Source organism: Lagopus leucura, unplaced genomic scaffold (assembly GCF_019238085.1).
Source record: "Lagopus leucura isolate 7727_CA_CO unplaced genomic scaffold, USGS_WTPT01 Super-Scaffold_100008, whole genome shotgun sequence".
Lineage (NCBI taxonomy): Eukaryota > Metazoa > Chordata > Aves > Galliformes > Phasianidae > Lagopus > Lagopus leucura.
The window spans coordinates 29118837-29179784 of record NW_024962265.1 but is presented as its reverse complement, the minus strand read 5'-3'; the positions used below and the strand labels follow the sequence as shown (position 1 = coordinate 29179784).

At 41.0% G+C, this 60948-nt stretch overlaps 2 protein-coding genes across 2 annotated transcripts; one reads left to right on the top strand and one right to left on the bottom strand.

Annotated features, from left to right (window-relative positions):
• The first annotated feature begins 710 nt into the window (after positions 1-710).
• On the top strand, positions 711-18806 carry DBX2 (developing brain homeobox 2). The gene is made up of 4 exons (XM_042872703.1): positions 711-1047; positions 10868-10963; positions 15593-15780; positions 17870-18806. The coding sequence occupies exons 1-4, from the start codon at positions 711-713 to the stop codon at positions 18185-18187; spliced, it is 939 nt and encodes a 312-aa protein (XP_042728637.1). The 3' UTR covers positions 18188-18806.
• A 7347-nt stretch (positions 18807-26153) lies between these two features.
• Positions 26154-29931, bottom strand: LOC122180835 (prolactin-like). The gene is made up of 5 exons (XM_042872748.1): positions 29901-29931; positions 29582-29745; positions 29396-29503; positions 28166-28345; positions 26154-26348 (listed from the first exon to the last, which is right to left on the bottom strand). Exons 1-5 carry the CDS (start codon positions 29929-29931, stop codon positions 26154-26156), a joined length of 678 nt encoding a protein of 225 aa, XP_042728682.1.
• Positions 29932-60948: the final 31017 nt, after the last annotated feature.

Genomic DNA, 60948 nt, shown 5'->3' with positions numbered 1-60948 from the left:
AGTAGAAACAGAGCCATTCCTGCCAAAAGATGTTTATGCCTACAGAAACCATCGTCCCACATCTTCAGGAAAATATGATTAACAGCACTGTGCTGATCTTAATCAGATTTATTGAGACAAATGTTAAAAATCCAGCGGGGAGGGGGCAGGGGGGGGCATTAAAAATATATTGAAAAAGCAAATCGAAATACCCAGAGGGAGTGAGCTAATGACCGTCTTCCTATTACCTCATGAGATCAGGAGGTCGGCCGATCCGGCCGCAGCGCTGCGGTCAGCACCGCGGCCACCTTCCCCCGCCCGAGCCCGGGGCCGCGCTCCCCCCTGTCCCCTCGGCACAGGTTGGCCGGCAGCCGCGGGCCCGCCGCCATGTCGGGACGCCGGGGGCGCCCTGAGGGGTGACATGGCGGCGGGTAGCAGGGGGCAGCCACCCCCGCGCGAGGACGCGGCCGCACCGCTCCCCGCCCTGCCCCCCTTCCCGAGGGGCTGCCGGGCCGGGCGGCATTGTTGGCCGCGTCCATCACTCCCCGGCCCGGCTGACATAATGAATGCGCTTGGACACACCTTCCAGCCCGGCGGAGAGGCGCGGCGTGCCTCCCCCGAGCGCTCTGCTCACCGCAGCCCTCCCGGCCCCGCAGCCCGGCGCCCCGTCCCAGCCCAGTGAGGGGCCGCGGCGGCCGGGCCGGGGCGGGCCGGGCCGGGCGGCCCTCGCTATGCTGCCCAGTGCGCTGTACTGGGACCTGGTGGGCTCCTCGGCGCTCCTCAACCTGCCGGCGGCGCCGGGCTTCGGCAGCCTGGGCAAAAGTTTCCTCATCGAGAACTTGCTGCGGGCCGGCGCGCCGCAGAGCCCTGCCCAGCTCCGTCCCCTCCCCGCCAGCCCCGTCCCCCTCAAGCTGTGCCCCGCGGCGGAACAAATCAGCCCCTCGGGGGGTCCCTATCCGACCAGATGGGCTTTCCAAGTGCTTAATCCCTCGGCGGCGGACGGCGGCCGCCTGCCAGCGCGGGCTCCGGCGGCGGACAGAGGCGGCGTCTTCCCGCCGGCGGCCACAGGTGAGCGCAGGGACGGGGAAGCGGGCGGGGCGGCCGGGCCGCGGGCAGGCTCTCGCCATCCGCGGCTTTGAACTTCGCGGAGCCGCGCACCTGCGGATGGAGCGAGCGCGGCGGAGCGTCGCTGCTGGCCGTGGGGATGGCTCGAATTGCTTTTTTCGCAGCTCCGTACGGCCCGAAGCGGTCCGAGAGCCCCGCGCTCGGTAGCGGGGAAGCCGAGCGGCACTGCCGCCCTCAGAGCGGGCTGACGCGATGTTTCGGAGCCAAGTTTATTTCCTAATGCGCCGCGTGTGTTTTGCCTGAACGGAACCGCTGTAAAGCATATTTAGGAGTGAGCGTTTCTGTCAGTCGTTGAGCCGGTTGGGGCTGAATTACAAAATCCCTAAAATTCAGCCACGGATGTGCCCTTTATGTTCGAATGTATCAATTTATTTCAGCGTTCTGTGGTGTGTTTGGAATTTTGATGTGTGATCATTCGGTCTTAAATGTGCCTAAAATAAGACAGACGGAAGCCTGACTGTTGAGCTGAGGATTTCAGGTGTGAAACGAGTGGCTCCCTGTAGAACCGGAGTTGTTAAAAATTATTTTCTTTTCCAAGTGTACTTTTATTTTAATTAAATCCTACAAAGCGTTCTGCAAAATCCAAAACATTTTTTGTGCCTTTAGCATTTCCGGGCCTTGGTGATGTGAGCGTGTCTTAAGCATTTCAGTTATTGAAACATATATTTGCGTTTCCCAAGACAGGATAGAGGACAAACCCCATCTCTCTGCAATTAGCTGCACATTCCTTTTCTTTATTCTTATTTATTTATTTATTTTTAAGTTGTAGAGCCAGTGCTGCTTTTCTATGTACAAAGCACACATAGAAGTAGGACAGCAGATCCCCCAGCACTCTCACACGTTACTTAATGTTGAATTTTTCAAGTGCTTGCTTCCAGAGTTTGTTTGCTTTCATCGACCTACATGGGTACCTGTGAACTTGGCAAAGTGCAGCATAGTCGAGCCTTCCTAGTAATGACCCTATATTTTTTGCTAGCCCATAACTAGTTACATAGGGAACTTTGGGGTAAAGCACCAAACCCTTACATTTGAGCAGTGAGAAATACTAGATTTCCTCGTGCATTATGCACTCATTAAGAAAGTCCGCTAACGTAGATGTACAACAGGAATGTATAGGTTTTAGCAAGGCTAGTAGATGCTGGTCTGACTGATATCTTTTAGGGTGATGGGCAATCTTAGGATTCTGAGTTCTTGTCAATATAAGTTAAATCAGAACAGCTCTGCTGAGCCAGATTTTGTGGTTTCTAAGGAGTTTCTTCTCTCTAGCATCGGCATACTCTACAGGAACTGTTCACACACATTGGTCAGTGGTAATTCTGAGTAAGGCTCACACGGTTCCTTGCTTGTACTCTGGTAGGGAAAAAAGCTCCTTTTTGTCAGAGTATGGATTTTCAGTGTTTACAGAAAGTATGTTAACTAAGGAGCTTTTATTAGGTAAATCACAGAATCGTAGGAGTTGGACGGAACTTTAGAGATCATTGAGTCCAACCCCCTACTAAAGCAAGTTTTGTATGGCAGGAGAGGTGGCTTTTTAATTTAGAGATTTTTATCTGGACTAAATATTTGTTTGGAGGAGTAAACACATTTCAGTTTGGACTTCCAAATCAATACAGCATTTTAGTCTGAGTTCTTATTAAAGATTACAGAAGAGAATAAAGCAAATTGCTTTTTTAATTTTTCTGAGCTGGCAAGTATTTACATACTATGTAGGGACTGAAAGTGCTCTAACAAACTAGATTTGCACAATTTAAGGTGTTTAAAGTGAGGGGAAAAAAATAAAAAGACTGAAAATTATCATAATTGTTGGTATAAGTGATCTGTATTGCTTGTGTAGTCCCAAATTCTGGTGTGGCCACCAAAATTTTCCAGAAAGCAAGGCATAGCAAATTACAGCAGAGACCAAACTTGACACGCTGAAACTTTTTACAGATCCAAAACCAACATTTACCCATAACACCCGTTGGGGAATGTCATGAGCAAAGCACACTGTTTTGGGATATTATTTATCTTTATGTAGAAGTGCCAAGGAATAAGAATCCTGTATTCTTTCTGCAAACTGGAAAGCTCTCATCCATGTATGCCATGGAGTCTGCCTGGGATTGGACTGTTGATGGGTGCCTTCTACTCGTGGTGGCCTTTCCCTTTGTAACTCTTCAGCAGCAGTTTTATTAGCAAATTTTCGTTCCTATTACTTACAGATTTGTACTGATACAGTTTTATCATTCAAGTATTTATCTGCTTATGTATTTTGAGTTCCCCTAAAAATAATCCTTAAGGAAAAACTGAACAGGTACTCATGAAGTATTACCCTGTAAGATGCATCGTCTAATGAGTGAAAGAAAATTTGATAAGAAATATCATTATGCTCTCTGTAAATTTTAAAATCACTTTCCAGCATTGCATTGATTTTTATAAATGAAATCAAAAGAAAGGTTTTTAAAACATAGCTTTTTTTTTAACTTAAGAGTACAACCACATGAACCAGCATGCTTCACAGAGTTTCAGAAGGAAAAGCAGAAGGAATGGTAATGGCAGATGATCAACTTGCTTTCTGCCATGTTTGCCTTATAGCTACTCTGGATTCCTGCACGCTGCCTTGCGCCTTTCTCTCAAGCCTCTGTGTTGTGATAGAATGTTGAACTGGGCCCACCAGCTTCAGCACACAGGAATCACTGTTTCTGGCTAACTGAACTGAATTTCTCCCAGTGTCAGTGCTGTGGGCCTCTTATCCTTTAACACCTTTTGCCTTAATACAATAGAAATTAAATCCTACTTTGAGCTTTGTGAGAACTATGCATACACTGTAACCAGGGCTGTACACACAGTGGTTCTGCTTTTTAAGCACTGGGCACCAGAAGAGTGTTCTTCCTATGTTGAAACATTTAAAAGTTGCACTGTTGTAAACCAGCTTTTCCCAGTGAAATGTACTCCAGCTATGCAACTTATACTTCAACCGTGAAAGGTGAGGGAAGCCTAAAGTAGAGATTTTGAGCAATCTAGTAGAATCTGAGTAGGAAGGAAGTCTGCAATTTTTTGCTTGCTAATCTCTGATTTGGTTCTTATCCTTGTAGTCCAGTGCTATCATCACCTTCTGGTTGTAATGGAAGACTTGAGGGTTTCTCTCAGCATTTTCTGGCATAGGAAAATTATCTGGAGTGTGATGAGATGCAGCTGGCTGTACCGCGGACTTTAAAGAGGTGCTTTACATTTCTCTCCTTGTGACTTGACTTCCACAAGTACTGGTCGGCACCAAGTTGGAGTGACCTCAGTGAGAAGAGTGCTGTTCTCTGCTACCTGAAATTATTTTCCACAAAATCTCTTATTTTCTCAAAGTAACATGCCCTGGAAGGAAAATGCCAGTAAGTTCTTTGACCTGAGTATGCTCACTAGTACATACATGGCAAGAATTTGGCTTTCTACTTTAATCTTGGTATTTTGATAGATTAACAGAGAAAAGAAACTGAAAAGCACAATGAAACAAATAAAATAAACATAGTAGTGAGATACTTCCATCATAAAACTTTCTGAAAAATTAAGCTTATGGGATTTTTGCCTAAGGCGTCAGAATACAGTAGAAAAGAATACAGTGCATCACATATAACATGAAAGAAAGCAATTAGAATAAGTAAATCATAAACATAAAATGAACTTACACTAATAAACATCTGTTCTACAATATGGATGTGGCTTCTGTTTCTCCAACATTTGAGTACTTTACATCTGAATGCATTTATCGTGGCAACGTGTCAGAGAGGTATGAGAGACCTCTACTGTTTAGAGGAACAGCTGGAGCAAAGGAAGTAACTTGCCTAAGGTAATACAGGAAACTGGTAACATTGCAGGGAAGTAAAACCAAGTCATCATCTGCAGGCTGACTCTTTGGGCTAGTGTCTGTTTTTTCTCCTCAGTGTAATGACAGTAATTCTGTCCTATAATAATTGTTTTGCTTTTTTTCCCCCTGCTTTTAGTAAAATTCCATGCTTCTTTATGACAACCAGGAAATAATTTAAACTATAGCATCTTTTCCTACTTCCAGATAACTCTTTGAGCCATTTGATAGAATTGGTTTGAGGTGCCCAGCGTGCCTTAAAAGAGTGGCTGCACAGTGGCTCTTAAAGCTGCCTCTTCCCTCTGTGTAAGGCTGCCAGAGCTAGACCTGTGCCAGCCCTACTCCCACCCTGTACAACAGTCTGGGCACAGTGACAGCTGTAGTGGGGGAGTGCTGTGGCCTCTGGTGGCACTGAGAAAGGACAAAGCTCCAGTCTGAAAGTGATTTGAGTTTGGATTTGAGTACCGCCAGGAGATCTCAGGGTAGCATTGAGAAGAGCAGTAGTAAGGGTCTGCAGAAAGGCAGTTATTTGCTAAAGGAAAACTGTGGAATTAATCATGCCTACAGATTGCGAATTCATTTCTATAAAGTGCCCATTATACTTCAGATTGAGGTCTTCTGAAATTTCATACTGTATTCATTGGGTTTTTAGAAAACAAATGAAGTGATAAGGATTAATCTCATCAGGCACGTTCTCTACACAAGTGGAGAATTTCATCGAGCTTCACTGTGCTATCATTTTTTACATTCCTAAGTACCCCGTGATTTGGGAAGGCAAGCCCTTTGCCTCTATTTGCCACTGAAAGTGTTTCATAGAACATCATTCTTGCTTAATTCAGCTTTGCAAACCAATTTGTACTCTAATATTTCTATCTTTGTGGTCAGTCATAAGCTATAACAGAACTGGGAAGGAAGTCTTTTCAGAATGAAAACAAGTTCAAGTATGTAAAGCAGGAGGAGGCTCAGGTAAGAATTGCAGCTCTTCAGTGCATACTGCTGGAGTAAATGATGCATTTTAGGCAATGGTAAGATTTTGAGTTGGGGCTGCTGTGATGAAAATGGGTGAACTGCCCTACTGCTGCATGTGAGCCTAATTTCACCTTGTTTGAGGAAATTATTTTCAAAATGTGTTGATAATCAAAGAAAATAATTCTTTATGACTGAAGTTTATCATTTTTTCCATCCTGCTTATGTCTGTAGAGTGGGTGGTATTATTTTGACAAGATAAGAATGCCATCTTACTTCAACTGCTTAAAAATAAAGGGGTCTTGTCTAATCTAGTTGTCCATGTACCTTGTCTAATCCATAGTTGATACAGAGAGACACCTCCAGAGAATGACACAACTTATCTTCTTAGACATCTATTTTAAGGGGCTGAGTCTTTATATACACTGCTTATCTCTTCTCATTGACTGTACAGGATGCCTAGGGAAGGAGCTTAGCACACCAAACTTTTGGACAGAGAAGTGACAATAACGCCCTTAAAATGAGAAAAGAGAACTAGTAAGCAGAAAGTGCCATGGTTGTGCACAAGCCTTTGGGTGTCTGGCAGAAGCCAAGCAGGGCAGGAGATGAAGCCTTCCGGATTCACATCGTATCAACAGCAAAAGCATTTATAAAGCATGGAGAAGGTAGAAGGAGCCTTTATTGCTGATGCGGAGAGGTCTATGTAGGCTTTGGCACTGGTGTGGGCTGTGGATGTTGTCCTAGCAATGAGTTCTGCATGCTTCTTCCTTAAGCAGAGAAAACAATCATGTACAAAGCGTGCCCTAATAATAAGGCATGCAAATGATACCTCTGAAAACTGGTGGGTATTCGTGTGATCTGAGCTAATCCTCAGTGTGACTCTGTCATCTACTACATTGCTATAGGTGCAAAGAACCAATAATCATTCTGTTAGCACATTTCAAGCCCTATTTGGTGACATAGCCTTTCTGGAGTGACTACTCTGCTGATTTTTGAAAGCCCCATTGAGACCCATTATAAAAATGCAAGCCTGCTTCTCATATATTAACTTTTCATGCAGAATTCCCAGATACACTTTTGGAACTACAAAACCGTTTATGTGAATATTTGCTGGGGTTTTAAAACTGATCTGTGTATTCACTCAGGTCTGCCTGTGTGTCTCAGCTTCCTCTGAGCATTCACACTGCCTGGTTTTACAGGAGAGGATGCAAAGCAAATAAGCAGGGATGGACAGCTCTGAGGTATGCTGCATCACGAGTTCTTGAAGTACATTTTGACACATCTGTGTGGTGCTGACCTCCCTTAGTAGGAGATGGCAGCAGCTGCCGCTTTCTTCTCATGGCTGGATGCCCCCAAGGGCTTGAGGCTGCACAGCCTCTGCCGTAGCACCAGACTGAATGCAGTGACCACAGGATCAGAGCCGTGGCCCATTTCTGAGGCCCATGGCTTGTGTTATGGAGCAGACAGTGCTGTGTGGCTCAGCTGGACCTCTGACCTGCCCAGTCACTGTTGGACTGGCTGCAGGGAGCTCCTCAGGACATGCAGCTTTCTTGCCTGCTTTAGTCATTGCCAGGAATGAATGTATGTGGGAAATTGCAGTTTACTTTTACCCACTTCATAGGCAGAAACTGTTCAGGTTTCTCAGATGAAATGGAATCATTTTAATGCTTACATATTAAATTTTCCTATGAGGGCTAGAGCCACTGGGGAAAGCAGTTCACGATGGCTTAGCAATAGTTGGAGAGTGTCAGGGCTGTATTCACACAGCTTGAGATCTGACTTCATTCTTGTGCTCAACATTGCTTGTTGCTGGCTCTGTTCTGCTCTCTGAATCATCCTTCTGAGGTGGTTCTGCTCTTGTCACAAGATTATACCATATTTTTACCAGCTAAATGTGAAGAAAAACATGTAGTGAGGGAGGCCTGTGCAGATAATACCAGAAGTGCACCTTAGGTTTGCTTTTCCTCATAGCAGTTTGTCTTTTGCCTCTTCCCTGTTGCCTGCTGGTGGCCTGTACCATTACTAGTGGCCTGTACCATTTCTAAAGTCATTTTGTAATGCTCAAATTAGGAAAAACAGTGTCTTTAATAATAAAACATTTTAAAATTACCTATTTATTTCAGTTGGATTGGACTTAGGAACCTTACTTTCAAAATGGCACAGGAAGGTTTTTGAATTCAGAATATCTTCATAGTGGGGAGTATATTTTGAAGTGCCTCACTTTTGTGAAATGCTTGGATTTACACAATGTCTGTTTTAATGAAATGGGAATGCTAAGCAGAAAAAGAATTAGGTATCTCACATATGAATTATTAGGATTTAGCCCATGGTTAATGTTAACATGACTTGAAACAAAAGCTACTGTTTTGTTACTGTATGCTTCATTCTGGCCAATAAATACAGAACTAATATTCTGACATTTCAGCAATTTTCAGCCAAATAATGTTTGCTTTGAGTTGCTTGACCCCAAATATCGGTAGAGTGGCCATGATACATGTGACCACAAAACCAAAATATAGGCAATGTTTTCCATATGTATTAAGGTGAAGCTTGAGTGTTTTTCTCTCCATACAGCTCCCAGAGTAAAGTTGAATTTATAATTGTATTGTGTCACATTCTTTACCATTGTAACTTTGTAACTCCTTCACTTTGCTCCTAGTGCAGCTGCTTCAGAAGACATGACCTGGCAATGTGTTTGGATAGATCTAACAATTTACACACGGATCAGTGTGGTTGAAGCACATTAAAGAAGTTGCATTGCCTATGGGTTTAGGAGAAATAATGCCAGTGGCTATTCCACAGGATCTATAGTGAATCAACCTTGAGAAATAGTCTCAGGAACCACTTGGTTCAGAGTTGTATGAAGATATCATTTTGATGTTACTACTTAGTCAGGCACCTTCCCTTGGAGGAATATGTGCCATGCAGTCAAAGAAATCCCCCCTCACCCCAAACACACTCACACAAACAAACAAAAAAAAAGCAGGAGTTGGCTGGGAAATGAAGTAAAATGGCCAAGAAAGACAAAAGAATGATTTTCATCATCTTGAGCAGATCTCTGCTTGGAGCTTTCTGCTGCTTGCTATGCATTAAATCATTGCCACAGCATAGTAGAAGTGTGTGGCTAGTTTGAGGTTTTCTTAAGCAAGTTGTACATCAGTATCTTTGATACTGATCCATCTCCTGGCCTTTATGCTTGTAGCTCATTTATTGAGAAGTTTACTGAATGGAGGAAACAGACCTTTTCATATTTCTCTATCTTTATTTAAAGGAGAATGGTATCTATCTGAAGCAGTAGGTCATTCATTCCTTATTTATCCAGCTGTCTCCTGGTACTCATCTATGTCATGATTAGTACCACATTAGCAAAAAAGAACAAGCAACTGGAGAGAATTAAGGACCCATAAAAGGGAAAATTAAAGACAGGCCAACATGACAAAAATCGTATGACATGAATAAGATGCTTAAGCTTTGATTAATAAGAATAAGACAGTATAGAAGTCAAGGAATATTTGATACATGTGAGAGCTTCAAAACTGTAGCAGATAACACATTAGCAGCAGATAGGAAGTATTCCAAAGGACAAACTCTCATGTTCAGGAGGAATGCTGAGATTATCTGGTAGGTCTTTTCCTTTTCCATCTTCTGTGCTTCTTTAGTTACTGTCCACATTATGTACCTCTCCTGCTGCACTGAAGCTCCTTAGATACATAGACAGATAAAATGGCTGCACATTCTTGACTCTTTGAAGCTCTATGGGACACAGTTCCATATTTGATGGTCTCATGAGAAAGAGAAGCTTTAGAATACTAATGGCTGGCATAAATCATTACCCCTTTTTGCAAGCGTGCAAATATAGGCAATTAGTTCATCATGGAATATGTTTTTATTTCATTAGAAACAGCAGTGTTGATGAAAAGCTGCAGTAATAAAACACTTAATCATTAGAAAGACATTTTCACCTAAGCTTGTATGAATTCAGATGAAAAGAGGTAAGTATTTTCAAAATGTTTGGACTTGGGCTTCTACAACGATCTTTCATTGCTTTGGAAGATGGCAGATTTGTATGTCAGAAAACTTACACCCTAATATGTACTCAAGAACCTAATTTTCTGTGATCTTTCATTTTAAATTCAGTTGAAAAACCTTCAAAAATGAAGAATGCTGCTTATATACATTTATTTTTCTTCCTTTTTGCTGATTCCTTAATTTTTTGTCTGGATATGGAGTTACTTTTTAAGCATACATGTCTTGCGGTTCGTTGTTTTGAAAAATTCTACAGAAATATTACCAAATATTACCTAATTCTGTGGGACAATTTTGCAGTTTTACTGTATTAAGCAGAGCTGTCTTCAGCAGGTGGCTTATTTAAATTTAGAACACTTTTCAGAAAGATCGAGCTCAATATTAGGCAGAATCAGGCCCTGTAGTTTTCACCTGGGTTGTCTCGTTGCATTTTATTCTTTAAGTTTTCTTAGTTATCAAAGTCTTTATTGGTTTGAATACAGTATGAGCAGGAGAGTTGGGGATTCACTTTTAGAATCCCTGTTTGTTTGTTTGTTTGTTTCCTGAGATATTATGCCTATTAGAGTGATTTAATGTAACTTTATGAGATGCATTATACTAATTATTTTGACTGCATTATTAAAACAACATCTTCAGTCCTAATATTTAGGATTACAGCAATTTGAAATGTAAATTTCACATCTGCAGAGTTTCGTTCTTATAAAAGATATATTGTGAGAGTTTTGCATATTATATTTAAGTAATAGATATGAACTAACCTTGTTAAAATTAAAGAACGATCATTGGTTTATCACTGTTTGCCTTAAAAAATACCACCATCTTGAGGAAAAGGAAAAAGAACTTGTGGGGCAGGACTTTACACACTGACTTTTTGGGCGACTGTTGTTATGAATATCACCCACGCTCAATGGGTAATCAATTAGATCTATGCTTTCTTTGCAGCTCTTTCCAAACACTTTTTTCTCCGAGCCCCGCCATTCTACTCAGCATGCTGCGGTGGGTCCTGTCAGCACCCTGCATCCCCCACTGCTTTTCCAAGTAAGTTTTTATGCTTCATCAGTAATGCTTGAGTTATTCTGTAAACCAAAGCAGCAGGATTTAATGTGTTCTGGAAAGCTAATTGGTGATGCAATGGCAGCGGCTAATTCCTTAGTAAAATCACAGCAATCCTATTCAGGAGGTTTCCAAAGATTTATCAAACTTAAGTACACTGGGCAATTGTGAGAGATTTCTGATGGCATTGAGACACCCAGACAGAGCTAACCTAGGAAATCTCCTTGTTTTCAATTTACAAGAAAAGGTTCTTTTAAAAATCAGTAACTCTTTAAAGTCTGTCAATAAACGTTTGCAAATAAGAAAAGAGCTGAAAGATCATAAAATGGATGCTGTGTTTTAATGGCAGGGATAAATTATGATTCAGGAAGCTCTAGCATTATTTAAATAAAATAGTCATTCTTTTTGGAGCAGACAAATGCATGCATGTGTTTAATTTGTTTTTCTTTTTTTAAAATTATGATATACAAATATGAAGACAAATGTTGAAGAGAATTTTTGCCAGTGTACCTTTTGCACCCAGGATTAAAAGCTGAGATACACTGCCATTCAAATCTAAATTTAACCTTGATTGTGAAGTTTGCATGCCCTGTTGTAAGAACATATATTCTTAATTTTATGTGTTTATGGCTCGGAAACATGCAGAAGACACGTCATCTGGTCTTTCAAAAAGGAGAAAAAGCACAAATCCTTTGTCAGATCCAAATGGAAACTGGAGTTCATGCATGCTGTAGTGTATATTTTTTATCACAGTTACATTCAGACCCTTCCTGGCTACGTGTGTGTGTTTTATGAACGTTTCAGAAGAGCAGTTGCTAAGTTGAATGATTCTTGACAAGTGAGGCAGCAAATGCTGGCAGTTTAATGAGCTGCAAGTTTCTGAGCACCCCTTTAGGGGGCTGACACTTTCCCACAGAGCATTTTACATGGCCCCGGCTCTCCCACAATGGCTGACAGCACCATGACCAATCACCACTTTCACTTTACTCATCCACACGCGACCTCACCACAATTTTTCACTGTGCAGATGAACTTTAGGAACCATTTCACATTGAAAAGGCCTGGGCAGGGGTCAGTTGCCCTTTTGTATGGCCATAAAGCAATACTCTATGTGCCAGTCTTTTCTCCTGTCTCACATTCCAAGAGATTTTCGGGACACCATTTAAAGCACTTGACTGAAAAATAAAGCAGTGAATGAAACTGACTTTTATAGACTCATTCTAGCTCATCTTCCCATATAACCCTGTCTACCTGAAAAGGGATTTAGTGGATGAGCTGAGTGTATACAGGGACTTGCTGAATACATAGGCCTATTATCAACTGTGGGGATTGTTTATTAACCAGGACTGATACACTACTATTTTGGAAGTGACCTATTAATTGTCCATTTAACTAGAATGTATTGAGTTCAAATGAAAAAATGGAAACCATGACTAAAGCTTTTACTTGCTCCTCCAAGGTGGTCTCTGCCATGAAGGCAAATGAAGATTGCTGCACAGATTAGGGGGGACATTTATCACTATATACTAGGATACAAACAGAAGTCTTAAAAAAAAAACAAACACACACATACAAAATAAACTGGCAACATAGGAAAAGTTTGGTAACAGATTCACATTTTATGTTAGTAGAGCATGAAGTCTTTTGATGCACGTTCACAGCAACAGGTTTCAAACTAACTAACAAAGTAACAAACTAACTTCATTTCAGTGGAGTTGTAGTGAATGAATGAGTGTTTCTGGCTTACTGAAAAATCATTTAACTGACTAACAGAAATGTACTTTTTGAGTGCAGAGTCAGAATACATCTTGAAATATGGGATGTTCTTGAAATCTAGGCTACTCAACTGTGGATGAGTACTTGTTATCTCAAACATGAGTCTCAATTTTTTTGACTCGATGGTGGATGATCCAGCAGTTGCTTTCTGCTGCTTGTGACTGTTCTGTTTATGATTAAATTTTGTCCAGTTAGACTTTTAGAATCAGTCACCTTTTGTGCCTTAGAGTGTGTACATTCTTCACTACTACATTACTCTAATGCAAGTGTTAAGCTGTACCCTGCATGCTGCCTGTAGAGGAATTAATTGGCACCTCAGGAGGCAGGCAGGAGGTTGTTTCTTTGCTGATTGACTGTGAACAACCAGCCAGGCAAGACAAATTTTAAAGGGTCACGTAATCTGGCATCCTGTGTCCTGGGTTGACAACTCCATTGTGGAATTCATCCTGGGTGTCAAGGGCTAGCCCTGTGAAGCTCACTGGTATCTCTCGTCCTGTGAGAGAAAGTACCAGCTCTTCCACTGTACCTTCCAGCACACTTGAAAACTGCTGATGATCCATCAGAAATGACTTGAAGGCTCTCTGGAAAAAGGAACCTAAATTCCCCATACTCCAGAGAGATGTGCATAAAGCAGAAGTAAGGAGGAAGGGCTGGTGTTTGCAGCCAGCTTTGTGAGCAGGATCAGATCATGGTGGGAGAGGCTTGAACGAACTATGTGCTCCTCAGAGAAAGATGAACCCAGCTGGCCCTTTACAGAAACCTCTGCTGTGACATTTTGACTTTTGTCCTGCAGATTGTTTGTTTTGGTTTGGATGGAGAGTCACTGTGTGATAAATAGGAGGACAGTAGCCAGTAGGTTATGGTTTTTTGTATCTGGTTCCAAATATTACTTTGAAAACTGAAAAACATCCATATAAATTTATACTTCTTAATACCATAACATTTTAAAGCAAAATAATTACTTTTTGCCAGACACTGTTATAAGGGACAAATCGAAAGATGGTTTCTTAAGGTGTGGAAAAGATTTAAAAAGGCATGTCTAGTAGAAGCTGTTAAAAGCAGTAGTTCCTAAACAGTAGTGCTTGACAGTGATCTTTAGGAAAAGATCACTGTATACTTGCTCAGCTATTATTATTCATCCTGTGCTGGTCACACTTGAAGGCGGGATACATGGGTAATGTATATAACATCAAACAAGTAGAACATGTGCCATGGAAGTAGCACAAGTCAACTTTGCAAGACATACATATACACACTTTAATTTTTCATTGTCGTACCTACACTGCTCTACAGTGCCCTCTGTGTATGTGTGGGTTTTTTTTCTCTACTGCTGTTTAAAGATACATGTACTCCTGTGTATTTATGTACAATATACAGAATTTGAAATGTGGTGTAGCCGCAAGGAACAGTTTGTGAAAACTGCATCTGGATTCGATTAGTGTTTTCAAGAACACTGCATTTATTTAACAAATGTATTTAATTCATCTCCACTACTTTCACGGTTGACTAGAATAGACCTTTTCATGAAAGAAATGTCCAATGTTTTAAAAAATCTGGTTTAGATAAGAATTTTGCCGTTGGCTTTGATATGGAAACGATTAAATCCTTGGCAGAAATTGAACAGCAGCACACCTTTGCAGCTGCTGTAGCTCTAAGCTGGGACATCAGTCTTCACTGGTGCTTGTGGGAAGGTGTCATCAACAGGACAGCTTACACCTTTAAAGTCCAAATTGCAAGTGACACAAACCAAAGCCACCTTTGTGACTGCCCTCTCATGGAAACATCATAGGTGTCTGTCTTTATGGTATGGCATGAATCAAAGGACTGCTCTTTGTAAGTGCCTCATGCAATTTCACCTCTAATGCTTGATGACAAGCCCGATTCAACTAATCTCAGGTACTGCTCCCTGGGTGAGTATCTGGGGAAACTTGTGACTGCTGGAGGCATGCCAAGCTTCACTAGGACTGGAGGTTTCCATTACACCATATCTGTGGGAGACGGAGCACGAGAAAGCACTAGGTCTTTGGGATTTACTGGGCATGAGGAAGGCAAAACATTTATTTGGATTTATTTTTCATGTGCTCGTTGTGAGACCAGTGAAAAGACAATGTGAGTACTTCCACTTTTCCACTGCAGTTCTGTCCCACACATTTAAGGTCGTTTTGTAGGGTAGGCTCCCCTCTAGGTGTAGATCAAGTGGGTATGATTAAATTCATTGAAATCTGCCTTACTAAGGACTTGCTATGGGATGTCAAAGGATTAGAAACTAGAGTGAAAGGAATAAGTTCAAGTACACCCCAAATCCTGTAATAAAGAAATTGCTGTGGTTTCCAGAATAAGTAAGTGAATGGACAGGGATTTTCTGAGAAATAGTTCACTCTGAAAGCCTTTCATTAGTAAACAAAACTAAAGAAAGCCTATTTAGATTCACTGAATCAGTGTTACAGACCACTTTTTATCTGGTTCTGCATCTCACACAAGAAAATGAACTAGGAGATCTTACTGTGGTTTACCCGATGATAATGTGCAAAAGCGAGCAGAGTTGTTTCACCCTGTATTTGAATTTTACAGTAGTATGAGTCCAGTGTTAATGTTCCTCTATGAACTCATCTGATTTACTCTTTACCATGTCAAGGGGAGACTCTTTACCACTGACAACACCTCTAGATCCAAGAGAGGATTTAGCCCTTAATGAACATGACTGAAGCATTACGACACACTTCTAACACCAACAAATCAAAAGTGGGACAGTGGTCTGCTAGCATTTTAATGAACAGCACTTAATATTTCTCTAATATGTGTTAGTTATTATGTGAAACTCTCATTTATTTCCACTAGGAGAGGAAAGTGTGCTGCCTCTTCTGACCCAGGAGTCTAACTCCAAAGCCCGGAGAGGTATATTAAGAAGAGCTGTCTTTTCTGAAGACCAGAGGAAGGCTTTGGAGAAAATGTTTCAGAAGCAGAAGTATATCAGTAAAACAGACAGGAAGAAACTGGCCATTAACCTGGGCCTAAAGGAGTCTCAGGTAAGGAATGGCAGAAAATCTGTAACTTTTCATCCTTTTGAAGAAAAATTTTTAAAATGGCCTTGAAAGGGGAAAATTGAACAGCACAGAGCGAGCCCTGAGCTGCTTCAGCGCGACCTCAGTACCAGGGAACATTGTGGAACAGATCACCTTGAGTGCAATGACACGGCAGGTGCAGGACAACTGAGGGATCAGGCCCAGGTAGCGTGGGTTCATGACAGGCAGCTCCTGCCTGACCAGCCTCATCTTCTTCTATGATTGAATGACCCACATAGTGGATGAGGGAAAGGTTGTTGATGTAGTCTGCCTAGACTTCAGCAAAGCCTTTGCTGCTGTCTCCCAGAGTATTCTGGAGAAGCTGGCAGCCCGTGGCCTGGATAGGTGGAGCGTACCTGGATAGTTACACTCTTTGCTGGGTAAAAAACTGGCTGGATGGCCAGACCCAGAGATTGGTGGTTAATGGAATCAAATCCAGCTGGCAACTGGTCATGAGTGGTGTTCCTCAGGGATAGGTATCAGGGCCCATCCAGGGGATTTTGAAAGTGCTAGAGTAGACATCTATTTCTGGAGTGTGGCTGAAAGAGAGTGAGAGTTGACAGTGTGGTTGAATTTCTTTGCATTTGGCAGCAGTAAATGTGCTTAAGATATGTATGGCAGGAGCTGTCTGGTGAGCAGAAAAACCTGGGAATGGTGATGAGAGCCCTCATCTTTTTTTTTTTTTCTTGGAGATTTTCAGAACTTGACAAGGCCCTGATCAGTTAAATCTAACTTTGCAATTGGCTTCATTTTCCATGGAAGATGAGATGTGATTGCTTGCAACCTGAATGACTCTGACTCCATCTCAAACCAGCTATAAACAATAAAATAAATAGTACGAACGGTGCTGTCATCTCTGCAGGATAAACTATTTTGGTTCAATGAAAATGTGCAGTTGCACTCATGAGTGAGCTTCCTAAAGAATCCTAGCATATAGTCAAATTCCTAATATCACAGCTGTTTTTACTGAGATTTTCTTCTACGTTCTTGATATTTAAGAGAGCCCTGGGAAATAAGAAAATAATGGAGTGAGACTCAGATAACAGCTACCACAGCAGGAAAAATAATTTTTTGATATAGATAGATGATACCCATGTCTAATTATTTTTTTCTCATGAAAAGAAGAGTACCATGTAACCATGTAACCATGAACCATGAAGGTTAGTTCGTCAGTTATCTGACTGTACTGGAGTAGCGGTTCCTGCCAGCTGTGCCAGTGACTCTCAGTCCATTGCAGGTGTATTCCTTTTGCCTTTGTATCAAGTATCTGAATGCTAGAACTTCATGCAGATATTTAAGAGAAAAAAAGAATATAATGTGAATAATCTGATTGGATTCCCTTCCACAAATGCTCACTCCTTTTCTTAATCTAACAGTTCCTAAGCTCTTATTTCCCTAAGCTTTTCCCAACATTTCATTAATGTCTTTGAGCAACCATGCTTCATCAGTAAAAGTTTCTAAAAAGTGGATTTTATTTCAGAAGCACATGGTTCTAGGTAACCCCTTGGAAAACTGTATTTAGACAGATAAAATATCTTTAAATTGGAACTTCTGTGTCATTTTAAAGCCTTATGATGACCAAGCTTTGCTTGCAGATGGGATAGTCTTAGCTCTTATAGCCTCTTTTAAAAAGAGCATTTCCAAATGCTAGTATTATCACCTATTTTGTTAATGACAGTGCTAGTTTACACTGAGAATTCTTATCTGTCTAGAAAGATGATACTGAAGGAAAATGCAAAATCGCTAGCATTGGTCTTTCATCTTTCCAGTTTACACCAAATAATTACTTGCTTGAGGTAGGGAAAGTCAAAGACGAATATTTAGCTCAGCTGTAGCAAATAGGAATTGAAAAATGCCCAGCTAGTGTCGATCAGTCAGCTTAACTGGATCTGCTATAACATCAAATAAAGAAGGAACATGAAACTAAGGGATGGAAAATTAAAAAAAAAAAAAAAAAAAAAAAAAAAAAAGCAATGTTATTTAAAGAATGTTATTTAAAGCAATGTTATTTAAAGAAAAAAATGCTAATGAACTCTCGTTAACTTGCAAACAGGTAAAAATTTGGTTTCAGAATCGAAGGATGAAGTGGCGAAACTCCAAAGAAAAGGAAGTGCTTTCAAACAGGTGCCTCCAAGAAGGTCTTCAGGAAAACTACCTCTCACAGTCCGCCATGAATTTTGCCTCCCCATGTCCCTCTGTGTGGGAAGTGTCACAGGAGCAGACAAGTCCAAGGTGGAGGGAGAAGTCTCCAGGAAACTCTGAAAGACTGGCTAGTATACAGCCACCTCCAAGTGCAAACTCATCACAGAGCCCGTTGTATTTGTATCCTGACCATGACACTGCAAATAAGGCAGTTACATCATCAACCTAAGAAAGTAGGGCCAGTTTGTAAATTGAGTGGAGAGTGCAGGCTCCAAATGAGAGGTCTTCTGAGACTAACAATATTTGGACACTGTAAAGCTAACTAGTTATGTCTCCTAAATTTGCTGAAGTCTAACACCATTAAAATGACAACTAATGATTTAAGAAATATTTTTCAATACTCAGTCTTTTCATGTCTCTTTTCCAGTCTTGTAATGACCTTAAATGTGAAATAGAAATTGATGGTAAGTAAAACAAAGTGAAGCTGAAGTTTTGCTCTGAGTTAACATCTGCACTGTGTATAGATTTTCATTAAAACACACTGATAGAAAACCACTTCTATCTCTCACTGCATTTAGAACAAGCAATTTATTTTATGCATGAGATGAGAATAACCCTGTTTCCCCAAAGATAATAAGTTGCTTTGGGTTCTTTTTGAGATTGATTAAATGACACAGTAGGTGTGTATTAGACAAATGTAAGCATTTTTAGTATGTTTCCACCATCTGTCCCCACCTGTATCAGTATCCAGCTAGTTGTAAATAGCGCAGTTGCACATCAGCCGATAACCATAGTGAAGTATGCAATAAAAAGACAAACAGCCAATAAAATGGACTGTGTTTAAGCCACTTTGATTTGGATACACAGGGGGAAATACAGTTCACTAACTCCTTTATTTTTTTTCCTGTGGGTTAAAACTGAAACCATTCTTAAATCAATTTCAGTGGATTTTGACAGATTATTAGTGCAATCTCTTATAATCTGTGCTGTATTTCAAAACTGTAATGGCTATATGCAGAATTACTGTCCAAATGGACTAGGCAAGAGAGCTAAAATTGGAAAATCTACCGATGAAGCCTCTCTTAGAGAAGTACTGAAGGAGCTGGCATGCTGCAGTTGTCTGATTCCTGACTTATTCCTCACTAAACTGGTACCCATTAGTACATGTCAGCATACATCTGTATCAAAGGCAGGACGGCATTCTGCGTAAGGCAAGGAGCTTGAAATAGTAGTATTAAAATTACTCAACTTGAAATTATTTGCTTGCTTCATCCAGTTGAAGGAAATCACTTTTGAAGGTAATTATCAACTTTACTTCATTTGAAAGGCTTTGGAGCTCAAAATGGGAGCAGAAGGGGCAGCTTTTTGTTGTTGTTTATTTTAATCATACATTTATGGTTGCATCTGTTGAGAATAAAAATGGAAGGTATTTTATCCTGCAGGCAAAACCTTGTGGAGAACATTTTGGCTTTCTAAGGACAACATCATCTGTGTCAGATAGCCAAAGAGATGGTTATAGTAATCTCATCTGGCTTTCCTCATCATGTATGTTATGAATGTCTCTAATTATTCCTGCCTTTGAGCTCCAAAAGCTTTTGAGCTGCACTGTGTATCTTCCAGAAAAACATCCAGTTGTTACTTAATGTTTAACCCCTGGAGGATCATCTACTACTCCCTTTGTTACGTGGTACTTGGGAGCTAAAGTTTAGATACAGTTGCAGCTAAGGAACTTGAGTTGCAATGACAAAGCTTGTATCATAAAGTGTATGCATAATTAGATGAGTTTTGTAGCCCACTGTGTGCATGGTCTGTCTTTGGAGTGCTCAGCTCTGCTGTCCCAGTTTCACACAATATGTCTTTCTTTGCCTATGCTTTCCTGGGCTGTTTTTAAAGGAAAAAAGGTGTTACAGAAAAATTCAGAAGTCATCTCATCCTCTGATTGCAAACCCTTGTTACTGTAAGGTGTCTACATCCCTACCCTAACAGAACCCTTGAACACATGTAGTACGCCCCATGTTATAGTATGCCCTGTGTTATATGCTCTTCAATACTGTGAAGAATTTATTCCCATCCTGCAATAGAAATCCTGGAACTCACTCACACTTTGTCTGAAATCTTTAGAGATGGATGGACAAATGCACATCCACACATGAAGATGAATTTACTTTCTAATTTTCCTGTGGAAATCAAAGTCCAGCCCTGCTTGACTACCTCCTGCCTGAAAGATAGTAACTGTTAGTGGGTCAGAGTCTTAGGAAATGCTATTTCGCTGTCTGCTCACAGCAAAAGGCATACAAATATTTCCAAGATGTCATCAAAGAATCAAGTGGAGGTACACGTGCTTCCCATTGCAGAGGAAATTGGTGTGTGGCATGGGAATTTTTTAGGTCTTTTTCCATCTCCCTTTTCATGGAAAGCAGTCTTCACAACTGCTCATATTTTTTTCCCACAAGTCAATCAAGAGTCAGTGCTGAAGTCAACATAGATTTATGGACAGAGAAGATGGGATTCAGAGTCCTCCCAGTGAAATTCATTCAGCTGCTGATGATATAAGCATTGAATGGGAACTGCTGTCAAACCTTCCAGCTGATGTGCTGGGCATGTTGTGACCTCACTGAGGCAAGGATCAAGCAAGGCTCATGCTGAATTGGTTTCATAGTTACAATGTGATAAGTCTTTTAAACTGAGCAAGTTCTGCTTTCAGCATAGCCTGCTACTACTCCATGCTCTTGGTATCTCTAACACCTCCTATTGGTGTACCTATTCCAAAGCTAGAAGAAAGTTTCTACACGAGACAATATTCTTTACTTGAAAATGCTTACCAAGCTTTCTTCAAAACCCTAGAAATACACCTGGTGAATTTTGAGTTATGTATAAAACAGTTTGATGCAATTAGTTAAAGTGGACTTAGCCCATGAAAAAATATACAACCTTGATTACTCTTGTTTTAAGCAATCTGAAGAAGTTTCCCTTTGGTCCATCCTATGGAATGTTGGTAAAGGAGAATATGAACACAGAAAATAAGGGAGATTTACAGTGGCAGTCTTTTCATGTGAAAGACCAAGTTGTATGTACTTGTTTTCTTCAGTGTATGAACACAAGTTGTAAAAGAACAAAGCAAACACCAATTCTATGCAAAATCCCCTGCAGGTGTTTTAAGCACATCATGACAGGCACATTGTGAAGGTGTAGGGTACAGAATGCATCTGGCTTGGTATTTTGGAGAGACCTAACAGAGACTGATGACATCTTACAATTAAAACCAGGAACGTACTACTTTGACTTATGGCCCAGTGGGTGACCTTCCACCATACTTGTAGGATATCTGAGGTACTTCCTATGCATGGTATTGGAGAATGTATATGGATCACACCTGTAAAATACTGTGAAGGACGTTTGTTGGGATCCCAGGGCTTGGCAGGGTTTAGGTACCTCAAATTCTGAACTTCAACAGAAACCAAACTCTGTAGAGGCTCTAAATAACACAGATACTTTTGCTTGCTGGGCACCTCTCTGCCTTGGCAACCTCTCAAAGCTAATGTAATGTAGAACAGGAGAGGGAAAGGGAGGAAAGGCTGAGCCTCAGCACTGCCTTTGCTGACACAGCTCAGGCTGTGGTGCTCTTGGGCTGTGGTGCTGGAGCAGGGACCTTGCTGCACACTGCAGCAACCTCAGGTCCAGGAGAAGCATTTCTCTCCTCACCTACTGGAGATTGTCCAGATGGAGATCCTGAATAGAGATCCTGAAAAGTTGTTCTGGGGAACTCAATGGCTCCGTTACTGAACCAGGAGGTGCCGATTTTCATTGCTGGCTCTTGGTCTTGTTTTATAAAGGAAATCACAAAAGAGTGGCAGATTGCAATTTGCTGACTACAGCCATGCCAGCACTCACACTTTGACTGTGCACTTTTATAGAATTAAATAACTTTCAAAAATGTGTCTTGCTTTTACTAATTCTCTGCCAAAAGAAGCTGTGATGGTCTGCTTAAGGAAACAGACTGCTTTAAGGCACAAAACTGCATTACTAACTTCAATGTCAGAGCAACAATACAGTGGTCAAATGTCACTCCTTAGCTGCACTAAAGCATCACATTTGTTTTATCCACCGTGATTTACTAGTACTGGGTTTTAAATGCCAGTTGCCATTGCTGTAGCTGCACAGCTCCTCTGATGAATATACGTTCCACAGTCAAAAGCCTGACATAAATTAAATCCATTCACTTGCTTCAGCACCCTCTACCAACAATACCATTACTGATCTTCACAGAAAAGAAAGGAAGACAAACCAATTTTAAGCAAGTTAGCCGTAAATTCAGTGCCCAAAGAAAGGCACGGAGAGAAATTAGGGCCCAATTAACTTTAGACTTCATTTTGAACTATTACCAAAAGGCCCCTGCAGAGAGAGGTTCACAGTCTTATGTGGACTAAGTTGCCATTGACTACAGAATTCTTCAACAACTATGCTTCTAGGTGCATGGTGACTGGTGCTGGGTAAAATATGCTAAGGTATGTCAGCTTGAGTCTGAGATGCTCCCAATGCAGGCTTGTACTTCAATCATTTGCTGGCCAGAAGACAGCACTCCTTGGTTTCCCATAGATAACTGATTGGAGTGTAAGCAATAAAACTTTATGGTGGATGGGAACATCTCACAGCAACAGCTTGATAGTGAACCTCCAGCATTCACCCAAACATACAAATATCAAGTGTTGTATAAACACTCCACTCTTGAGGAATTCCTGAGATTTTCCAAGTCATTTTGTCTTTGTATGTCAACATTTGAATGTGATACGAAGTAGCTGAAAGTTAATGTAGATCCTTCAATGAAGTCCGCTTCCATCTTTTTTTCCTATTCACTATCATACATTCTAGATAAAAATTAAACTGTAACAAAAGTCTCTAAATTCTTTAACTTAATCTGTCATGCCAAACAACACATTATCAGACTCAACCTAAATTTGAGATATATTATGAAAGTCCTTTAGCACATTATGAAAAAAACCAATCAGTCACTGAAAGTGTCTACATATACTTCATCATCCTGCAAAAATGGAAAAATTACCACTAGGAAATTTCCTAATGTACAAAAGCAACTTCTAATAATTGAAAAAAATAAATGCGCTATGCATGTGGGGCTGTGCTGCAGTATTTCATTTAATAAAGTCTGAAGAAGAGTGGAAATATTTTAAATTCTTAAATTCATTCAGCTGATGAGGAAAGTTAATCAAAGCATACTGTTCCACTAACACAAATTACACTGCGACTTATCTGTATCACACCTTGTTGCACACTGAAGCATACAGGGTAGTTTGGTTAGGTTGTAGTTGGACTCAATGATCTTTAAGGTCTTTTCCAACCTGAGCAATTCTATGATTCTATTCTATGATTCTACGATTCTATTCTATGATCTGAGCACTTAACTGGAAACAAAATCTTCTGATTTTCTATTAATATGCAAAGCTGTGTCTCCCAAATTAGTATTTTCAGCTGTGATGACGCATTCTTCAATGTAAAAGTGTTCAATTTTAGTGCACATTTTTACATTTTCACATATTTCTAACTAATTTCATTGCTGTCTTGAAGAAAAATCATGCAGAAGATGTAGTATTCCCCAGTGTAAAAAGCAAAAGCAACCACCACTGATATTTCTACTTGAGACATCTGTGGCCAGAGGGCAAAGCATGCCCCTTTCAGCCAGCTGGTCAATTGTTTTCTTGGTGAAAATAGGAAGGAATGTGTTGGTGGTCGTACAGGAAGACATTTGTCTCACCATCATGCCTGACTTCAGCCAAAGGCAAATCTTGCAATACAACACCACTCTGTGGCAGCAAGTTAGTATAAACGACTATAGACAATACTTGAGTGCATTCCTATTTCTTCTGCGGCACTTCCTTTATCATTTTCTGTTTCCATATTTCTCTACAGCAAGAATTTCCAGAGCTTTGCTCTCTGCAGCATATAGGAACTATTTTTAGGATCTGCTCGACTTGCAAAATGTTTTCCATGTGGCAACAAATGCAACCAATAGCATATCTTCCTATCTGTGAAGGGACCTGGTAGCAATTGGAGTTCGTTTTCCCAGTCCTTGCCAAGTCATCTTGCGCACTGGAAACCAAGAAGCCTCCTCTTTGTAGAGGCAGTGGTATACATGGCCCTGGGTGTGACTCCACTGTGCCATCTCTCCTAGAGATACAAAACCATCCAAAATCCACAGATAATACTCCATCTAGACTCCAGGGCGTGACCATTCTCTCCTGGGGAAACAGGGATGAGTGCTGGGCACCACAGTGCTTGCCAAGCCTCACTCTGCCCTTCCCATGTCTCTACCCCTCACCCAGGCTGCCCGGGGCTGGGTCCAGCACCCTGCCAGGCCCTCATGGATGTGGCAGCAGTGTGAGCGGTGCTTGGGGCAGCCTGGGGACAGGACAGATGTGGGGTAGTGGGCCTTCAGCCTGGGCAGCAGCTCAGACTGCAGAGAAGGGAGACCTTGCCATGCAGTGGCTGGAGGGATGGTGCCATCACCTCTCTGGCCCTTCCCTTCTGTTCTTGGTAGTGTTGCTTCGTCACCCTTCTGTGGTGACAGAAAAGACAGTGTGCATACTCATATCAAAGTAACAGGAGCTGTCATGCTCTTGCCAAGCCCTTTATCTGCAGGACCTGCTCACCATGTGTCTCTTCCATCAGCTTTGCTTTGACTCATTAAGTTCTCCTGTGTCTGCCACCATTTGTAGGACTATTACTAATCTCTTGTGGGCAATGTCCTCCTTATTGGGAAGGAGTGAGGTTGCATTCCAACACTGCTTTTCCCTTTTATTTATGCATGCTTTCACAGTTATGGCATCTCAGGCACAGTAATAATCTCTGCTGTGGCTGCACCAGGTGATATTATGCACCTCCTATGCTCACCCACAGTTAGAATGTTTTTCATGGGCACTTCTCAAACTGATGCCTTAAGAGGGTTTGAGAGTGAAATCACTGAAAGCAAGACACAGAACTCATGAACTTTGTTCAAGAGCAGACGATGCAGTTGACAGAAATGAATGACAAAATTACTAATTGCTCCATTGCTTCCTGGGACTGTGGATAGATAGAGGCACAGCTGCGGTACCTCTCTGTTTCTGTCTGCTTGCCCAGAGGAGCCCTTCCTTTATTCTATTTGGAGACATGTTTTGTTTCCAGGATTTTTCAAATGCAGCTCTTCAGCTACATGCATTAGTGGCACCCTCCTGTCTAAGGAATTGCAGGTAGTAACTTCTTTGGGGCAGGAACTGTGTAGCCATTGCACTTCTTAGCATACCTAGGACAAGAGATACACATCACGAACATTCACAGCTTCGAGCTGAAGGAATATGTCAGTATTTGGGTATCAGCAGTTACTGAGATGTGACTGAAAATGTTGTTCCTTTGCTTTGCATGTATGTTCCTTTGAAGCATTTCCCCATTTTCTGAGTTTCTCAAGACCAAATCCAGCATCAACATGAAACAGCCATCAGCATTTTACTCTACATTCTTGGCAGCCTGAGCTTCAGCAACTGTCAACAACCATCAAGATCAGAGGAGGCCAGAAAAGAGCATTCAGGGATGAAATAGTCAAGAATGCTAAAGATAAATCCACGTTAGTTATAAATTTCTATTTAAGGGGCTCATTTAGGATGTGAATGCAGAGAGTTTTTGTTCTATAAACAGCAGTTAGCACTACTCCACTGGTAGGGAAATGTGATTACTGTAAAATCTCTGACAGCTTTCAGATTTTTATTCACTGTGAAGTTTGTCAAATCCAAGCACTGGGTCAGGAAACACGATGGGAAGGACTCACTGCTGCATCAGCCATACCCAACTCTCACACTGAAATGGGACTTCAACCAGAATTGAGCAGTGTTTTCCATATGGAAACGTGTAGTATTTAGATATATCTGTACCAAGGTTTACCAAGCTAACTTTCATTTTCAGCAGCGTGTATGTCTAAATTGTGCCAAAGACATGGCTTCATCCTCAGCCAAAGCACTCCTTTTTGTCTTTATGTGTTTACCCACATACACACATGATGCTTTATTTAATATTCCATCAGCATACGATAACAGTCTCAAGTACCTGCCAGAGTTTCCAAACCTTTTTCCTAATAAACTTACTACAAATAAATTATATTTTTCTATTTAAATAAACAGCATGCTGAAAACTGCTTGCTAAGAGATTACTACTCAACAACTGTTTTCTGGCATAATCCTACATTTCAGAATTTTTAAGTAGCTTTGTACTTTATTGGAGTCTCTCCTGAAACAGTGAATAAAGTCAGAGTCACTCATCACATTTGCTTCATTACTAATTGATAAGCCAGCACCTTCAGATGATGCCATTCCATGCAATGAATTGCTGATGATGCCCATTGACTGCATCTGTATAGGAAACAGGAAATGAAGAAGTAGTTACGTATAAACAAATCTTTACAATACTGGTGCACAAGTCAAGCAAAGTGTCACTGTGTTGCACTGTTCTACCCCAGCCCTTTCACATGCACACAGAAAGCTCCTTACAGAGAAACAACCCTGCCTTTTCTTCCTAGCAATGCCTATACCTAAGACTGGCCTGAAATGATGTGATTGACCAGTAATGCAGGAATTACAAGGATTACAGAATCTAAATTTAAGAAGAAACCAGTGTTTACTGATGGTTGGTTGTTCAAAGTAATACAGTAAATCTGTCTTTAGACCTGCAGTCATTTACTTTTTTGAGTTTTGTCCACAGAATTTTGTGATGTGAACATTTGCCAGATGTTTAAACTGGTGAAATCTGAAGATTGTGATTGCCTCCTAGAGGCAGCATCTTCACCGTATGAACCAAGGTTAGAATTAGTGTCTTATCACTAAGTAAAATACTCCACAAAGAATCCCCCTCCTCCTAAAATCAGCAACCAACCAAAAACCTGCAGTACTGGGTTATATTTGCATTGTTTGCTTCATTTTTTTTAATTATATGTCTACTGAGTAACATGTCCATGGTATGTGAGAGGTCAGAATGGACATACATCACAAAAAATTCAGTGTTCATTTTAAGTAATTCCCTCAGAAATAAAGGTAAATGTATGAGAAGTGTGTAACTAGTTCAGAACTTGATGGCCTGTTTCAGCTAGACTGAAGCAAACCTGGGTCAAGGTGTGGAATACCTCTGAACTTTAAGGCAGCCCAAATCGAGACCTGGGGCTGCACTTCAAAGATGAATTTTGCCATTTGTAACTCTCAGAACCATCCTAATTAAGGCTGCATTTATACAGTGATGAGTTGTTTATCATATTAAAACTTATGTGTGCTCCCCACCTGTGCTTATAAAGATGAAAGATGATCCACTTATGCCAGACAGAAGCTTATCATTCACTTTTTAGTCAAAACGGGCCCCTTGCTAGTGTAACCATTTCAGAGAATCGACCCATAGCCCTTATTTGTCTACCACAAATTCCAAACAAGTCTGGATATGAATGCACAAGTAATACTAAGATTACAACTTCCAGCCAGTCACGAGAAGATAGAGATGAAAAAATTACATGCATTTGTAACTTAGCGACCAGAGTTCAGAAGGAAGTTTTGAAACAGCTTTGTGACTGGCATCTGACTTAACCTACACCACTGCTGCCTTGAAGATCCAGCCTCAGGAACTGGTCCCTCAGGAAGGAGCTCACTGCAGCAGCCAGCAGTGATAGCTGAATTAGAATACGAATCAGAATAAAATTGAAAACAAAAAATTCAAGTATTTGTGGCGATCAGCCCATGTCTCCTCCATATCCAAAGAAAAGTAAAAGCATTGCTGGCTCATACATGAAAATGTAAGAAGTTCTACTCTTTGTGCTCGCCCCTTTGTTTTCTGTTTCATATGAATAAAACATCGCTCTACACATTATGAACATATATAACGTCATCTACGTGTCTGTCACTGCATAAATTCAGCTGCATCCTTTGGCTGAAAACATGCTGAATCCATATAATAAAGACCACTATGCTTTGTTAGTATGACATTTTGTGATCACTCAGTGACATAAGGCAATAATGCTTCCAGTTTGGAAGCGTTAAGGAATCTGAACATGAGCTGCCAGGCTTTAGGCTGTTGCTGAATCAGAGCTTCTGCTCGTAGTAAGGCTACAGCTCAACTGAGAATACGCATCAGCCCCAGAAGTCACCTGTGTCACACGTGTGGTGTAAACAAGTTGCACTGAAAACCTTACCTTTTCTGTCACTTTCTCAACCCCTGTCTCCAGCTCATGTACCATGCTGCTGATTTGTTTTGCTTTGCTAAGGCTCTCACCAGGTAGCTCCTGAAAGTTTTCAATGTGCTGATTAAAGTGGGAAAGTGGCTCTTTCCAGGCTTGCAGAAGCTTCAGGATCAAGTAGGCTAGTTCTTCTCTCTTATGAATTAAAACAAAGCATTTCTTTTTAGTTTGCAGCAATTCATATGAACTCAGTCTCACAATCTCAGCAGGGTTAAGAGTTATGTATGCAATCCAGTAGTTTTCAAATATACAGGGACCACTCTGTCTCCAGCTGTTTGTGGAGATTTAAGAAACAAAAATCTTATTTGTCTTCTTTTCAGCCTTCTCAGACTCCTGTGTTCTGCAGTGCAGCATGAGCAAAATGGTGGCAGTCCTGTCCAAGTTAACAGGGACCAAAAACACTGCCTCCTGGGTAGCCCAAGAGGCTCCATCCAGACACCAAATCTGCAATACCTGCACTTCAGCATGGAGTTTGCATCACTTTGCACCTCACACAGGCTATAGCTATATCATTAAAGGTGCACTGCAGACATACTTCCAAGGAAAGCACCTGGTGCTCAGAGTGGCTGCTTCTTTAACAGAAACCAAGTGGCCTTATGAGCTTTCTGGCAACCTCAGCTCAGAAGTGATTCTGCAGGCTCCCAGCACAGGGCAGGACCGTATTTCCAATTCGCTTTTTGTGTGAGCTGAGCTTTGAGGGAGAACTTCCATGTCACAGCGGAACAAAATGCTGACATACATCTCACTCCATCTCCTCCTGGAGGAGAAAGCCTCTCCTGCTGCCATACTCTCGGCTTTCTCAACTTCTGCCTAAAGAAACTCTTCCTGACTTTCTCCAAAGAACGCTTTTTTCTCTTTGCCATGATGTGTCTAAAACAATTGGCTGTTTTTCCCCTAACCTATTGATTCAGAGACAACAACTGTTACATCTTTCTCCCCACTGCTTTTTACACTTCACAGTGGCACTGATCAATCTAACACACATCACAGCCACAGCTAAGTTTCTCTTTCGCAGACAGCCACAGACAGCAAGCAAAGGGATGCCTGTCACTCGGATGAAGCACCACCACAACGCCTCCACTGCAATTAGTAACTGCAATTAGTAAATAGGAAATAATGCACGAAAAACGCATCTTTTTCGACAGGACAGGATAACGATGGGCATGCCCGCCCGGCGTGCCTTACCGGGATTTTCTGGGCGTACTCTTTGCCGTTGGGGGTCAGCATGGTGGCCGTGTGGCACTTCCTCGCCGGCCTGCCCAGCACGTTGTTACGGGGCGGTAAGTATTTCTCCTGCGGGGGAAGAAAACCTCAAGAAGCCCACGGGCCACCCCGGCCCTCCTCCCGTTGCGGGGTCAGCCCGGCACTCACCAGCTCGGTGGACAGGCTGTGGATCCTGCCCGAGTGCCGGATCACGCGGTCGAAGAGATCGGCCACGCTGAGGAAGCGGCAGCCCGCGTCCCCCGGAGGGCACATGGCCGGGAGGGCGGCCGCCCGCACCAGCAGCCACAGCAGCGCCAGCGCCGCGCCGGGACCTGCGGGGAGCGGGGCGTCGGGGGGCACAGACCCTCAGTTCTGTCCGCTCTATCCCGTCCCGTCCCGTCCCCTCAGTACCGTCCCCTCAGTCCCGTCCCGTCCCGTCCCGTCCTGCCCCGTCCCGTCCCGTCCCCTCAGTCCCGTCCCGTCCCACCTGCCCGCTCTGCCGGCCGGCCCAGGGCCATGGTACCACGGAACCGCCTGCCCCCGCGGAGCGGAGCGGCCCCGCCGCCCCTATATACGCGGTGGGGTGTGCGCGGCGGGGGGGCCGCTCCTTGGCGGGGCCTTCCCTGACGCGCGCAGCCCGCGGCCGTCGTGCGGCATTATTGCCCGACCGGACTGAGCTGGAGAGCTATAATTGGAAGAACTGCCGCTTCAGCCTCTCGCAGAAAAGCACATGCTGTAGTTGTCTTTTTCCGGGACTTATTCCTCGTTAAACCGGTGCCAATAAGTGCACATCAGCATACATCTGTATCAAAGGCAGGACATCATTCTGCGTGAGGCATAGAGCCTGAAATAGGATTGTTAAGATTGCTCAACTTGAAGCGATTTGCCTGCTTCACCCACTTTAAAGAAATGACTCTGGGAATGCAAGGATCAATTTTTGTTCATTTGAAAGGCTTTGGAGCTTGGAATGAGAGCAGTAAGGTCTTTCCTTTCTTCTTTTCCTTCTTTTCTTCTTTCCCTTCTTTTTTCCCTTTCCTTCTTTCCTTCTTTTCCTTCCTTCTTTTACTTATCACACATTTAAGGATGTATATAAAAACAGAAGATAATTTATCCTACAGACAACACCTTTTGGAGAACATTTTGGCTTTCTAAGGACAATTTCATCTGTGTCAGACCCCTAAGATCACCTAGTCCAGCCATGAACATATCACCACTTAGTAGATGGTTTTTTTTTTCCAGTGATCTTCCTGTCCTTTTCTGAACCCTTGAGCATTGTATTTTCTCCATCTCTTTCTTTGAGTTTAACATGTAAACATGGAGTTTAACATGATGAAACCACAGTGGCCTGCAAAGAAAGGCTGAAGGAGGTGGAGTTGCTTGTTATCTATCAGGGAAAGGTGAGGTGACATAGTTTTCAGATGTGCAGAAAGCAGCAGCAAGAAGGCAATTATTCACCACATCTGTTATACCCACAGGATATCACAGGATTAAACTGCAATAAGGAAAATTTAAATTGGACATTGGAAAGAACTTCTTAATTGTTAGGAAAGTTAAGGAGTGGAACAGATTGCTCAGAGACATTGTGGAATCTCCAACATTATCTAACCTTCCTTATAAATCTTCAAACAGCTTTCAGAAAGTCCGCAGCAGAGTCCGTGCTTCTGTGAGTAGAAGAGGAATGGGCAACATTGGACCTCCCTCCCTTCCAGTCTGCTGCAGCTTTATAGGGCCAGGCCAGCAGGAACTCTCATATTCACTCCCAAATTTAAATCATGAAGAGTAAAACATGAAATGATTTGTTTTAACCAAATACTGTCTGCTTTTTCCCATAAAATAGTCATGTTTAGTCACTGGAACAGGCTGCCCAGCGAGGTTGTGGAGTCTCCTTCTCTGGAGATGTTCAAGACCTGCCTGGATGCCTACTTATGTGACCTGGTGTAGGGAACCTGCTTGGCAGGGGGGTTGGACTCGGTGATCTCTGGAGGTCCCTTCCAACCCCTACAATTCTGTGATTCTGTGATGTTTTATGGCTCATGAAGGGGCAAGTCGCACTCTGCTCTAGAAGTTAATAATATGAGTTCTTGAACAAAACAATCTGTAAATGATATAACTTGTACCTCTGAAGTGAAATGCAAAAAGAGTTCACTACCCACTAGAAACCAGTTTTCCAAAAGCTGGGTCACAAATCTCTGTTTTTTTCTAGTTTTGTAAATCAAAAGGCACAGTTCTGCAAGCAGAGCTGGAGTTGTGGGAATCGTTTTTAAACATTCCTTCTGCTTTGTGTTTCCAGAAACTGAACATTTACAGAAGATCTGCAATTTGTTTGAGTAACTTATAAAACCACACCAAAGGCTTGTTTTGGGCCTGCAAGAGAATCCTGTCTTCTTAAGGTGCTGCAGCTCCACCTCCCTGCTGTCCCTCATACATGCTCCTGCTGATTGCTCTGTTCTTTGCTGTTGGACTGGGTGCTCTGCTGAAGTCTTGTCTGGGAGCCGCGCTCAAATGGTTGAGCGTACATACAAATGTACATTCTGCACACTGGTTGCAAGTTGGATGACACCGGTTGCTTTCCTTAAAGGCCTTAGAGAACGTCCGTAGATGTTTCCATATATTCTGCTGCAGTTTTCTGAAGTGGGAAAAAAGAATCGTGGAATCAGTGTTATCCCTGGAATCATTCTTGTCATTAGTGGCCCAAAACCAAATGGTGTCACCACAGAGTTGAGTGAGTACTGCAATACTGAGCTTGTTTTTTGGAGCACTGAGTCAATTTGTTGTTCAGTTTTCCCCAGTATCTGCTTTTACCTCTTCATGTAGTAGTCTTTGGCTTTTTTCTCTTCTAACATCTCTTTCAATAACATTTCACTCACTGTAAAATTGCTTACTTTCATTAACTAGATTTATTTCTCTTTTATGCTCTTTTAAGTCTCACTTTTCTGTTTTGATAGTCACTGGATCTGCTTGGCTTATATCTATAATGAATTTTTAAAGTCAAAACTCAGTATCAGCTCTCCATTGGAATCTTCAAGATGTCACCCTCCTGCCTCCTTGTCCTCTCTTGACTTTTCCAACTGCATCCTTTGCTGGTTCTCCTGCTGCTTCTCTAACTTCTTATGCAGAGAATCCTCATCACTTCACCGGTTTTATGTGAAAGCTCTACAGGATTCTGTCTCACATTTTACAATTTCATGAGCAAAAGCAAGAATTCAACTACTGCTGCTCACTGCCACCTGAAGGCCTGTCTTCCTGCTCTGTATTGGTATCCTTATGTCCAAGCATTTATCTCAAGAGACAAACATTCATCTTCCACATGTCCTTTTTGGTGCTCAGCTCAAATGTAAAAGAACTTAAAGAAAATACAGTTTGTCTTCTTAACATTTGCAAGCTGAAGAGAAAGGCGTGTTCAGAGCATGCAACAAGATTCTCTCCCATGCATTCAGGACAGGATTTCTCTCTGATTTCAGGTATTGTGAATTTAGAAATGGGCCCTTTTGATGTTCAGCTGGAGGTAGGTATCTAAATATCAAGTAGTACAAGCTGTCTGTGTATGTTGTCTGTCCATATAGTACTTCTGATGTGCTCTAACAGTAAAAATACTTCTAGCTTGGCTGTGTTTTTCCTGATATTGAAAGTGTCACTGATGTGTGACACTGTGAGCAGCAGGGTCAATAGCAACATGTAAAAGGTTTGTTCCATTTTCAGGGAGATTTTGAGCAAACTTTTTTGGAATATAAAGATATAAAATTATACAGTGTTTGTACGTGCCTCAAGAAAAATACTAAAGGAATGGAGAAAAATACAGAGAAAGCTGGAGGAAAACTTCAGGCAAGACAATAAGTCAGGACCGAGAACTTTAAGGAAATAAAGATACCTACATAATACATTGGAGACAGTCTCAAGGAGAGAGATGTCCTGGCCCTGTGAAGACTGTGGTTGTGTTTGGCGGAATTCTGCAAGTACTGAGTTAGACCAGCATACTGCTATCATAGCTCCATTAACTTGGATGTCTTTAATTTTTGTTCATATTGGTGTAACAAAGATTGGGTTCAGGTCCTGAGTCTGTGTTACTAATAAGCACGCACTGTTCAAAATGAACTTTAACTCCAGAGTTAGTTCTGTAATACCCATCTGGAAAAAAATCCATGCTATGATGTGCTCTGTTTATGAAATCAAATTATTTAGAGAGTTACTTAAGTAGGAGAGAAGGCACTAGTACCATCCTGTGTGCTTCTTATATTTTTACAGGACTGCCCACTGATTTAAAGTGATTCTTCATTTAAATTATGACTTCCCATCTGCCACCATATTGAAATTATCATTGTGGAAGAGAACCGTGTCAGATGTACCAAAGCTCCAAGATTTTTATGACTGTAGTATGAACGTAAGTTAACTGCAGTTCATTTAACATCTGGCTAGTGCCAGATGTTGCCAGGCTGTTTTCCCCACTGGCATGGTAATATCTTACAGCAGAAAGTACTTGGCAAGTTCTAAATCTTCATTTTCTTATAGCAGTGTTTATGAGTCCATTTCATCAAATACTTTGGAATTTCTGCTACTTTCTTTTCATGGTCTCAAATATTATAAAGAAATTTGTAATTATAAAATATTCCTCACTGCATTTGATAATATTAAGTATGCTATGGAATCTTCCTTATGCACTCATATTCCTAGTGCATACAAGCATAAGAATCTTAAGTGTTATGACTGAATTGTTATTTCTTTTTTTCCACAGGATTTCTGCTTGATTCAGTATACCGTATTCAGCTGAATAAGCAGCTATTCAGTTTTGTTTTTCTTTTATTGTTCACTGTGTGCTCCCATGCCTAATTTACTACACAATTTTCAAACCTATTCTGAATATATAATCATTTTCCTCCTGAATACTCTATTTTTCATTGACTGCCTGCTCACAAGCATTCACTAATTTATTATCACAGCATGTTCCTGAAGTGAGGGCATGCTGTCGTACCCATTCTACAGATAAGCAAAGAGACACAGTGCAGTCATTTACCCATTTGAATAGTCAGTTTGAGATGGAAGGAACATCAGTTCTTGAGGATTAACCTCACACTGGATTATGAAAAATTTCTTGTGTAAGTACTACCCTTACTGAATTCAGGTATAAGAATCTTTTGTCCGGGTCCCACCTCTCCTAAACTCAATATAATTTTTCCTACTATGTGAGAGAAAATACCTACCTGATATAATCCAACTCTACCTGGAACCCTGCAAAAAGTTTGTAGACTTTTTCCTTTTAAGCTACAAATTTGTTATTAGCTGTGCTATGCTGTCACCCTTTTGCAGGGAAAGGGGAAATATCTTTGTTTGCTATAAGTATTCTTTGCTATAAGTTTGCTATAAGCATTCTATTCCATTTGAAGTTGTAAGGAAGGCTGTGCTGTAGTCAGATACAACTGATCTCCATTTCAATCTTGTCTCTTTGGTACTGAGACATAAACACACCAGAAAAACTCTCTTCGTCTGATATCCCTAACATCTGGATATTATCCTCAGCTTTTCTCAGCCTCTTTGTTTTCGGATGCCTTGTTTGACCCTGTTAGACCCTTTTTTCCTACTCTTCTATCAGTCTTTCATGTCAAGCATAGCTTCAAGTTATCCTATCTTCAGTAACACATAATTTTCATTGCCATCCCTGCGCCAGAATTTTGCCCCATTTGATGTGTCTTCTAGTCAGACTTCCCCAGATTAACTGGTTTATAACTCCAGAACAGCTCCAGTTCTTCCCAGTCCTAGACTTCTCTCACTAGTGCCAGTCAACGAGAAGTGACAAGCCCTCCCCACTTGCTCAGATTTAAGCCATTTCTCCATTACCTATGTTGTGGTTCGACCCAACATCAGCTCAGCTCCGCACAGCAGTTAGCTTGTCACACTCCCTATCCCAAGTGAGATGAAGGAGCGAAATGGAAATAAAGTAGAACTTGTAAGCTGAGATAAAAACTACTTACTAAGACAGAAAAGCAGAAGAGAAGAAAAAAGAGATGATAACAATAAATGTACATATATATATCCACAATGCAATTACTCATGACTTGATGTCTGCCCAGCTGACAGAACAACTGCCTGCTGACTGATGCCCCGCCAGCAACACAATGTCTCACCACTCAGTGACTGACACCTCCAAGCAGAGCCTGCCCTAATCAACTCCCACAGCTTTATGGCCTTTCACATGACTCCACATGGTATGGAATAACACTTCCAGTGTCTCTTCTCTGCCTAATGGCCTGGACTGGTTGTGCACACATAACTCAACAACAACCAAAACACTGGTGTGCTATTAAACTTGTCCTGGCTGAACCCAGGACCCCCTGCTGCATACGAACACCTACATTGTTATCTTAGGTGACTGAAGCCCTGAGGCTTGGTAGGACAAATTCAGGCCTTCTGTCTGAACAGATTCCTCTATCGTACAGACTGCTTCCCGAACTGCTCTACTCAGAACCAATCCATGTGATATCTGTATCTGAATCAGATAAATTCCTCTTCCAGGTATACCAGAGCACAGGCATGAAAGCAGAGGAGAGAGATTGCAATTGAGATGTTGCATACTCTGAATTCAGTTTCATGGCCAAGTTCTTTAATACCATAGTAGCTTGGAGTTGTATCATCGTTGTGATTGAAGGTGCTGAGTTCACAGTGGGATCGGTACACAGTGGGATCTGTTGGAAAGTTTGCAGCTATCACGAATAAGATACATGACATGAAAAAACACGGAAAAACCCTTTCCAAAGGGTTTGGAATTTGGCCATCTGAGAGGGGACAAAAAATGTCTGTTGTGGGTATGAAGATGTCTTCTGATATTGTTTCTCAAATCTCTACTTTAAAAGAGTAAGATAAAAGGGGAATACTGGCTTTCTGTAAAGCAAATGTCAGATTTTTCTGGAACATAAACAAAATGACTTTTTCTCCCCTTTATTTGGAAACAGCCACAATGATTCAGATGTAAGTATTTCAGAAAATCAATAAAGCTTCAATGGCTCCTTCTACTATATCCTTTGGATATAGAAAACAAACAAGGATTTGTAAATTATAAGGAACTGAGGATCAGGAATGCGTGTAGCCTTCTTATAATAAGCACTGCTTAGGTAACAATAAAAATGAACAGAGAAAAGATGAAAAGTCACTTTCAATATGCAATCTGTCTTTGAAAGTTGTGTATCCAAGAAGTTGTTCAGACATGACAACATTGGTGCTTTTCCTTTGTTTAAAGGAAGGTGGCTGAGGATTTTCCGAGGTCCTTCTCTGAGAGATGTTTTCTTATTTAGCCCCACTATGATGCTAGCATGTGGACCGGTGAGTGTGAGCAGAGTGGGAACATGGTGTGATGAGAATTTATTTTCCAGTTTTCTGAATTCATTCACACCAAAGAGGAATACAAGTGATATAAAAAGATGCTAGCCTTATTATACAGAACCATAGCTAAGTAGAAGACATGTTGCCCAGAGAAGCTGTGGATGCTCCATCCCTTGAAGTGTTCAAGGTGAGGATGGATGAGGCCCTGGGCAGCCCGATCTAGTGAGGGGCGTGGAAGAGGGATTCATTAATGTCCCTTCCAAGCCTCCTGTGATTCTATGAAAATTGAGATATATACATTTTTTTAAAATTTGTTTTTATTTTTAACCTTCCCTAAACATGGGTAGACAAGCCAGAAGTTTATACCTGCATGAGTGAGAGGACAGTTTTTCTTCCATTTTCCCCAGTACGTGTCTCCTGCACTGACAACGCTCCTGCTATTCCCTGTTCTGAAGCTTAAAGGACATGTATTTATAGTTTACAGCTGTCCTATTCATGATCTCTGCTGAAGAAGTTCTTGTTCCCTTACCTCAAAGACTTTTCTTGCCCTTCTCACCACATCAGCAGAACCCAGAGACCATGTGAAGGTAGAGAATCAGACCTCCTTCTTACAGAACATAATCAGTATGCAGCATCCCACATAAGGATTAGGAGACTTTTTTTGGTTATTTGCTGATGGAAGAAATGCTGGGTAGAAAAGTGACTTATCTGGGCTGGTGCAAAGTGTTTTCCCATCAAGGAATAAAATCCTCACCTTTTGGTCCTTGTGCTCTAACCTCAGGAGTCCTCCCCTGAATAGATTGATGCTCATTACTGAAGGAAAGTTGGATGCTGTATAAAATGACACATTGTTAAAAAAAAAAAAAATTTCCCTTTTGTATATATATAAAAATATAAAAATATATATTTATAATATTTATATTATTTATTTATAATAATATTATTAAATATTAAAATATTAAATATATAATATTTATATATATTTATATATTTATATTTATATTTATATCTATAAAAATAGAAAAATTTTTCTATTTTTTTTTTCCTTTCTAAATCACTGACTTGTATTTCCATTTCTATTTACATGCTTATGGGCATTATTCTTTAGACATTTCCTGACTGCAGCCACGTGGCAGCATAATGATAATGAGAAAGCCTGTAGGTTTTCTTACCAAACAGCTGCAAACCATTTAATAGATCGGAAAAAGTAGCTAACTTTCCACTTTCTTATGTAAGATGATGAACACAAATTATTTATAGAGGCTGTTCTCTCTAAATTTGTTTGCTGTCACATGGAATGTGTGTCTTTCTTTCGTGTGTCTCTGTGAAAGCTTCTTGGAAAATATCAGCGTACCACCGAACGCTAAGGACTCACTGGTCTTGTTGTGTTCTTGTTGACAAGTATGAAGAATGACATAGAATGACATACTTATAATAAAATAAGTTACAATGAGTAATTGTGTACATGCATTATATTATCATGTTTGTGTGCTTACATCAAACTCGCGCTAAAGGAAGTGATTAATAACAAATTATTATAAGTTAAAGTCCTCATTTCAGTGTTTCCTGAAGATTTTTTCTTAAAATGAGTGGTCAGAATGTCCTTCCAGATTGGAGAAGCAGTATGCAAGGTAGGATTTGCTTTCCTCCATAACTTGTACAAAAAAGCGAAGTAGTCAAAGTGACTGAAATGTGGCCCCTTTTCTTCCTTTTCATTAGGACAAGAGGCAACCATCAGAAGAAGAAATGGAGGAAAGAACAGGTTATGTGTGGCTGTGGCATGGAGGCAGTGCAAAGGCTAACATAATTCTGCCAGAATTGTCCTGGACTGTATTGTGGGAACCAGTGTGTCACTTGCCAAGAAATCCACAACCCTTGAGAGAAATTCTTGAGGTCAACTTCTTGTTCCAGCTGAGCCCAGAATCCAATGGGAATAGGAAGCCAAGCACTTGTGCACTAGCCCTTATCTAATGCTCCTTGTGCTTCATTGGTGTTATGGCTCTGTGTGTATCAGTGTACCTGGTCTTGTCAGGATCCAGGGCTAACATGAATGACTCATGTTAATCAAAGGGAAGGATTCTTAGCTAGAAAATGCCTACTGATGTCACTGGTAAACAGAATACATTTCCCTTCATCTGTTAGTTTATTTCTGCTGCCAGGCATGAGTTGTGAAGGGATGCTATTCAAAGGGACCTGAACAAGCCTAAAAAAATGAGCCCTTGTGAACTGAATGATGCGCAACAAAGCCAAGTGCAAGGTGTTGCACTTTGGTCAGGGCAATCCCAGCTACATGTATAGACTGGGAGAAGAACTCCTTGAGAGCAGCCCTGTGGAGAAGGGCTTGAGGGCTAAGGTGGATGAAAAGCTGGACACGAGCCAGCAGTGTGTGCTTGCAGCCTGGGTTGCAAAAGAAGAGTGGCCAGCAAGGCAAGGGAGTTGTTTGTCCCCCCTCTGCTCTGCCCTTGTGAGGCCCCACTTGCAGTACTGCTTTGAGGCCCAATAGAAGGAAGGTGTTGGAAAGGATCCAGGGAAGGGTCATGGAGATGATCAGAAGGCTGGAGTATCTCTGGTACGAAGGAGGACTGAGGAAGCTGGGCTTGTTCAGTCCAAAAAAGAGAAGGCTATGGGGACACCTCATTGCAGCTTTCCACTACTTAAAGGGAACTTATAAGCAGGAGGGAGGTCAACATTTTACATGTTCTGATAGTGATAGGAGAAGGGGGAGTGGTTTTAATCCAAATGATGTTTGTTAGATATCAGGAGGAATTTTTTCACTGAGAGGGTGTTGAGGCAATGAAATGGGCTTCCTGGAGAAGCTGTTGATATCCTATCCCTGGAGGCATTCAAGGCCAGGTTGAATGGGGCCTTGGGTGACATGGTCTGGTGGGCGGCAGTCCTGCATGTGGCAGGGGGTTGGAACCAGATGATCTTTGAGTTCCCTTTCAATCCAATCCATTTTGTGATTCTATGATTCTGTGATTCCACCTGCAAATAGATGCAGCAGAGAATGTTGGAATAAATGGGAATTACTTCTGCCAGCAGCCCACAGCCAAATGGAACCTGTCATAGAGGAGACCTTTTCCTTCCCTGACTTCTCTTTCTATTCAGGCTAATGTCTCTGAGTGTGAAACAGAAATGAGAACATCAGCTTTGAAGGAAATGCCTATTGTGGAGTGTAATGGTTTGTGCTTCTGATTAACTCCATGTTGTTTTAAGACTTCAAGCCTAACTAGTTTTCAGTCTTTTTATGTCACAGGATGTGACCACTCTATTCACTGCATCGCTTTCTGAGAGGTTCGTAAGTCTGTCAGAGGTGTAGGTGGCTGAAATCTGTAACATTAAGGTTTATCCAAGTAACACTCAGCTCTTTTCTGGTTGGGTGTAAACAACATGGTATTGAAAGAGGGGAGAAGAGTGAAAAAAAAAAAGATCCAGAATAGATATGTATGGGCTAAAACAAACTTCAGGAAGGTAAAAGTAAACAGTGTTACCAAAAAATGAAAGCCAGCTGGGAGGAACTGGTAGACTTTCCTGCAAAAATATTTCTAATTGTTTTTCCTTGTATTGTCTAAGGAAAATCTGAACCCTCAAAGGAATGGGACACATCAGAAGGAAAAAAATTTGAGAGCTAGCTACTTTAGTGAAAGGTGGAGGATCCCTGAGGGGAGAAAAAATTCATAATTTCAAGCTCATTGCAAGGCTGATCTGTCATTCAAAAAGTAAGAAGAGTGAGCAGAATTTTTTGAGCTCTGAGATAAGCCAGAGAAAGCTTTGTGTTTGCATCCCTGCTGATATACCTTGTCTTGACAAGCAAACTATGAACAGTGTCAGCTGGAAAATATTTTGTAAGAAGAAAAAAGAGGCAAAAACTCAAGACTATACTTTTATTCAATGGATATGTTGTTAAAGTTGTTTAGTTGTGCTTAAGTATGCAGGTATTTTAGTTCATGTTTGTACCAAAATGAGCAATCCATTGCATGATCACGTGGAAAACTCTACGTGCCATTATGAAATAAGTTACAGTTATGTGTCACCAGCTGTCATAAGTCTTTAAGAACTGGCAATTTCCATCAGAAATATTGTTCTAGACTTTGTGGTGGAATATGTGAATCCTGAAGGAAACATTACAGGCAGACTTGTTAGTAACTGCTCATTTTTTTAAGCTACAGGCAGAATACACTGGCAGTGAAACTTAATTGCCAAGAATGTACTTGATTTAGAATTACTGAACCAAACACTGGGAGACTTCTGCAGGGAAGTATGTTGTCACACCATCTCTCTCATTTAAGAGAAACCATTAATCATCATGCTGCAAATCCAAACCTTAGGACGAACAATTCTGTTCTTTTGAATGCGTATAGATATAAATTTTTATATCCTGATGTGAAATTAATACTTTCCTCTGTCTCCCACTCTCAGGCTTCTCATGGAAGTTTGCATAATAAGTGTAGAAGTTACTAAGCATGGGATTAAAGAGTGGTACTGAGCTGCATTAACTATTGCTATAGGCTTGAAATAATATAACTAAAATATCATGTTGCCTGTTCTTATCAGAAGCAGAGTATGTTGTTAAGAGGGAAAAACCGTCAAAGAAAATGAATATAAAGATATCAGCTCTGTAGAACTTGAAAACATACGTGTGACTATAAATGTGTGCTAGCTGGGCTGATTAGTCTGATAGCTGCAGGGTTACTCAGTTACATTTGGATACCTTTTTGAATTGAAGCCTGAAATCTTAGGGAGTAGATCCAGAGTAGTCTGTCTGCAGAATGGGAAAATCCAGGCCCTGCAGGTGGTGTGTAGGGCCAGCAAATGCAAGAGGGCTCTACAGAACCTCTGATATTTTAGCTCTGATTTTTTAGGAAACTGTAGATGAAATTAAATAGTCATAGTTGAGACTTTCCTTTGTACTTGGGGCTCTCATTCACATCCAGAGCTAATATAAAACTTAATAACTCCAGGCAAGATTTTAAGGGAGTTCTTCATTTGAAGTAATGAGTGTGCTACTAGAAATGTGACAGTATTATTAAGCTGAATGAGCATTAGTGAGATCTACGCTGCTAGTGAATATGTTGGTTTGCTATATTCTATGTTTTCTGTTTTGTACCTTGTGTTATCCTATAATGTGAGAGACCCATGTTTTGAAATCATGTTGTTAGGCACAAGTAGTCTGACATTAATGGGATGACTTTTCAAAGAGAAGGAAAACCATAACAACAAAGAGATAGAAAAGTGAATGACAGTCAGGGTCTTTGAAAATGATCTCTTTTGTATTTTAGGTAATGTGTAAATAGTGCCTGAGAAGTTCAGCGTATTGTTTAACAAGTTAATATTTTGTCTTTGCCCATTAGCAAATATTTGACTCATATAATTTGAATCATTAAAAGCATGCTTCAAGCATGAGCGCACGTGGAACTAATTTTTGACTGGTGTCCTTATCATGATTTTTAGTGATTAGGAGGCATTGCATGAGTCATTTTGTAATGTAGGGTTAAATAAAGATGACCTCTTCTAGGGTTTATTCTGTCTTGAGGAAAGGGAGATTAGAGCATTGGGTTTTTTCCAGTGCTCTCTAAGTTCACTTTAATTTTGACATTCAGCAGTAGCCTCTAGTTAGACAACAGGGAATTTCAGTTTTATACTTAATTAATTTTTAGTCATCCTTTGACGTTGGATGCTGGTCTTGTTGTTTTTGTTGTACTTTGTCAGATTTGTGAGTTGCATGACAAAGCTAGACTGATCTAAAATAAGGGCTACCAAAGGCTATCAAACTCGTCAATTTTAAGCAATAAATTCAAAGATGCTACAGTATTAGTGGTTTATCTTGTTGCAATTAGATTCTTTTTTTTTTTCTTTCCATAAAGCAAACATACTTCATATTGCCCATGATATGTGTTGGCTTTACTGTTAGTTCAGTTGTCATTGGTATTTGATGTGCTCTAGCATTCGATGTAACATGTTGATTCCACAGTAGAAATGAATTTAACAAAAACATGGAGAGTGCCTGTATTCAGTATTTTCAAATGTAATTCTGGGGATTATCCTTGATCCAACTGCAAAACAGTCCTCCTATGAACATTCTTCATTCAACATTTCCTGATTTTGGTAGAACATAGTTTGCTCTCAGAATGGTAGACAATATAAGCCTCAAAGGATACATTTTTCCCTTCAAAACTGGTATAGGCTGTTGTGTAATCAGACCAGGCAGCATTTGCAGCAAGAAATGAAAGTTGGATACCTCCATCTTGTAGATTAGGTTCTTTTCTCCCTTCTGCCAATAAATACTTCATAACACTTGCAAAAAGAGAAAAGGAGATAAGTCAACAGAGCAGAGAACAGTAGAGTAAAATCATAGAGCAGTTGCTAGATACTAGATAGAAATTAAGAGACAGTCTCCTTTTATACACACCCCAGTAAGTACAGTAGTCTGGGGACAAAAAGCAGTGGCACAGCATTTCACACTCAATTGGAAGAGTATAAGCACCTATCAAAGATGAGGGTGGCAAGACTGAAGATGGTGACATGGTATAGCTAGGGAACTTGCTGTTAGTACTGGGCAACTTAATGGATTCAGTGAAGCTGAAGATGGCTTAAATCAAAATCATGAAGAATAATAATAAAGAGATGCAGGAAAGTATAATGGGAATGATAAGGGAAGATGACAAATTTGACTATCCTGGGGAACGGTGCACATATCTGCCCTGTGGCACCGTTTTTGCAGTCAAGGAATCATAGAATGACTTGGGTTGGAAAGGACCTTAAAGATCATCTAGTTCCAACCCCTGCCATGGGCTGGTTGCCAACCACCAGATTAGGCTGCCCAGGGCCCCATCCAACCTGGCCCTGAATGTCTCCAGGGATGGGGCATCCTCAGCTTCTCTGAGCAGTTGTGCCAGTGCCACACTGCCCTCTAAATAAAAATTTCCTCCTAACATCAACATATTTTTCTCTGGTGAGGTGAGTCTTATGAAATTCTAGAAAAGAGACACAATCCAACTTTTATTTAAATTGAATGTTTGCAACTCTATACATTCAACTTGAAAATTCGCTCATATGTGGGTAGGTTGAAATACTATTATCAGTACTCACTGCATTTTATTCATCAAGCAGCACGAGCACAGATTAAGTGTAATACTTGTGGGTTTTGATTCGACTCTGTGTGTGTGGCGGGTGCAAGAGGCAGAGTTAGCACTGCTCTGTACTCTCCCATCCACAGTGTTCTGTTGTCACTTATGCTGCCAGTATTGAGCTATGAGCAACTGACTCGTGACAAACACTGCTAGAAGTCAGATAATAATTTTAAAAGTCTGTAATTATTTAGGGCTGCATTATCAGCTGTCCAGGGCTGTGTGCTGCCCACAGGCCATGGGTTGGGCACACCTGGTCTATAGGAAGGGCGACAGAGAACATGTGAGTCAGCAGAAGCCCAAAGGAGGAAGATGAAACAATTCAGTCAATCTATGAGAATATTTGTGAACTAAGCTAGAGAAAAGAGCACTATTAAGCAAGAGAAAATGAAGAAGAAAAGTGCAGGTGTTTCTCACGTATGAGTAGGGTGGGTCATTGAGGGTGGCAGAACTACCAGAGTTAAACAGATAATGTTTATTTTGGCTCCCAGAAGCCAGTCAGCCATCCGTGTTGATGAAAGTTGTACATAATATAAGAGTAAAGTTAACTGAAATTACATGGCACTCAACAGATGAAAGCAAGATGATTTTTTCTGTCCTTCTGGGAGGATTAAATCAAAACCAAGTAAACGTGTCAGTTTTCTGGAATAAAGCAAAGAATAGTTCAACACAGTTTCTAAACATGGACTCTAAGGATTCATCTCACCAAACTGAAAAGCTATTCAGGCAATGGACCCTCAACTGAATGCAAACATGCCAAGCTTTCCTGATATCTGGAGAAGATGTAGTTTAAGAGTGTATGTATTTATTTCCACAGAAATACAATGGTATAATAGGTGAAGAATTGCTTCAAAATAAGCACTTTTATTGCCAGAAGAGATTAGCATTTTTTCAGCTAGGAAAAATATTTAAAATTATCTTTACATTCAACAATTGCTGAAGAAAATATTTTGCATCCTCTTAAGAAATTCACAAAACTGCACTTTCTTACCATAATCCTAACTAAAATACATCATCTATTGTCAGATGGCATGCATTGGGAGCTGTCTTTCCTAGCAGTTTGTGGAACAGCAAAATGACTTAAAATGTTTGCAGACAGTATTATTATAAGCTGCAAATTGTGTGAAAAAATATTTTACAGGAAAAAACTTGTAAAGCAATCAGTGCTTATATTTCACTTGAGCCAAATGGCAAAAGAAACAGCATTTTGATATTTAACTCTGCATTGTGGCAACGTTTGTGTTTGCAATCAAGGATCTAAATGTCAGCACTCTGCTTTTTATTCAGGTATGAATGCAGGGGTCCTGGTGAGGTCTCTTTGGAGATGTGACCTACATGTCTAGGGTGTTAGTGATAATACATTTTCAAAGACAGAAAGGTAAAGGGGAAATTGAGATTCAAGCCTAGCTATAGCAGTTCAAGCAAAATGACTGTTGGGAGAAGGTCATGTCTTCATATGCTGCTTCACTGCAAATTTATGCCTCCTGCCTGTAAAGACATATGTGGATAGTTAACAGAGGATTAGTAAAAGTGCAATGTACCCAGAATAAAGAAAAATAGCGAACATCCCAAGCAAACCCTTCTTTCTTTAATGCTGAGGATTTTTTTTTTTTGCTAAGGTGAACACTGAAAAGCATTCCATTCCATTCCTCCTGTTGTTTCTTCTTCATCTAAAAAACAAAATAAAATAAAATAAAGAATACAGGCTATTTTTTAATTTGGATAAATCTCCTGAAAATTTAAAGCTGCCCTGATTTCAGGTGGGGGAGAATTTATATTCTTTGGTTTGGCTGGTATGATGCTGCATTTTGAGTTTAGGAGAAAAACAATGTTGATACGCAACCATGTTCCAATTGTTGCTGAGCAGTTCTTACATTAATTCAGCTTCTTGTGCTGCTCTGCCAGTGAGGAGACTGGAGGTGCACAAATTGCTGGAAAGGGACGATTGTGTGGACTGAATGGCCTGAGACATCAGATCCACAAGAGTGTAAGGCCTTAATGGATACCAGTGCAGAATCCATCTGCACTGATGGAGTGACAGGGGGACCTCAAGAACTAACTGTACTGGAGGCCAAAGTGAGCCTAATTGGAAATGAGTGGCAAAAGCACCCTGTTGTAACTGGCTCAGAGGTTCTGTACATCCTTGGTATGTGTTACCACAGGAGAGGGTACTCCAAGGACCCACAGGGATACCAATGGATTTTTGACATAGCTGCCTTGGAGATGAAGAACATTAAGCAGCTGTCTACCTTGCCTGATCTCTCAGAGGAACCTTCTGTTATGGGGTTGCTGAGTGTTGAAGAACTGTGGGAGCCAGTTGCTACCACGACATGGCACTGGCAGTGATATCACACTAAGACTCCTTGATCCCCATCCATAAGCTCATTTGTTGACTGGAGAAACAAGGAGTGATCAGGAAGACTCGTTCATGATATCCACATATGGCCGGTGTGAAAGACTAACCATGGACTATCGGGGCCTGAATGAAGTCATGACACTGCTGAGTGCTGCCATGCTGGACAAGCTAGAACCATATGAACAGAAGCCAAAGACAGACAAGTGGTATGCCACAATTGATATAACCAATGTGTTTTTCTCAATCCCTCTGGCAGCAGAGTGCAGGCCACAGTTTGCTTTCAGATGGAGCTGAGTCCAGCACACCTGGGTTCTCCTGTCCCAGGAGTGGAAACCCAGCCCTACTGTTTGTCATGGCCTGGTTTGGAACAGGGGGAAGCTCCTGAGCACCTACAACACACTGATGAAAATGTGGGCTCTTGGTTCAGGGGACCATATCACAAACCATAGATAATGCAAACACGTTTGCTTTATTATTTACAGCACAGAAGATCATTTAATGGTGGATTTGACATCTCAGCTCGTTATTAGGAGCTCTTTCACCTCTAAGCTTTTGGGAAAATTTTCATGGAACTGTGGTGAAGAACAATGATATTATTACCTTATGCCAATTTTTAGAAATTTTCTATTGTAGGATATTTATTCCTTAAATCAGCTAATCTGCTTAATTTTTAAGATATTTAATTTTGTTTCCCTAACCACCACAATAGGGAACCACAATATTAAATGGACTTCCTGCCACACGATGGCACTGCAATCCTTTAGATATTAGCAAGGGATGCTGGCAAAACGTTTTCTTTCGACACAGAAACTTTCAGAACTTCCACACAAAAGAAGGCTTTGAAGAGACAGTTTCCAACAGCTGTTGGAGTCGAAAAGAGCACGAGAGTTGTTTCAACTGCTGTTATTCTCAGCTATGCTCAAAATAATTCCCTATTTGTCTGAAAATGCACAATTACTTTTTAATTATTTAGCTCATAAAACCAGTTCCATTTAATAGATCTGCAGAGTAAACGAGGGACTGTGGGGTGACACACTATATATGCATTCCAGAATGCTGCAAAACATAGAAGTCTTATTATAGTACCTTTATTCTGAACGTACCTAAATGTAATCTCCTGCTGCCTGAAGGAAGGTAGGATCATAGAGTGTGACTAAGTGCTTTGTGGGAATAAGAACTGCTTTCTTGCTTGAAGTCTGGCACTTACTTAGCTTTCCCAAACTCCCTGCTGCAGGGTAAAATTAACTGCAAGAGCATTGCTGGGTTTTGTCTTTCTTTTTTTCAGTGTCCCAGAATTTTCCATCTAGTCACCAGCTGGGATGAATTCTGTGAAGAAATGAAGAATCCCAGCTCAGAGAAATCCCAGCTCAGAGAATGAATCAGAGTTGGCAAGGTAAGTCAATAAGGTGAGCCTGGGACCGCAGCTTACTCCCCCCAGGTGCTTCCTTCTTCATATTGTGATAACCTGAATAAGATGGAAAGCTCCACAAATGAGTTTTCCCTTCTTTTAATGTGCATGTAGAAGCACTCAGAGGTGGTTTGAAAAGGTTAACTAAGACAGACAGACAAACAAACAACAACAAACCCTGCTATGCTAAGAGTTTGAAATATAATACCTGCTCATCGGTACATAATCAGTGCATAGTAAGGACAATTAGGGAGGCAGATTTGTTTAATTAAGTATAATAAGATACGACAAAATGTCTCTAGTTAAAAATTCTGCATTGACTTGCAAAAGCTGCTCTAGGTAGGATGTGGTTAAAACCTGGGCTTGGCACTCAGGAGGAGTAGAGTGCAGTGCAGTTGTGCTTACTGCCGTGCTTCCACGTGACCTTGGAGTCAAGGAGATGAAGAGAAGAGCAGGGAGAGCAGTTTTTCTCTCAGCATCAGCCATCATCTCTGAAAGCAGAGTTACAATTCACCCTACATTCTCATCTGGATGATCCAATTCTTTTGAGTCTGAGTGCTTTAAATTGGGTACTGCTTCTGCTTCTGCACACCTACAAAATTTTCTGAATGAAAATGTATCTTCCAGCTACTCCTATGATACTGTCAATGATGCAATTAAATGCACTGCCATTACAAGAATGAACTTGGGTGTGAGCAGGAAATCTTGTGTTAGATAATACATTTTCCCATGGATTTATGGTGCTGGTTCAGTGTTATGGGCTGTCCTTGTTTAGATGCTTGCAAATATGTGGATTTTTCTCTCCTTAAATACTGAAACTCATCATTTTGCTTTAGCAACATCACACTTCTCTGGCAATATAAAGTGTTATAAACAGATTTTTTTTTAGTTAGCTGAATTACTATCAACAGTCAGAACAGCTGTAACTGAGGTTAATAGGAGCTACTATGACATGAACATCAAGTTGAAGTCATGAATGCTCCATTCCAGGAGGTGTTCAGGGCCAGGTAGGATGGGACCCTGGGCAGCTTGATCTGGTCCTGACAACCCTGCATTTGGCAAGGGGATTGGAACAAAATGATATCTGCAGTTTCTCCCAATCCAAGCTATTCTGTGATTCCATGCTTCTATGACCAAGTCCTGCAGTGTAGTATATATTCTGTGACTGATGAAGCAGAAGCTCCAGAAGCCAGCATCAAACAAAGATCTGGAATGCTGAGGGATATGGAAGTAGTTCATGCTGGGATGGTTGGTTTGTTGTTGGCTCTCCAGTTTTGCCTTAAGGAAATTGCCAAGTTTAAAAGGGTTTATTTGCAATTAGAAGCTAAAATTTTTCAGATTTGTAAGTGATAAATGACTCCCCCTCCACCCCCTCATTTTTTCCTTAGTAGTCATTTTATCTCCTTGTTTCCCCACTGTATGAGGAAGACCATAAATGCATGAGACCTAGTTAGAAAGAGCTGAGTTAGTGTTAAAAAAAACACACACTCGTGTTAATGAAGCATGAAATAAAACTATGTTGTAGTAAAAGAAAATTAATGCTTGACCATGAAAGCTTCTGTTGCATAAGTTGGAATAAGTTACAGTGTACCTGGTATAGTACATCACTTTTATAATTAAACTGCTTCAGTAATCTTAGAGAACTGTTTTTTTTTAGTGTAACTGGTATCAGAGGCACGGCCTGTATCACTACACAGTAAGTGTAGCCCTGCTCAATTTAAAAAAAAAAAAAAAAAAAAAAAAAAAAAAAGGCTAATTTAACCAATTTCTGCGATTAAACTGAAGTCTGTTTGGCTTGAAATTCTCCATACTGAGATGGCAGGCTCAGCAAAATTATTTTATCAGTTTTGTCTGAAACAGTCCAGCCATTTATAGAGAGAGGTCATTTTGCCCAGGTGCTTAAAGAAGGAGAACAGAAACTGAGGAGGAACATGAAGTCAAGGACATGGTGAACATTGTAGATGACTGTAATTTAAAGACTAAGACTGGATACAAGTTGGTAGGCAGAAACAGATTGAAGAACAACTGAGGGGAGGAATGGACTCCTCTGGAAAGAGAATCAGAACTGAGATAGGAGAGTTGAGATCTGGAAATACAGAAACTAAACAAAAACAACCCGCAAACCTAAAATCATGAACAAAATGACTGCACTGCAAAGAGAGGAAAGAGACTGTCAAAGAATCTTGAGAGCAAATTAGAAAGTGCTACAGAAATAGCAGAAACATTTAACTTGGTACTAGTGAGTTGAAGAAGAAATAGAACTAAGATAAGGACAAGAAAGCAACCACGCAGAAGCAAATTTGGAGAAAACGGATGATGAAGTTCACATACGCCTACCCTATACTACATGTCTCCCACATACCTGTATGTCAGAAAGGGAACTGTGAGATCAGCAAGAAGCATCTCTGCAAACACCTTCAGACTATGTGTAAGCGCCGCATGAAACTTATTAACAGTTTTCTAATGTACAAACTTATGTTGCATAGTATTGTTTTCCCTCCTTAAACAAATAAGCACCGGAAATATCCAACTCCAAACAGAGGTTTCTCATGTTAGAGAAGGAATTCTTAGTCAATGAAGAAGAAATCCTTACACACAGATGAAGTCTAATGCCTGGTTTCCTGCATGCTCTAAACCTTTCTTGGACAGGAATTTTAATTTCCATTTTTGCTTTTGTTATTATGAGTTGTAGGTGGTAATATGGTCCTCAAAACACAGACAAAGCCTTTACGTATAAGAGCTTAAAGACAAAAGTCTGCACTATGTCAGAGATGTTTAGGAACTGGCTTTCAGAGCATGAGATCTCCTCATAGCACTCCTACTTGGCACAGGCAGCTCTCCAGAACCTGCCTTACGTTTTGGCTTGTGCATTGGAAAGTCCCCCATGGCCCCATATCACTACACAAAACACAGTTCTGCCCCCATAGGAACTGGAAACATTACTCTGTGCTCACATGTCCTTATGCCTGCTAGAATAGTGATAACTTGCATCCAGGCTCTTGGGAGACTGACCCAAAGGTCTGAGGTTGCTCATATCATTTCCTCCACTCATCATTTCCTCCACTTTGCATCTCTCTCTGCAGCTTCCTTACTGACTACACATCCTCTGACTTCTCTGTTCCTGAAGTTCCAGTAGCTACAAATTACTCCAAGACAGTTCCACCTATATTTTCTGAGACTTCATCCTACTTTCTGGCATTCCCTTCTACAGGAATTGTGGGATGCACAGTGATGTGTGAGAAGTGTGAGTGGGCCTAGTGTGCTTAGCAGAACTTCACCCTATCAGCTCCAAGTTCCTTTCAAACACTTGAATCAACATCTAGGTATCCAAAAGATACCACTCCTCAGATAACTCCACGATTTCCTTGGCAATACACAGATATGTGTATTTTCTGCAGAGGACTGAGTCTGAGCAGGTAGTATGGTCATACTTGGAAAACCTCCTGAGCTTTATATCTGCTATATCCTATATATCTGCTTACTGTGCATGAAAACACCCAGAGAGAAGAACATTTGATTTGAATTACGTGCATTTGATTTTGCTAATGACTTTCCTTCCCTTCTGCTTCTAATAAATATTCACCAAGCAATAATGGTAAGTTCACCAGGGCCCCAGACCAGATTTATGCATGTGATTTGATTAGCCTTGGTAGTCAATGAGCTTTTGTCTTTTTGCCAGCCAGACAAAGCTCTAAGCTGCTATGCACCCACAAGCATTGTGGGCTCTATCTATTAACAAGTGACTGAAAAACTTGTTCCATTTTGTTTCTTGTCAATCTCTATTTTCAGAATGATAGCCCCTGTAGCCCTAAATCTGCATTAAACAAGATTATTATGACTGGAGGCTGAAAATTCACTCTCAGTGACCTGAGTCAGGTTGTCATTGTTTCTTCCATCTGTGAGTGCTTTCCATGTGAGGAGATGAACTTTTTACCAGGGATACTATGATACATACAGATACAGTGAGTAAATGTTTCTGAAATTACGTGTTTTATTGCGTGCCCAGTCATAAAATGGCTCCAGTAATAAATGTCTCTGTTTGCATCATTTGGATAGATTTTGCAGGAAATTGATAATTCTTGCTTTGGTATTTCTTTGCATTGTTTCTGATTAGGTCCAGGAAGATCATTAATTCAGCTTAGGCAATTAAATTCAGAAGAATTGCATCTTTACTCCCTGAAGGAGAGTAATTACGCTGCTGCAGCATGGGCTGTGGGTTCTCCTGCTAATAAATGCCCAGAAAACACAGTCACGAAGTCCTTGTTGATTGTACCATGTTTGGGAATCCAGCAATTTGTGCACACAGTTGTTTTTTTTTTAAAGAAAGAAGTTATGGAAAGGTGTATGCTGACATAAAGTTAATGGAAAAACACATATTGACTTCTGCTTTGATTTTGCTGACATTTGTCTTCTTTTTGCTTTTTAACAAGAAAACCCAACAAATCTAAAAGAACGACACAACTAAACAAGCAAAGCAAATAAAAAAAATCTCACGTAAGATCCCCCACAGTCTACAGATCTTCCTCTTGCATCAGGAACAAAACTAGGCTGAGAGTTAACCATCAGAATGACTTTGGACAAAAGCCAAAAGTCAGAGAAAACACACATGGCCATTTCACTCACCATTTCTGCACCACTTCATGCTTTCTTTTCGTCAGCTGCTCTCTTCCCCCATATCTGTTTGGGATAAATTAAGAAATCCACAAAAAAACCCAAAATAACTGAAATGAATGCACATACAGAAAGCAGGCAGCTGCAAGAATACAAATCAGTCTATCTAAACACAGAAGAAGAAAAAGAATTCAAAGATCTTATTAAAAATTATGACATGAATTCAGTTGACAGTGTGAGTTATCATTTGGGGCATTTCAGCATTGCAGCTGAGAGTCTCTCATGGAATGAATTGCTAGTATTTGAATGGCATCTTTTACCATTTCTGTGGGAAAGGAGATCATCTGAAATGGGCCTTGTTAGTTCACAGCTGATATTTTTGGTGGAATTAAAATAATCATTGTGGGGGAAGAGAGCACAGAGAGTGGCAAAAAGCAGGGCCTCGTGGGTGTGAGCCTGAGGGGCTGGTGGAGAAGCTGCTGTCTCTGCTGCAGGAATCTCCTTCCAAGGTGAACATATGTTATGCAGCCCCAAGAAAGCAAACAGTCTGTGGGAGATGGTTTTGAAGTCAGATTGAAAGAAGCTTTTAGACAATCCCACCTGTCAGCAGCGTGGTGGGCAGCCTCCCCGGTGCATTGGTCACCACCTAAGGCTAAGAGAAGCTGCAGGCTCTGACTGAAGATTTAGCAGGCTGAGATAGATGAAGGGGAGGTCTCCAGATGATCCTTCTTTAAAATGTGATGTGAATATACTGGAGTTAGACTTGGGATTCAACTTTCTCACCTTCTCTGCTGGACTTTGCACCTACTGATGTTCTGCGTAGCCACATTACTGTTGTCTTGGGTTCATCTGAATATCCTATCATCTCACCTTTGACATAGCATGGATATATTCTTTGTCACTGAATTTTCTCTAGGGCTTCAAAGAGACTTCAATGCTTTAGATTGCTTTGAAAACTTTGGAGACTTTATGGTAAGAAAGACAGAGAGAATGTTTTCAGAAAGGTAGCTGGATTGCAGAAGATACTGTCCATGTCAGGGGGCAAAACCAAAGCTCAAGAGAAGTTGATACTTAGAAATAAAGTTTAGTACTATACTGCTTATTGATTTCAGTTTAAGGAAATAATATTTGAGATAATACAGTGTACTTGGTAGAAACTCCACTTAAGCCCTTTAAAATGTCTGAGTTTCTGAGAACAGACCCATTTATCTCTGACAAATACAGATATCATTTCATATGGCAAAGGTGGTTGTAGATCCTGGAACAAATTTTTAACATCGATAATGCTGTGAAATACTTGCTCTGCCTGGTGAGGATTCGGTACTTGTCTACATCTGAGCTGGTCATCATCATCTGGACTTCCTTTTGACAGAGAAATGATATTAATATCATTCTGTGTGATATTATTAATCTCACTCTGAAACTGACATCTAAAATGAGTCAGATGAATCAACCCCTAGAAGTCTCCTTCAGATGCAAGCAATGGTATTGCAGGTGTCTCAGGCGAAGTGAAACAGATCCTACCTCTCTGTTCTTTTCTGGGCTCTAGTAGAAGACTGATGAGTTGTTCAAGAAGAATTCAACTCGTTATTTTCTAATTTCTGTAGTTCTATTGGGCAATACTAGTACAAAAATGTACCTTCTATTTGAGATAATGACTGTCAAAACAATAATATCTTAACTCTCAAGAGTTTTCAAATCTCAGATATTCTTGAGATAACTTTCTGCAAGAAGCATGAAAATGTTGTCTTGAATAATACCTTGCTGAATTCTTCATGACAATCTATATTAACAAAAATCTGTTCAGCTCTTCTTCGACAAGTGAAAACTTAAAAATATTAGATACACTTTTCTATAAGAAGATAAAGCTACAGTCTAATCCAGAGCAGTCACAAGAGTCATATGTACAGTATTACGGCATGCTGATGGTGAAGAAGGGTGGTTACAGTCCCTCTGAACTTTCCCTTCCCTCCGTCCAATATATCCGCATCTATCTTACTCTTTTCAGTGCGAGTTCAAGCTGTGTGGGAGCTGATATCAACATACAGATTGCTACTCATCAACTATATTGGAGGAAATATTCCTTCCTTCTGGGAAAGAATAAAGCCTGTCACCCACTTGTCTTTACATGCAACATGTTCACCTCGTACATTCATACAAATGAAGAACCAGTCTACATATTTCAAGTTGTGCCATGGTGGCACTCTGCTGCCTGTCACCTCATTGCAAGCAGTGCTTATATTCTGATATGAAACATTATAAACTTACATAGCATAATCTTACACAAAAATACTAAAATTATCCACGGAATTTTAATTAGCTGAGTATCATGTTTTTCAAGGCACATACTCTGTTTTCTCTCATACAGCATTTGTATGACTCAGAAATCCATGCAGGTAGAAAAGAGACACACAAAGTGTGGATGATTGTGTAGACAGCTGTCAGACAGAAGATCTGAGATGCAAAACTCTGGACATTCAGGGGATACTGTGATGTGTTTTTCTCAATATTAAAAAAAAAAGAAAAGTGTGCAGCATGTAGGATATATAGCAGAAGATGAAACAGAGCTCTGCCTTCCTGAAGAAAATAGAAGTCATGCAGAATGTTAACTAAATTGTTTTTGCTTTCTTTTTTTTCTCCTCTGCAAAGGAGAAAAGTGCTTTTTTCCTGCTTTCCTAAAAATAAAAGATTGATGAAAACGATGCATGACATGCACATCAGGAAAATGCACCCTGGCATTTTTGCACAGAATATGTGTTGCATGTTGACAGATTTTTGCTATAAAACTGACAGTTTTAGTGCAAGCTGTTCCTGCCATGACTATAGGGAATAGGGAGCAAAAGGGAAAAGTATAATTTACACTGTGCACACATGAAATAAAACTGACAGGCTACAAGGTGGCTCAGTTGTTCCATGGAAAGGTACCATAAGATATCTAAAACTAGTTCCCTTGCCCTCTGTGGCATGACATCCCTAAACATTATGCTTGTAATCCAGTGAACTGATTACAGAAGAATCGCGGGTCTCCTTACAGATTTTCACATATACTTTAAAAGCATTGGTGTGCATCACTGAGTTGAAGTCTTTGTGAGATTTCATCTTTTCCCCCAAACATCTATAGTGCGAGACCAAATTTCCTTTAAAAATTCACGTGAAACAAGAATGTTTCTGTATGAAAGGTGAGCGTGCTGTTCTGCATAGTTCTGAAGATGTTTTACAAGAAAAAGGATAGCAACCCTTGCAGCAAATTAAACATTTAGCTGCACAGAATGTTTATATATTAATTTTAAATGAGAGTACACCCCAAAAATCTTTCTTTTTGTACAAAGGTTATCATCAAAACTATAACATATTCAAATTCAATACAAAATGCCATTTTACTAATAAATTCCTTAGGATTTGAAATTGGAAGGAAATGGAAAGATCTTTGAAAAGCAACGATTAGATATGCAAATTCAATCCCTACAGCTCTTTTTTTAGAGATATGTACCTTTTAGAAACCTATCAGCAGAGAAATCTTATTTTTTCCTCGTCTCATTTTTCTTCTCTGCCTCTTCTATTTTTAATGATGGACTGCTGTACAGTAGGTTGAACACTCTACAGCTTCAGTCTTCCCTATTTAGATTAATCCAGAGAGAACATGAGATTTCTAATCTTGGGCAGTCTCACTTCCACTCTCCCATTGCTTGAGGCTTACCTCCTGTCACCTCAAGCTAAATCCTTCTCGTATATTCACATAAGCCATCAACTGTCCTCAGACTGCCAAAATAAATAAGACTAACAGAATACGTCTCCGTATTGATTTCAGTAACACCCACTGCCTTCCAGGAGAGCAACCAAATTTTTGTCTTCTTATGGTGTCAGCTATTCAATAAAAAGTCATAAGAAATGGGTTAGGCACAGCCTCCAAACCCTGTTCTGAAGTATTCTTGTTCTCCTTGTGCTCTTGTTCTGCTCAGTACCCCTTGAGGTTCTCTTTTTTGACTTCTATGTGCCTGTTCTAGATTTGGCTTCTTTCTAGGGGTCTCTCAAGAGTCCGTGTTTGGAAAAACACAGCTCTGACAGAGCTGGCCTGATGATGTGCTGAGATTAAGGCATGAAGTTTTAAAGCTCACCTTGGTGGTGAATGAATACGACCCTTCCATTGAGAAATGGCTTCACAGATCCATTCAGCAGCTGGAGCTCAGGTGTATACTTCGCTGTTCATTCTGCCTGAGTGAAGCAAATGAGTCCTGGAACGCTTGAATGTTGAAACTAGAATTTAAAAAAACAACAATTCAAGTGCACCTGTAATAGACTCTGGTTATCAACATCTCAACTTCTGGGCTATTTTAATTGCAAATTAACATTTCTCTGGATTCTGAGCTGTATTTTCTTCTACAAACCCAGAGACCTGCTTGTTCCAGGTGTCTTAGTAGGCCACTGTGTTCAAAACCAGCAGCAAAGAAAGAAGTGATTTGCCTGTCATTACATCTGACCACATTCCACTTTTTACCTTTAAAGGCTGTAAATCTTACTCTCCAAATAGTAGAGGTAACTACTACCCAGAGCATAAGGGCAGGCGGAAATGGGGCAGAATGGTACCCCGGGCCACAGAGTTGCAGACACTCCTGGCATCTCATCAGATTGCTCTGTGTAATTGTAAACCAGTGGTGCCCGTTTTCCTTAAAGATCCCCATATGGTGCCTGCCTTCTGTCTGCTGAAAGGGACACAATGCACAGGGGGTCTCATGCTCTCTCTGCCTCCCCTTGTTGCTCTCCTGGAGCTGTGCTGCAAAGTCTCCCAGCACTGATGCTGCCTCTGCACTGTTCACAATCAGAAGCAGTTCAGGCAGAGGAGGAGAGGAGGTGAGGCAGACAGCAGCTGGTCCAGTGTGTACAAAGAACAAATGACTTACTGACTTTTTTTTTTTCTCACACGTCTGGTCAGTATCTAGTGGTGCTTCTTGTTGAAAGCCACAAGTAGTGCAAGAAAAACTGCTGCTGCCACCTGTCCCTGTTTCCACATCCAGACAGGAGGTATCTCTGCTAGGGAGCCCCTGTGCTTTGGACAAGCAGCAGCAGTGGGAATGTAATTCTCTCTCTTAATCCACTTTATCAGTCTATTCCTCTCTCATAGGAGACGGTACAATTTGAGGGCAGCTGAATCTTCAGATCTGCCATCTGTTTTCTATAGATTTGCAAGAAATGCATGAAAGAGACTACTGCTGGTCAAACCACAGATGACAGATGAGAACAAGACAGAAATACGCTGAGCAAGCCAAAAGAGGACAAGTTTCTTTCCTAAACACAGAATGCAATAATGATCCTGGAGAAAGCAAAGCAGTACAGTAAGTAGTTTGGAAATGATATTCTGTATGTTGTTGAATTGTGGGTAATTCTGAGCTGGAGAGCTAGAAGACCATTCCCCACTTTTCTAAGCTCAGCCATTACAGTAGTTTCATCTTGTCTACCTTCCTGAAGAGGATTAGAGATATTCCATGGTAGTTCCCCATATCACTTCACCTGTGATAGCAGAGCTATCACATCTCAAGGGTTATTATCCACAGGCATTTTCAACGTCCTACTGACTTGCTGCAGAGCAATTTATCATGAACACGAGCTATGAGGAGGGTAAAAAAGTAGGATTGAAAGGGAGGGGAAGAAGTGACGCTTATTTTTTTGGAAATGTTTCTTCACTGTATTGCTGGATAGCATGTATATTTGTGGCATGTAAAACAGCAGCAAAGACCCAGAGAACATGGTACATGTGACCCAGCGTGTGGTGGGCAAGATATTTGCTGTTTAGATGCCAGTATGTTGCTACTTGTACATTGAAATCAATAAACTACTTCAGCCCAGTACTCCAAGACGATTGCAGTAACCTGGATACTCTGCTCCTGATGAAGATAAATGTAGGATATCTGCAGACAGCAAAATCTGCTGTGGGGCTGCTCTGCATTCTAATGGTTGATTCTAAGTAATGCTTTTTCTGACCTTGAGCTCTGCATTTATTTTTGAAGAAGCTCAAGAATCAGTTTCAAATTATTAGAAGGATAGTTGTAATCTCCATTTTCTTCCAAGTGCATTGCTTTCAATTCCCATCTGTCCTTCCAGACACCTCCTCTATTAAATGGTCACAGAAGATGAATAACAGTGGTGTGAACTCTTCAAAATTGCATTACATGTTATTCTGCTCCTTGTTAATGTTCTATGTTGTTTTATTTACGATGACCTTGTGAACAGTAAGATGAAATGGCATCCACAAGGCCTCCACATCTAGCTGGAAAACCGCATAAGTGTGTCATTAACATCCAAAGATGGGAAAAAGAACAACAAAAAAAAAAAGCATGGAAAAATGGAGAGAAAATGCTTTCCAAAATCCAGTCAGAAATTAAACGAAGGCTTTACTGCTATGTGTTTGGATGAGGTCTCTCTTAGCTACCAGGGTTTAAAAGTTCTAATTGTGGAGTTTGTGTAATTGCCAGAAGTTCACATGCTTCTGTTGTAACACTTACTGCGTGCTAATGTGCCTTCTTCTAATGAACTTTATGCAAAATTATTTAATATACACAAAAATGAACTGCAATTTTTGTATTGCTTTTGTTGGCTCCAAATACCATCTATTGCAGAGAGTTTGGAGATGAAGGGAAGAAAGGTTTTCTTTTGCTGTTCGGTTGCTTTGTAGAGCAGACCATTGCAGCAGGATGACAGAGTCCTGGTAGCTTATTCAAAGCTTATTCAAAGTGTGGTAAACACTCCCTGGATGCAGAGTGATTAAACTGTTTTCAGCATTGCTTTTTCTGTAATGAGTCTTTAAAGATGAAGCTATGTTCTTTGCCACTTTTCTGGCCACTTGAGGAGACTTTCAGGTGATAAAATCTGCTTCCATTTGTGGCTCCCAGTGGCTGCAGGGCATGTGCAGATTTAACACGCAAACTGTGATTCCAAAAGCCTGCTTGGTGTGTGGGTTCCCTCTTCCCTTCCCACAGTGCTCAGAAGCATCAGGCTGGCTCAGCCTCCACTTCTCTCCCTGCATTTAGCACAGTGTTGCCACCAGGCTTGGTGCTCAAAAACCACGGCTCTGACTCCGAAACTCCTGACATTCTTCACACTGAGATTTAAAAAAAAAAAAAAAAAAAAAAGAAAAGAAAAAAAAGATAATAATTTTAGGTATCTTCTTGTTTCCTTTTTAGCTTCAGAGTGTTTAGGTTCATCTAAGCCATATTTTGAGGCTTTTATCTACCAACATGAGTGATGAACATTTTCTCTTTTTCAGTCTTTAATGAAAGCTGATAGTCTCAGGCAGCTGTTTGCTGTGAGCTGTGGCCTTCAGAAAAACAGCAAACACCCCAAGAGTTAAAATAAAATACGAGTGCCGCTGAGGTAGCTATCAAAATTTCTATTTTTCAGGCTTTTATGGGGAAATTGCATAATCATGAAGGGCAAGAAAAGGTGTTAGTAAGTCATGCAGGGCTTTATGGTGGGAGTAAGAGGTACAGGAACAGAAGCTTTCTGATGAACAGAAGGCACAAAGTAGAAAATATGTTTCTGTCAGAGCCATCTGTTGTGAATCTCCTCAGGCTCAGCTGTGGATGTGGGTGGAGATCTTTGTGTGTTGCTGGAAGAATTGTGTGATGCTAGGAGTTCACAGGAGCTTTTAACATGTATGCATAGATTGGGAAGTTTTGATGCCGGCAACTGTGGTATCCAGTATCCAGGATCTGGGAAGAGGATACAGGGATGAGAATGGCAGGGTGAGGGAGATCAGCCTTTCCTGAGGCAATAACAAAATAGAGGGTAAGTTTGCACAGCATGCTGGGGCCAGGCTGTGCGGACTGGCCAGGTGGGTGCCAGGGCTGCCCTGGGCCCAGTGCAGCTGGCACTGAGTAAGTGGCCTGCAAAGACGGTTTGTGCCTGCAGGGAAGTGAAGGGAGCTCTGACGCTGCCCATACACACAGTACTGCTTGGCAGCTCAAAAGGCCTTGTACAGTTTCTTGCAGTCTTTAGTAAAAACATGAAGCAAGGCCTCATTGCCCAGTTGGAAATCAGTGAACTTGGCCCCAGTCCGGGCTGCCAGTAGGTCACATTTCCCTGCTCCCAGCCCTTGAGTCTGGCAGATGGCCTCAAGCAAGCAGAAATTTTGTTGTGGGGTTTAAACATATTGAGAGCAACCTAAGCAATCTGCCACAGCCGGGGCAAGCACTTCAGGTGATTTGCTGGCTGTGACCAGAACATCTCCTGCGCATTAGGTGTCAGTGCAGGCAGCTGCGCAAAATGGAGCAGTGTGGAGCTGCTGCTTCACTGCTCTGCAGAAACAAGTGTGGCTGAGGTGGGTGCAGGAGCCAGCTCCTGTGAGCTTGTCCTGTTTTTCCTCCTAGTTATTAGCATATCTCTTCCCAATGTTCTGCAGTCTTTCCCTCTCTGCTCCCTCTGTCTGACCCCAGGCTGCAGTCTCACCCAGCTCCTGCCCTTCAGCCCTGCCTTTCACAGCACCCTGCCCCTGTGCTCGAGCATCCATTCATTTTGGAAATGCTGCAAGGATAACCCAGATCCCTGAGGAAGTCCTTGCCAGACTTCCGGGGAGTTTTTTTCTGAATGCTCCTTCCATTCATTAAGAGTCTCTCAAGGTTTGTGGAAGAAATGCTTCCAACACTACAGAACCTTGTTAAACTTACTTCAGACTTAATAGGGGAAAGAAGTAGGACTTGGCCCACCAGTGATGCCCCAAACATCACTGCTCTCT

Excerpts from the sequence above, each read along its gene's own strand:
- DBX2 (XM_042872703.1), top strand. The coding sequence starts at position 711 with ATGCTGCCCAGTGCGCTGTACTGGGACCTGGTGGGCTCCTCGGCGCTC. Across the intron at positions 1,048-10,867 it reads CTTCCCGCCGGCGGCCACAG|CTCTTTCCAAACACTTTTTT; the intron begins GTGAGCGCAGGG and ends CTTTCTTTGCAG. Across the intron at positions 10,964-15,592 it reads ATCCCCCACTGCTTTTCCAA|GAGAGGAAAGTGTGCTGCCT; the intron begins GTAAGTTTTTAT and ends TATTTCCACTAG.
- LOC122180835 (XM_042872748.1), bottom strand. The coding sequence starts at position 29,931 with ATGGCCCTGGGCCGGCCGGCAGAGCGGGCAG. Across the intron at positions 29,746-29,900 it reads CCGGCCGGCAGAGCGGGCAG|GTCCCGGCGCGGCGCTGGCG; the intron begins GTGGGACGGGAC and ends CGCTCCCCGCAG. Across the intron at positions 28,346-29,395 it reads AGTACGCCCAGAAAATCCCG|AGAGAAGAACTAGCCTACTT; the intron begins GTAAGGCACGCC and ends TTAATTCATAAG.